A 68,547-nucleotide genomic window follows, 5' to 3' on the forward strand; every position below is an offset into this window, starting at 1 on the left:
AAGAGGAGGAGAGCCAGACAGAGAAGGAAACAGATATAGACAGACAGCAGAAGACAAGAGACAGAAAAAAAAAAAAAAAAGAGGACAAAACCAGAAGCACAGAGACCAAGACACAGACACAGAGAGAAGAGAAAGGCTGACAGAGTTGAGGGGCAGGAGGACAACAGAGAACCTGAGAGAAGGGAAAGGGATCTCCCCCAGGGGCCCTGGGCAGCTCCTCAGCTGGCACTGGGCTGCCTGCCTGCTGGACTCTGGAAAGGAGGCAGCGACCGCACCCATGTGGAAGCTGTCAGGGTCCCTCAAGAATGAGGGCGTGGGGAGGAAGCCAGACAGGAGCCACGTCTACCAGAGGAAGCAGCAGGATTTGACAAAGGCCTGAGTGGGCAGAGCACAGGGAGGCTGCAGCAGACTGGTTTCTTGGTCTGGAACTTCTCCACAGGGAGAAAGTCCAGCAGTCAGGCTCAGCAGGACAAGAGCTGGGCTGGGTGGGGTTCTCAGAGAAGGACTACTCCCCCATCCCGCCTCTTTAAAGATAGAAAACAAAGGCCAGGGAGGAGAAAGGTTTGGCCCAAGATCCTATAAACACGCCTCTCTCCTTCATTGACATATACAGTCACCTGTTCAATCATTACCAGCACCGTCATGTACCAGGTACTGTGCTAGAGACTGGAGGGACATAGAGGAACGTGAGGTGGCCTCCACACACAGTCTGATGGGGGAGGCAGGCATTACAACAGATGCCCCCTGGTTAAGGGAAGTTCAGGAATGTGGAAGTCAGCCTGGGGACTCATAGGCAGCTCCCTGAGGGGGTTACCAGGGTCAAATTGAAAGATGAGCTAGAACCAACCAGGAAGAGGGGAGGAGATATCATGCCAGGCAGAGAAATTGAAAAAGCAAGTGCCTCGCATCGGGGCCACAAAATTCAGCTCACTGTGCTCTCCAGTGCAAAGGAAGCTATAATAATTGTGTTTGTTATAAATCTGACTTTCCTCCTAAACTCCTCCCTCCCCTTTCCCTTGGTCAGCAAGGAAAAAAGTACATGTCATCCTATTTGGTTTGAAGTTCAGTCTGATCTTATTATTTAAATCGTCCAGGTGATAATCAGTCTGTCTTGTATGAAAATGCTCCATCCCTCAGGTATCTTTTACCACCACCTCTGTGGGGTGTTGGAGGGTGTCAGGAGTGTGAATGGGGCTGTTGGGGGGTGCTTAACGTGAGCAACCAGGCAGGAAGATGATCGCCCTAAAGAGGCAGAATCAGGATGCCACCTGACTCTCTAGGCTAATCTACTTGCCTGATTGCTGGGCTCCTCATGCAGGGTCTCCAGCGAGTGAACTGGGGTCTTCTTTTATTCCAGGCCATGCCTCCAGTGGTGGTTCCGCCTGACCTGGTTACACCTGAACTCTGGGAACCTTCAGAACCTCAGTTTCCATCTAACTCCCTGCCCAGGGGCCTCCCCACAGCCTCTTTGGCTGTGATCTTTCATCCTTTTGAGTCTGTTGGTTCTCTGGCTCTCAATTCAGCCTCCAGGTCACTTGGAACACAGGACATCCCAAGGAAGCAAATGCTCTTGCCTCCCTTTCTTGGACCACATGACAAGTCCAAGTTCACAGGGCTTCATTGCTCTGTTGCTGCAAGGGATTCCATAGCACGAATGACATACCAGGGTTTTTAACCACCCCCATTCTTAAAAATCTCCCTCCGCCCCTCTTTAGTATTTAGAACAATGCTGTCATAAACATCTGTGTGCTTTCCTCTTCATGCTCATATGAAGGTATTTCTTTCGGGCAGATCTCCTGAGGTCAATTGCTGGGTCATATACATAGCGGATTTTAAATTCTGATAGAGTCTGTCAGGTGGCTACACCAACTCACAAGGCCAGCAGCTCTTATTAACGTCGAATATTGCTATGGTTTGGGTGTGGTTTGTCCCCCGGGGTCACGTGTTGGAAACTTGGTCTCTAGTGTAGTGATGTTAGGAGATGGTGTGGACCTTTAAGAGGTAGGGCCTAGTGGGAGGGCCTTAGGTCATTGAGTGCTGCCTTTGGAAGAAATTAAAGTAGTTCTTCTGGGGCTCATGAGGTAGTTCTCATGAGAGGGTCATGAGAGAATTGATTAAAAAAAGGAGCAAGCCTGGACCCCTCCCCTCTCTCTGACTTCCTGTCTGGCACTGTGATTACTTCCTCCCGTACAAACTCCCATCATGGTGATACCGTTGACCATAAGGTAGCTGAGCTCATGCTGCACCATACCCATAAACCTCCAGAACTATGAGTTGAATAAACTTCTCTTATTAAACACCCAGCCTCAGAGTTTTGCTATCATAATGCAAAACAAACCAAATATCAATATTTTTCAAAATCTGTCAATCTTATAGGTGAAAACTAATTTCCTGATCAATTCATTTGAGACTTTCATTTCCCTAATGACCAGCAAGGGGGCCATCTTTGCATTTTTAAATCCTTTTGATTCTATTGTGACTTTCCTACTCAAACCCTTAGCCCATTTTTCTATTGGGTTGTCTACTTTTATTTTTAATTTATGGAGTTCTTTCTATTTCCAGACACTGATCATCTCTTACAAATGCGGCAAATATTTCTCTTTATTTATCATTTGAGTCTTAACCTTATTCTGTCTCTTATTCAAAAATGTTCCTAATTGGCATGTGGTCAAATACACAAACATCTCTTATTTCTTCTAAGTTAAAATTTGCTCAGATCGCCAATCTGGTCTCTCTCTCTTGGAAGGAGACCCCCCAAATTGTCCCCTATAAAGTAGAGATGGGGCTTAGTTTACCTTCTCCAGCAGTGGACCAGCCCATGTCCCAGCAGTGAGCCAATCCCTGTCCCAGCAGCCCCTGCCACCACCACTCCTCCTGCCGTATGGTAGCCCCATATGGAAACTGACACCAGGGTAGGGCCGTCTGCCAGGTCACCAAGGTCCCCCACAGAGTTCTCCCACCAACTGCATGCTAGTTCAGATAAGGGCGCAGCCCGGCCTACATGGCCGTGGCCACACGTTGAATTGTCCTATGGAGCAAGGTTGGCACTGTCATCATCTCACAGATAAGACTCCCGTCCCTTTTCCTTCTCTGGATTAGCTCAGGCATCTGGCAGCTGTTCCTTTTCAACCCACAAAACACTCTAATTATACCCTAATTAATACCCCCTTTCTCTGACCACACTGCTGTCCCCACCCAGGGGTGGCAATTCACCGTGCCTTTTTCCCAGCCCTTTCAAAGGGTGGTTGTGTTTCTCACGAGTGGAGTGAGAAAAGCAAGCACGAATCCTCCACATCAGGCTTCGCCCTCTCAGACCCTGGCACCCAGCAGCCCAAGCCCTGGTGCTGCAGCAATTAGCTGTCCCCTTCCTCAGCTTCACCAGGCAACCTGGGAGTCCAGGAATCAGCGAGCTTCCAGTGTCTTCCTTCTAGAGAACACTGGCCCACTGCCCCCGTTCCCAGGGACCTTCCCTCTCCTACATGGTGGGAACGTCCCCAGCAGTAACATTGTAAGGAAGGTCACACTCAGGGACTGCAAGATTATTTTCTTCCCATTATTTCTCTCATTAAATAAAATATAATTTAATTTCTTGTAGAGCATTCTTTCTGATAGGGTGCCTGCTGCCCATCTGAATTCAGGATGACTGTTATGGTTTGGATGTAAGGTGTCCCCAAAAGCTCACATGCGAGACATGCAAGAAGGTTCAGAGAAGAGATGATTGGGTTGTGAGAGTCTTAACCCAATCAGTGGATTATTCACTGATGGGGATGAACTGAGTGGGAACTGAAGTGGTAGGGTATGGCTGGAGGAGGTAGGAACTGGGGTGTGGCTTTCGGTATATATTTGTGTCTGGAGAGTGGAGTCTCTTTCTGCTTCCTGATCTCATGTGAGCTGCTCCCCTCTGCCACACTCTACCGCCATTATGTTCTGTTTCATCTCAAGCCCCAAGGAATGGAACCAGTCACCTCTGGACTAAGACCTCTGAAACTGTGAGCCCTCAAATAAACTTTTCCTCCTCTACAATTGTGCTGGTTGGGTCCTTTGTCACAGCAGAGAAAAAGCTGACTAAAACAGTGACCAGCAAGGCACATGTAGACATCCAAAGGTGGATTCAGGGCTAAAGGGCCAGCTACTCTCTCACCTCCTCCACTGTCAATCTGGATTTAAAAGTTAATAGAGGGTGTGGAAATGGGAATTGCTCCATGGATAAGAATGAAAACAAAGAACTCCCCCTGCATAGTTTCTAATGCAAAACAACTTTGGTCAGTGTCCATGTCCTCTCCTCCATGGGGACAGTCTGCCTTTCACTCTCCTAGGGCATGGTACCCTCATACCAAGGAGCTCTCACCCCAAGAGAAGGATGGTAGCTGCAGATGAGTAGAGAGCCAGGCCCCGTGCCAATGCTTCCCACACCACAGCTCACTTCATTCTCATGGAAACCTGGCGAAGACAGTAGGGTATATCATGATCCCCATTTCACAGATGGGAAATCTGAGACTCAGGGAAGTAAAAACACTTGCCAGAGATGACCTCAGCGTGGAGGCTGCAGACACCAGCTCCAAAGCCTGTGATCCTCTAACCAAGTGAGTCTCTCCAAGACCCCGTTGCTTGGAGTTTTGGAGTCCTCGTGTTGGCCAGCCACTCTATCCTCTCATAAAGCCCAAATCTACCCCTTTCCTTCTGCTTCCTGACAGTCAGCCTCTGGTGCCTTAAGGAACACTGGGGGTCACCATGCACACATCCTCGCATGAACCCTATTCATAATTAAATTCACAGCCAAGCCATGGTCACATATGTCCATAGCCAAGGATACATGATGTGAGGAGTAGCCTGCCATTGATTGTGCAGGGGAGGGGCTGCCGCAGCAACAGGAGGACACAGAACTCTGTTCCGCAGGAAAGGTCATGGTCCTGCACAATGAGGTTCTGTTCTCAGCCCCACTCCTGCAAGGAGGGGCACTTCCAGCAGGTGGGGGCTTTGATTCCATCACAGCAGAACAGCAGGAGTTCACCACTGAGACGGCCACCCAGCCTGGGTTGGGCAGAGGGTTGGGTAGCATCACAAAGCCATGCCCTGGGCACAGAATTGTGACCTTAATTCTGCTACTGCCGGACAGATGCTGGCAGCCCAGGGTTCCTGCAGACAATTCAGGGACTTTCCCAACCCTTCTACCTGGAGGGCATCAAATTCTGGAGGCAGGCAGAGATACAGAGGCACAGGGCACCATCCTGGGTCACATGACCCATAATGGCATCCCCTGCTGCCCCTCATTCTCAATGGCAGCTCAGTCACCGCATCTCCTTGATGGCATCTGTTGAAGGCCCACATTTCCATCTGCTCAGATCCACTCTTAGATCTAGGCAGGAGGGGCCTGGGCTTTGAACTTTAGAGGCCCACGCAGATCACAAAAACTGAATTACAATTATACAGATAGAAAAAGCCTTGCAAGAAATTTCTTTGAAAGTCTACCAACCAAGCCAACAGAAATGACTACCCCATCCCTGCCAGGCCAGAGGGCCGAGAGCACATCACTGTGTGAGCATCAAGCGCTCCTGGCGTCCTGGGGCTGGGGGATTGTAGAGGCAGACCTCTCACATATCCAGGTGGGCTCTCAGCTGTCCCCACCCTGCAGGGACCCCTCAGGTCCGTGCTGGCAGCACCATTAACCTCACACAAGTCTGAGCAGCCAGGTGGTAACGAGCTCAGATGAGCCCCACTGAGGTAATTAAATCAGGGCCAAGGGGAGTGGGTTGTAATTGAGTACAGAGAAGCGAGGAAGCAGCCTGAAGGTGTGAAGGCATCAGAAGCAGAGGCCTTCACCCAGGGCCTGGCTCTGGCTTTGGCTCTGGGGATGGCACAGGGTACAGGATGGGAGACCCAGCTGAGGCGCCCTCCAAGGCTCACTGAACTTCAGAGCCAGGGGTTCCAGCACTTCTCTGCAGCTGGGGAGGCAGGGCCCAGAGGTAGGCATGGCTCCTGCAAGGGCTCACAGCAGCCGGAGCTGAAGCCAGGCCTTTGATGAATGGGCTCTCACCACCTCCTCTTGCGCCTCAGCAGCTCTGGAAGCGCAAAGACTGTGACTTGCTCCATGGGGCCTTGTTTCTTCATCAAGATGTTAATGAGACCAAGTCACTGAGTCCTGCATTGGCTCCAAGCAGGGCCTTTCACCCTAGGACTACAGCTTCCATGCCCCAAAAGCCAAATATAACCTTAAGACTAATTGGTCAGCTCAGGAAATTCAGCAAATAGATTTTCTGCTGGTTGGAAGGCTTCTGTCTCACCTGACACCACCACTACCACACACATGCGCTTCCCAGACAAGAAAGCAGCAACCCAGACCACATCTCAGGAAGGTCAGTCAGTAATTTGTGTGCAATTCAAGAGTAGGAATGGGTCGTGCCCCTCCCAGTCCCCATCACCCTGTGAAGAGCTTCTCACAGAGGGGGCCTCAAGTGTACCCTTCAGACCTGCTCTCCTTCCCCCGAATGCTACCCTGTGCCCAGAGGCTGACCCAAAGGGGCAGCATTGACAGACTCCACTGCCCTTTGGCTTCTGGTTGGGTCAACACAAGGGGGAGTCAAGCAGGAGATGGGAGGGAGAACAGGAGGGAGGGAGAAGGGAAGAGGAAAGCCGAGGTACTGGTTCCTGGGTGCTCTCTCTGTGGTGCCTGAGCCTGGCACTTCCCTTGAGAATAGGCTTGGCTCCTGCTGGGCAGCCCTCTGCCTCATTCACTCCACTGCAGCCCTTCAGGCACTGGGGACAACAGTTCTGCTGTTTCTGATTCTAGGCACTGGCAGGATCCTGTGTGGTCTCCCTGCACACCACCTGCTTCCTTATCTTGTTCGAAATAGTCCTGTGTTAAGCCCATCCTTAACTATCCTAATTTAAGTGTGAATCTCTTTCCTACTGGGATCCTGCCTGCTGCAGACGAGTAACTGGAGAGCTGGGTGAATGGTTGGAAGGAGCTGGTCTAGTGTGGTGGTTAAGAGCCCAAGTTTTGTAGCCTGGATTTGCATCCCAGCTTCACCACCAATTAGATGTATGAACTTGAATAAGTTTAGTAATGTCTCCAAGATTTCATTTTCTCAACTCTAAAATGGGAATTAAAATAGTAACTTCCAGAACTGTTGTGAGGATCAAATGTGATAATAAATGCAGAGCTGAGCATCTTGCTTGGTTGGCACACAGTAAGTGCTCAATAAATGGTTGCTGTTGCTTCTGCGGCTGGCTGAACAGATGGTAAGATGAAGGCCCACGGTGTGTTCCCCAGCTTGAGCCACCTGAAGTTCATGAACAAGGACATCAATCCAGGTCATGGTATAAATTATCTCTGCCTTTTCCCCAGGAGCCAGCAGACTTTTCCCTCCCTCCCAAGCATGGCTGGGGTGGGTGATTACTTGGGTGGGCAGAGGTCTAGCTCTCTCCTGCTGGGGTCCCCATGGTTTGTCCTTCTCATCCTAAAGTGGGAATGTGGGGAGCATGGCTGGTCACTCTCTGACACTTACACTAGACCCCACAGCCTCCTAGTAAGCTTCCAACTCTGATCTTTCAGAGGAACCAGGAACTAAAGGTCACAGGCCTTTCTATGGCACCATTCCAGATCTCCCCAGTGAGACTGGAGCTCCTGAGACCTCCCTTTAGAGGCCTGTCTGAGCCCAGACAGGGAGGACTGGCTGCATCACCAGGAGGCCCTCATGCTGCCCCATCCCCCCATGCAGCCACACATGCCCCCTGCCCCCCACGGTCAGTGGAGGTTCACTGCAGCCCCTCTGAGCCAAGGGTCACCCCAGGCCCTGGGAGCATGGACCAGGCAGAAGTAGTCCCAGCCTTTCTTGTTCATACCACATATCCAGAGGTGGTCACAGCAGGAAGGTGGTTGAGTTCAAGTTCTCCCTTTAGAGTGTAGACAGTGAGGTCCAGAGAAGACAAGGACCTGCCCAAGGCCACCCAGAGCTTCAGAGCTCAGCTCGTTCCAGCCTAGCTTTCCCAGTCACCAGGCCAGTGTCTGTCTTTCCACATCCTGAGTCAGTATGAACCGTGGCTTGAGGCCAGGGAATTGGGGGACTTTGAAAACTGACTTGAATCCAAGGTCTGGCCCCATCCTGATTTGTAAGGAGCCCTTGGCAAGTCAGCAATCTCTCTTAGCCTCAATTTCCTCAGCATGGAAACTAAAATAAGTCCTACCTTGCATGGTCCTCAGGAGAGTGTAGAGAGAACATCTTCATTGTGCCTGGCACATAGTAGGCCTGAACATGGAATAGTTTGCCCCATAAGGAGGTTTTCAAGTCATGGTTCTGCCTAATTATCTTTTCATCATTAACTGAGTGCTCTTGACACATCCCAAGCAAGGGAAATGATGGCCCAGGCAGACAGCGTAAGGTTTGCACAACAGGCGCTCATGAATCCCAAGTCTCCCCTCTCCATCCCCTCTTCATACAGTCACTTCTTTTTTTTTTGTTAGATCTTTTTTTAATCTCATTTTTTAAAATTTATTTTTATTGTAAACAAATGAGATACATCTTGTTTCTCTGTTTGTACATGAAGTAGAGGCATACCATTTGTATAATCATACATTTACCTAGGGTAATAGTTTTTGATTCATTCTGTTATTTTTTTCTTTCCCCCACCCCTCCCACCCCTCTTATCCCTCTATACAGTCCCTCCTTCCTCCATTCTTGCCCCCCTCTCACCCCCCATTATGTGTCATCATCTGCTTATCAGTGAGATCATTCATCCTTTGGTTTTTTGAGATTGGTTTATCTCACTTAGCATGATATTCATCCATTTGCCTGCAAATGCCATAATTTTATTATTTTTTATGGCTGAGTAATATTCTCTTGTATATATATACCACAGTTTCTTTATCCATTCATCAATTGAAGGGCATCTAGGTTGGTTCCACAATCTGGCTATTGTGAATTGAGCAGCTATGAACATTGATGTGGCTGTATCTCTGTAGTATGCTGATTTTAAGTCTTTTGGGTATAGGCCAAGAAGTGGGATATCTGGGTCAAATGGTGGTTCCATTCCAAGTTTTCTAAGGAATCTCCACACTGCTTTTCAGAATGGTTGCACTAATTTGCAGCCCCACCAGCAATGTATGAGTGTACCTTTTTCCTCACATCCTTGCCAACACCTATTGTTGCTTGTATTCTTGATAATCGCCATTCTAATTGGGGTGAGATGGAATCTTAGGGTAGTTTTGATTTGCATTTCTCTTATTACTAAAGATGTTGAACATTTTTTCATATATCTGTTGATTGCTTGTACATCATCTTCTGTGAAGTGTCTGTTCATTTCCTTAGCCCATTTGTTGATTGGGTTATTTGTATTCTTGGTGCAGAGTTTTTTGAATTCCTTATATATGCTGGAAATTAGACAGTCACTTCTTTATCAGCAGCCACAGGGGGACCTCTCTTTTTTCTGATTGTCACAGCCAGGTATGCACAAAAACAAATTGTGACCAAGAAATGAGAGGAAGGAATAAGGAGCTTGTTCCTAAATCATCTTCTCAGAGAAGTTTAAAAAGCTAAAAGAAAAATCAAAACCATATGTTTTTAAAAACCTGGCACAGTGCAACACTGTCAGGTCATGCCCAAGGCTTCCCGTGGGGCAGGAGGCCAGGACCCTGCTGTTGGGCCTCTGCTCCTAAACTCTGCCAACACTGTCCCAGAACCTGAGCCGGAGTCAACAAGAAAATCAATTTTATGTGTTCTGGATCACAGCTGAGCAAATGCCAGAATGTTCTTTTGGCGGATGGATACTACCTAGAGCCACAATGGGACAGAATATTCCAGATCTAGGAAGACTCTGGTGTCTCTGGGTCCAGCTTCCTGTATAGATAGGCATCTGTCACACCTAGCTCTCCAAGGATATAGAAATGGTACCTCATCCCTAATTCCCCCTGTAGGGTTCCCTTCCTTTTGTCCTCCTCTGCCTTTCCTTCCTTTATCTGTCCATCACATAGCCGCAGCAGCAACAACATGCTCTCGCAGGGTACTCACTCAGGAGTAATACAGGGAAGAACACAACGCCCCTGCCCACTTCTTCCTCACTAGATTCTCCTTGTCTATTTAGCACCTAAATCCTCCACCAGCCTGGACCCAGGAGAGGCTAAACCCAGGTGAATCTGGACACAGGTGGCACAGGGCATGTGGCAAGCTCTCCAAATACAGTAGCTGCCCCTTACCCAACAGAGGATTAATTCCAAGACCCCCAGTGGATGTTCGAAACTTTAGATAGCACCAAACCCTAGACACAAGCATTGTGAAACCTCCACAGTTGATCTAATAACCAAGATGGCTATTATGTCACGAACAGGCCAGCAGCTTATGCAGGGTAGCTATGCTCAGCCAAAGCATGATTCACATTCTGGGTGGGACAAAGAAGAACAGTACAAGATTTCACCATGCTCTCAGAACAGCACAAAATTTTTAAATGTATAAATTGTCTATTTCTGGAACTTTCCACTTAATATTTGTGAACCACAGGTAACTAAAGCCATGGAACACAAAACCACAGAGGAGTACTGCTAGAGTTGTTCAATGTTAAATGAATGAATACCTGGGCTCTGGGGGAACATTTTTGGTAACAAGATGCCAGCTGCTTTGAAGAGAGTCTTTCTCTGAAGGCAGGCTGGAGGTGGTAGGCACAAGCCCAGGCAGGCACAGCTGGCCCCCAGGCCTCCTGACAATGGGGGTGTCATCCATCAAGAAGCCACTGCTACTCAGAACCTTCCCATAATACTCCTAACCAGGAGCGGGGATCCCCATACTGGAAATTCCCAGTAGGTTCATCCCACTCCGCCCTGCAGCACCACAGGCCTGGTCATTCTCAACACCATTTCTTGGAAGGAAAAGTTGGCTCAGGATCAGAAGTTCTAGAATTCACTACAGGAAGTGACTATTTGAATGAGAGGAAAGGTTTCTGATTAAAGAGTAGAGAATTCTGGGTTCTGATTCCCACTCTAGAAAATATGGGCTTGGATTGGGACCTGGGTTCAACTCCAACTCCGTTGGCAAGTCAGACAACTCACTGAGACCTCATTTCCTCTTTTGAAAAGGGATTATAGTATCTGCCTAGCAGGTTCTTGTGAGGATTACAGAGGAAGCAGCAGGGGCGGATAGTCAGCTGGCATGCAAAGATTTTAACCTACTTCTTGGGAAGTAGCTGCTCCCCAGAGCCCCTGTGGCCTCCTCCACCTAGCCCAACCTGATTCACAAAAGGTTAACATCTAGCCCAGCAGGGCACTCCAGCATCCTGGCGACCCTTTTGATTGGTGTGTGCTCACATTAAACTAAATGGGTGTGAACAAAATGCTCTGTAGATTGCAAAGGCTCTTACCCCCACACCCACACCCCAGCTCAGATCTACCTGCTGAACATGGACATTCACCCTGTTTCCAGGACCTTCCACCTGGATGTCTTGCTCACCACTACCAAACTGAGCTGTTTCTCCTGTTAAACTGATCGGAAGAATTGGCTCTACCTCTGCCCAGCTGCTCCAGGAGGGAGCCTAAGGTCTCCCAAGACCGTTTCCATACTCAGTCTCTCAGGTGGGCAGTTGTGTTTGCTCTAAGTTCCCCAGATCCGTCCGTCCTGTCTCTACCCACCTCATTCCCTCATCACTTCTCTGCTAAATTGGAACAACTACCTCTGCCCTGGCCCCTGGGCACCAATGTACCCTTCCATTTCATTCTCGCACTGTGAGCAGAGGGGTTTCTCATTGACCCCTCAATGAAATGTCACTCATCATTGATATCCCTCAGTGATGACTGATGCAGGGAAGTAGACCTTCTGGACTGTTTGTTGCATGATATAAAGAATCACTGCCTCCAAGATCGACTGTGAATGTCTGATGAGTGCACAGGTTCTTCAGGATCTGCCCCAAATGTCCTCTTCATCCCCATTTCATCTCTCCCTTCCCTCCATTTGCTTCCAACTTTCTAGCCATATTGTGCTTCTTGCTGTTTCCCAGGCTCCACATGCTATTTCACACCTCTCTGCTTTTGCACATGTTATTTTGTCTGCCTGGAATGCCTCAAAATGGAAAAGAGAAATCCTATTCTCTTCTTCCAGTCAATTCCTACTCCTCCATTGAGACTCGGGCTAAGCTCTGCCTCCCCTGGGAAACCTTCTATACATTGCTCCAAAGTTGGTGCTCCCCAGTGCCCCTGGCATAGCCACTGAGTGCTGATCTGCCCTGAGGAACCAACACCAGATTTATCCTGGCTCAGATGCACAGGGTCTGGCTACTCAGTGACTTGGATGCATTTCTGCTAGAGTGGGACGTCTTGGACAGCAGCAGCCAAGGAGAAGAAATGGCACGTGCAATTTGGAGAGTACTCAGTGTGTCTGGGGGAGGTTGCTCAACGTCTTGCACAGCTCATCCTAAGTGTGGTTGTTATCCTTCTCCCCCTCATCACCACCATCACCGTCATCACCGGGTCATCGAGGCCTTGCTTGCAGGGTGCTGACCACATGTCAGGCTCTAAACCATGAGTTTGACAGACAGGCCTCCCTGTAATCTTTATTTTATCCTCACTATTAGTAACTCCCCCAAGTTGGTACTATAAGTATCACTATTTTATAGATATGGAAACTGAGGTTCAGGAAGGCTCAGAGCTCTGCCCAAGGTCACTCAGCTGGTTAGTGATGGGGTTGGCTGACCCAGGGACACACTCATTTACCACGTCAGTGGGCAGCTGGCCACACTGATCTCATCCTTTTTGAGTCCCTCCCACCCCATCACTGTCTGTGGGAACTCCTTCCTTAAGTAAATGGACATTCTGAGAGATGTTGGGTGGGCCCAGTTGAAACAACCATAAGCCCTGGGAGGGCCCTGGGAGGAGGAGAGGGAAGATACTCAGAACCGAATGTACCCTTCTAGATCTGACCAACATGGTGTTTGGTTCCTCTAGGGTTTCTGCGGTTGCTGTGCATTACTTAGACATCTCGTCCCCTCCTCTTATCTGCAAATAGAGAACGCAGAGTCCCAAAGGGAAAGATGCCCATCCAAGGTCACTCTGCAGGTGAGGGGGCGTGGCAGGGAGCAGCTAGGGCCATAACCTGGACTCTGGGATCCCAGACCTGAGTAGCTATAGGCACCTGACACCACACTCAGCTTAGTCAGATTGGTTTTAACCATGTGAAGTTTCTGAAGATATCTGATTGCTCTGGGTCTTAGTTGTCTCATCTACAAGATGGGATTTGAATTATTATCTGACAGGATTGTTAGGAGGACCCAGTGAGACAGACACTGAGGGTATCTGCTGAGGCAAGAGGGTCTGGTGCCCAAAAGGGTTGTAGATGGCAGCTGGGATTATGATTGAGTCTGGGGTCAGACAGTGCTTGTGGATTTGTCCATAGCTCTCCAGTCCTCATAGATAACACTTAGTCCTCCACACATCTGGAGCTCAGCATAAGGCCTGACCAGGCTGCCCATGCCTAGGATCTGCTGAAATGCATGGAGGCTGTGCAGGCAAACCTGGCCCCAGTGGTTGGATCATGCAAGAAGGAAGGCACAGTGTAAGGGAGCCCTTTATGCTAGAACTCTCCAGAGGTAGAAGGAAGCTGTGGGAAATAGACAATTCCCTGGAAGCATTCTGGGAGAATTTGGACAGCAATGTGATTGATTGCCAAGAACGAATTGAATCTGTCAAATCAATGAGGCTCAGGAGAATGTCTAAATTGGAAGCAACTTAGAGGCCCTCGAGTACAACATTCTTAATATACAGAAGGGGAGACTGGGACCTGAAAAGGGAACACACATGCCCAAAGTAGCCAGTGCCAAATCTAGGGTGAGGAGCGGGTCTCCTGCCTCTGCAGAGAAGGGACTGGTGCAGTTATAACCATTTTTCAAAATAAGGAAAGATCCCAAGGTCCAGAAAGAGGCAGAAACTTGGTGAGGTCACCAAGAGGGTCTATGATAGGCCAGAAACTCTCTCTATGGCTTCAGTGTTACCCCAGGGCCACCTTAGCTGAAGTGTACCTGGCTGGAGGAATAGGACCAGAGTCTAAACCCCAGCCAAGGTGGAAGCAAGGTGGAATGAATCCTTCCTGGGGCAACTGGGCAGTGCCTTCTGGCTAAAAAAGTCACCACCTATGGTCCTGCCTCTGCTTTGTTTGCCAAAATACCAGCTCTGGAAGGGGAGGTCTTGAAGCCCTGATGATCACCAGTCTGCCGGGGAAATGTGCTCAGAATGCGGGCAGTGGCTGCTCCAATATCCCACAGCCAGCATGACTGTGCTCAGCCTGACCCCCATGCCTATACCTGTACTCTCTCAGCAGAGTGACAAACACAAGGAGGCAGAAACAGAGACACCAGCTCAGAGGCACTCGCACTCACCCAGCAGAGTCAGGGCAAGAGCAGGGAGACATCATCTGTTAACCACTTGGAAAACAGCTGGCAGCTCCTGGCAGCCCCGACTCTCAACTGGCAGGAAGTGGCCCCTAGCACCCACCTTCCAAATCCCTATACTCTGACCATACCCTCCAGCATCAGATGCTAGGAGACACTGCCAAGGGCCCCAGAAAGCCCCAGCACGATCTCACTCCTTCATGCCTTTGTACATGTTCTTCTCTCCCTGGACTGCTGTCCCCTCCCTGTCCCTCTAACTCTTACCTCTAACTCGGCAATGGTTCCTCTGAGAAGCTGACCAGGCCTCCCGCTTGTCTCTCCTACAGCCTGAAGTCAATGGCTCCTCCAGCCTGCCACCTCTCTCCCTCTGTCACAGTGCAAGTCATACCAGCAGCTACTGCTTGAGTCCATATTGACCTTCTGCCCAGATGGAAGCCTCTAGAAGGCAGTTATGCTCTGACTTAAGGCAACATCCCCAACCTCAGCAAAAGGCTGATTATAAAGAATCTATAACTTCCTCCTCCCTCCCTCCCTCCTTCCTTTTCTTATTTTCTGTCCTCCTTCCTTCCCTCCTGGACACCTACTATGTGCCAGGCACTATTCCAGGTGCAGGAGATGGAGCAGTGAACAACACAAAATCCCTGCAACTTGATTGTCATTCTGGGGGGTTGGGGGGACTAGTGAAAAATAAAAGAGTCCAAATAAGTTCTGATGGTGCCAGGTGCTAGAAAGAAATTAAAAGCACATTTGTTGAGCTGGAAACTGCAGACAGGCAGGCAAGTCTCAAATGGGTACAGAGGGCTGGGGGAGTCCCTCACCTTCCCTCTCAGGGGCTGCCAGCTACTGGGGAGAGAGACGTGTGGGAAGGAAGCCTCGGGTGCTCTGGAAGTGCCAGACGTCTCTCCACCCACAGACACACTTCCTGGCTCTCCAGGAATTTGATTCAGCAACAGTTCTGAGCAGTTAGTTTTCAAACAGTCACAATAGCTGCCATTTATCAAGGGCCTTGAGGGCTCTTGGGCGGGGGATGGCCTTCCACAGCACTGAGCCTTCAAGTGCCTGACCCAGCAAGGCGGCAGGATTAGACCCCGCGGAAGGAGGGCCCAGGGGCACACAGCCAGTCCCTGGGCCAGCTGGGATTTGAACATAGGCCTGGTGACTCCTGGGTCCTGTGCTTCCTCTCACACCCACAGCCTCCCAGTGTCAGAGGAAGCCAGTGATCTGGTGGTAGAAAGATCTGGGCTGTGTCTGGATAGTGATGTCTCCTAACCCCAGCATGGGTCTGCAAATGGGAGTCCCTCAACTCCTCTGGGCCTCAGTTTCTCTAAGTGTCATGAAGAGCCCTAACCCAGCCCAGCTGAGATGGTCGCTGTGAACATCAGATGAAATGCAGAGGGCTATACCACAACAGTCAGCCCCACCACCCCTGAGACCACCCCTACCTCAACCATTGCTCTCTAGGTTTTTCTCCCAATCCCTTCAACCCTCCCTGGTGTCTGCATCTATGCCAAGCTGCCAATCACATATTGGCAGATTGGCTGCTGAGGTTGGGCAGAGGTAAGAGCTGTTGTGAACCCTGCTCACCTTACAGCTGGCAGAAAGCCAGCTTCGAGGTCAGGGCTGGTGCTAAGGGCAGAGCTGCCAATGTGGGGAAGGTTGAGGGCAGGATTGAGGATTCATGCTGATGCAGGATGACTCAGTAACATTCCCATTCTCCTCCCCTGAGAGCCAGCTGCTCTTCCCTTGCTTGGAGGGAAGGCAAAGCCAGCACTTGCTGAGGGCCTACTATGTGCTCTGTGCTTTCTCAGGCATTGTCTCCATTTATCTGCTATGGGAAGAGCAGGGAGTGTAAATAACTAGATTGGTGTTACATGAGTGCATCTGTTTGTTAGGGCTACTATAACAAAGTTCCACTAAATGGGTGACTCAACACAAATTTGTTACCTCGAAGTTCTGGAGGCTGGAAATTCAAGGTCAAGGTGGCAGCAGAATTGGTTTCTTAAGGCCTCTCTCACTGGTTTGGAGATGACTGTCTTCATATTCACATGGCACTCTCCACGTGTCTGCATCCAAACTTCCTTTTTGTATAAGGACACCAGTCATATTGGATCAGGGCCCATCCTAATGACCTCATTTTAACTTAGATGCCTCTCTAAAGGTTCTACCAAACTCAGTCACATTCTATGATCCTGGAGGTTAGAATTTCAACAGATAAAAAGGGGGGCAGGGCACAAATCAGCCTATAACAATGAGTAAGTGGCAGAGTCTGATGTTGAACTTGAATCTTTCTGATTCAAAAATCTGCCCCTTTTTCTTACATTTCTCCCTGTGCCCTGAACCCAAACACTTGTCATTCACCTGCCACGGGGGAGGCACCACAGTCTGAGCCTCTACTCCATGCCAGGTGTTTCCCCTTATTTCACTTAATACAACTCAGTGAGGTGAGTACTAAAAAGAAATTGAATCTCAGAGAAGGGAGTGGCCCAAGGGTACACAGTGAGTCAGTGGCTGTGGCAGGACATGCAAGACATGAACTTGAGTGTGTCTGGCCTTTTCCCTCCACCACCCTGTGTCTCCTCCTAAGGCAATAGTCATATTGCCTGATCAGTCATGGGCACAGCAGCATGGTGGCATGGCCAAATGAATGTTGGCACTCCAGCTGGATCAGAGGGCTGCTGGGCATTAGCCATTTAATTGCAGAATGGCCAGGCCAAATGAGGAGCTCTGGGGGAGGCGGAGGGACGTGGCCTTTCCCAGCTGATGTAGATTGATATTATTCCCAGTAAGGCAGCCATGGTGTGCACTGTCTGAACAGCGCCCTCTTCTCTATCACCAGTCACTCCTTCAGGGGTTAGAGTTTTTGCTGAAAGCCAGAATTTACAGGTGGAAAGGGAAAGACTGCCAGATATTTCTGACCTAGAAGGAACTTGGCAAGAAGGAGTGTCCTTTCTTTGAAAAGAGAACCTTTTCTGAGCAAAGGTTGCAGGTTTGGAAGGGGCCTGAGACGCACACTGTCCATTTAGAGAATGGCTTCACTGGCCATTTAGAGAAATTCATGCCTTGGGGCCAAAGAGTTTCCCAGGTCTGTGCAGTGAGTGAGACCAGAGCCAGGGCTGCACTCCCAGGCTCCAGCCTCCCTAACCGCATCTGCCCAAGTACCCGAAGCACAACAAAATATCCACCCATTCCCACCTGTTGCCTCATCCCATGAGCATTACATGTGACTTCAACAGCCTCTTGGTCTGCTGATGTCCTCTGGAGATGAGCAGTCCAGCACGGGTCACCAGAGTTCCCCCAGAATACCCTGACCTGATTTGAACTGAACTGGGTGAGGCTGACAGCCATCTCTTGGTCCACCTGCTGTCCAGGGCCAGGTCAGCTCACCATGCTATTGATACAGGTCCTGGTTGGGACCCTTCCTATGAGTGAGAGAGTAGGAACCACCTGACACAACTGGACTCCCCTCCATCCTTAGCCCCCATGTAAGTGAAGAAGTTAAGAGCACAGCTCTGAAGCCAGAGTGCCTGGATTCTGGTCCTTCTTCTATTATGTACTAGCTCTGTGAATTGAAAAAATTATTTAATGTCTCTATGCCTCAGTTTCCCTCTCTGTAAAATGGGGGTGATAATAGCAGAAATTTCCACTGCTGTGGAAATTGCAATTGCAATTTAGAATTGCAATCAATGACTGAGTGAGTTAAGATGTGTGTTATGAGCTTCAATTAAATTATTAATTATGTTTTATTGACTGGGGCCACTGTCATAGGTACCAACAGCACAGAAACTAACTTTGCATCTCAGCTCTGCTTCTCTCACTTCCCCTCTCTGAGCACCAGTCTTCAAAATGGGGGCAAGAAACACCACTTCCCAGGGTCATGTACACCTCTGAGGTGGCCATAGGATGGATACTGGGAAAACACTCCAAGGATGTTCCATTCCTGTGACAACCACTAGAAATGAAGATGAGAGCATATGGGCAGACGAGTGTCCTTTCTCCTTTGGGGAGTAATGGGACCTGCCCCCAGCTCCAAAAGCAGGACAGTGTGACTGGCAGTGTGGGGGAGAAGCCCTGGCACGACCATGGGCAGTTCACTGACCCGGCAGCTCACTGTGAGCTAAAGCCCCTCTCTCTCCTTCGCAAAATCATTCCTGTAATGTCTGTTCTGAAAGTACAAAGCCCGTGACTGATGAACTTTCTTCTCCTACCTGGCAGAGCTCCTGGGTTCAGTCATGCAACACAGCCTTATGCAACTGTGCACCTACCCTGCCCTGCCCTGACCTTTCACCCTCTCCTCTCCCTCCTCCCTCACCTTCTCCTTCCTCACATGCCATTCTCAGCTTTCTGCCTCCTCAAACTTAGGCCAGTCTTCCCCTGAGGTCTGGTTTTAAGGACAGACCTTGACCTCCCAGTGCCCAAATCTTTAGCTGGAGACCCTAGGATTTCAACCACTGGGGCTAAAGGGAGAGGGCATTGTGAACAGTGGAAATAGCCCCAGCAAGGCTGAGAGGGCGGAGAACAGTACAGTGTTTGGGATCCTGTCCTCCAGTAGGGGACTGTTGGCTGGGACTGGGAATGGGCAGGTGTGAATGGGAAAGGGAAGTGAGGTTAGATGGGCAGGTGGGCCCTCACCTGATGACCCTCAACAACGGGGAGGGGTGGAGGCTGGCAGTAATGTTGGGGCAAAGCCCTGATGGTCAGAGCTCTTCCTGGGACCAGAACCCATACAGAGGGTCCAGGGTGGCCCCACATGGGTAGTGGCACAGAAGACCTCTCAGCAGAGGCAAAGGATGTGCAGGTGTGAATGGGTAGGGGCTCTCAGGTCCAGTGGTCCAAGGTGAAATTCTCCATTTATCACTTGCATACAATCTTAGTCAAAGCATTTCCATCTCTCTGAGCCTCAGTCTCCCCATCTATAAAATCAGACTACTAATTGTACCTACTTCGATATTGGTAATTGTGTCATTTTGCATGGTTCCTGGCTCACAGTAGAAACTCAGTAAATATAGGTCCCTTTCATCATTCCCTGCTCATTCCCCTCCAGTCACAGCTTGTAGGGCAGCTGTGTGCATCAAGTCACTGCTGTTATTCAACAAGATGTACTGAACACCAGCCTCTGTAATTTTTATAATAAAGGATTATTATTATTAATAATAATAAACACTGAGCAACTACCATGTGTCCAGAATTGTGCAGATCACTTTCCACAGGTGATTCCATTGAATCTGCTACGTTGTAAGGTAATCATTTCCTTTATTTTGCAGAAAATGAAATAGAGTCTTTTAAGGGCTTGCTAGGATGTGGCAGAGCCAAGCCTGCAACCCTGGCCGTGTAGTTAAGGGCTCCACATGTCCCCACCTCCTCTTCCCCGCCGTAGTTTTCAGCCCATCTGTTTTCCCATCAACTTCTCTGCTCCATGCACTTCCCAGGACATGATGAAGATGAAAGATTAAGGGGGGGGGGGGGTATATGGCATCTCAGAAAGAGCAGAATCAGAGGTTGGGGTTCAAGTTCCTGTTCTTCCATTTGTGAGGTGAGTGACTTTGAAGACTTAAGAAAGAGCCTGACCGGTAGCCCAAAGGAGTAAGATTCTAGATTTGCCTCTCCCGCAACATGCTATGTGACCCTGGACAAGCCCTACCCTCTCTGATCCTGTTTCCCCATCTGTTATGGTTTGAATGTGAGGTGTCCCCCAAAAGTTCACATGTGAGACAATGCAGGAAGGCTTGGAGAAGAAGTGATTGGGTTATAAGGGTCTTAACCCAATCAGTGAAGGAATCCCTGGTGGGATTAATTGAAGTGGTAGGGTGTGGCTGGAGGAGGTGGGAATTGGGGCGTGGCTATGGCGTATATATTTTGTATCTGGAGAATGGAGTTGCTCTCTCTCTCTGCATTCTGATCACCATGAGCTGCTCCCCTCTGCCACCCTCTCCCACCGTGATGTTCAGCCTTACCACAAACACTGAGGAATGGAGCCAGCCTTCTATGGACTAAGATCTCTGAAACTGTGAGCCCTCAAATAAACTCTTCCTCCTCAATAATTGGGCTGGTTGGGTCCTTTAGTTACAGCAATGAAAAAGCTGACTAAAACACCATCTGTAAAATCCATCTCTCTAAGGCAGTTCAGCCTGTCTTGATTGTGGAGAATCTCTCCTGAAGATTCCTTGTCCTTGTCCCCAGGCTTTCTCCCTGAGCACTGATGCACGTCAGGCCAGACCAGAGGAAAATAGACCCCTGAACCCAGTTAGGTCAGAATAAATAGCCTAACGGAGGTCTTCCAATCAGAGCCCCAGACAGCTGTTGCTTACAAAGAGATAGATCAAACATCACCCGACCCCCCTCCCAGCACACAGGAAGCAGGATGTGTACACGGACTCAACCGTGAGTGTCCATGAGCTTACGATGACCCCCAGAATGGGCAAGGGAGGGCCTTTTATCATTAGAAATATTTTATACAAACTAAAACTGAAAGTCACAATTGGGAAGTGTTGGAACCAAAATAGTCTCTGGTCCCATGTGTCTAAATTCTGCAAATCCAATCCATTTATTTCCATGATCTAATATTCTGTGATTCTGGTTATAGCAGTCTGTGTTCCAAACATCCAGTACTGTCCCCTCCTGACACCACGGTTCTGCCTGTGACTTTGACCTTCCTGAAGTCTAAAAGTTCTTTCTTTAACAAATGCTCATGGACTGCCTGCCCTGTGCTAGGTCCTAAGCTCCAGGCTGGGAACACAGCAATGAGCAGTGTGGAACTCCTGGACTCACAGAGCCTGGAGAAGACAAGTGTGAGCCAGTATTCCAAAGTGTGGCAAGGACCCCCATGGAAGCCACAAGGGCGCTGCAGGAGCCCAAGGGAACCCACACTCAGGGGCCAGAGGAGGCCTCCCAAAATGCTGTCGGCCAAGCTGCCACTGGGGGAGAGAGGACTTTAGGTAGTGTTCCAGGTAGAGAGGACAGTGTGTAAAGACTTGAGGGGAGAGGGCACCTGGCCAAGGACCCGAAGGTGGTCGTGTATGTGGAACCGAGGTGCCGGGGGAGGCGAGGCAGGAGAGGTCTATTCTCTGTGAAATGAATTACAACCTTAGCCTAAAAGTGGCAGGGATCATGGGAGATTTTAAACACTTAGTGACAAGTTTAGAATTGTATTTTAGAAGAAACCCTCTTACCGTTCCAAAGAGCTGGGCATGGAAGTGGTGAGAGATAGGCAGGAGACCTCAAGGGGGGTTGGTGTCATGGTCCCAGTGGGAGATGCTGTTCATCTGGATCAGCATCAGATGATGTGGACAGAGAGAAGTAGATCTGGGAAGGTTGGGCATGCATTGGAGAGGAGGAAGAGGGAGCGTCTTGCGTAAGTCGCAGGTCTCTGGTTTATTCAGCTGCGGGGGTGGCAGGCACCTCCAATTAAGATGAGGTGAGGGGGACAGTTGGCGTAAGAGCTAAATCTGGGGTTCAGGAGAATGTGAGGCCTGCGATGAGGAACAGACAGTGGCAGAGAGGTCAGGCGCAGCCTGAAGTGGGAGGTCACAGCTGAAGCTGCAGATCCAGACCTTCAGCACCAGGGAGTAACTACAGGTGTGGGGTGGGAGGAGGGGGACGGAGTGGTCCCCACAAGTGACTTCAGAGTGAGGGGAATACAGCTTGTGGAGCAGAGCCTGGCAACAGTCCTTGCCTGGGGCCCAAGGAGACCACGAAGGAGCAGCTCATCATAGAGGGAGGAAAACAAGGAGGAAAGTCAAGAAGGAGGATCCATTGTGACCAAAGTCACAAGTGAGCTAGGTGAGCTAGCAGCAGCAGCTTCAGAGTGACCGAGGCCAGTGTGTGGCTTTTTAGAGGAATGAATAGGGGTGAGAAAGTAAAACTGATGAACCTGGACAACTGTTTCACTAGCTTAGCTGATGCAAAGTGTAAACCCCAGAAAATGGTTGGTAAAGAATTCTAAATGAATGTAGCCGAGAAAGGTTTGAAGAAGGAGGCAGGGAGTAGTGACCGCACAGCATGTGGGCTGCCAGATTAATTCTTTTGTTTTAATACAAACAGATTGAAACAGAGGTTTTCAAACTTCCCACTATCACCTGTTGGTGGAATGTGAAAACAATTTACGAGTTTGTGACCACCATTACTATTCCCAATGGAACAAAATAGGGTAGAAAGAGTGTATTAAGTGTGGTAAGAGTAAGTATTGTCTGTCAAACTTTTGTTTCAGACATGTATGTATGTATGTATGCATCTATCTTTTTCTTTTCTATCATCTTTTTTTTTTTTTTTTTTTTTTTTTTGCAGTACTGGGGATCGAACTCAGGGCCTTGCGCTTGGGAGGCAAGCACTCTACCAGCTGAGCTATCTCCCCAGCCCCATCCATCATCCATCCATCCATCCATCTATCTATCTATCTATCTATCTATCTATCTATCTATCTATCTATCTATCTATCTATCATTATCTCCCCAGGTGTGATAACATATTTCTTACCATGAACTATCATTTTTGTAAAAAAAAAAAAAAATCAGAAAACCTCTTTCTAGACCTTGTTTGCTTATGACTGGCAGTAATTCAAATGTGCTCTCAGAGTAAACTTCTGTGGGGTTAACATTCCAGAGTTCTGTTTGTCCTGGGACTGAAGGTAATGAATTGAACACACAGCTCTTTGCACGCAACACTGTAATAGTGCAGCCTCCTAGGTTCGTTGGCCTTCTGGGCACTTGATCTTGTCAGGAAGCTTTGAGGCCATGGTGTAGACAAGACAACCTCCACTACAGAGGGTGCTTTAGTGAGGGCCAGTGCAGCCATGGGCAGAAGGACTTGGTGGGCTGGAAGTCACCTACAGATATGTTGTTATTGGTAAGCTGCCCATGCAGGGTTAGTGGTGGCACAGCCAGGAGTCCCATGTCCTGGGCTCTGTGCCTGCAGAGTGTAGAGGTGGGACACATTTAGGTCCTTGTCAGGAAGACAGGACAAGAGGGAAACGGGGGTTGGGGGGGGTTGCTAATTGGAAAGAACCGCTAGACTTAAAGGTGAGATATAAGTGGACAGAGGACAGACAGAGGAGGGGAATGAGTCAATGTGCATGTTGAGAGAGGTCAGGGAAGGGAGCAGAGAGCTCTCAGGCCTCCAGGAGGAGACCAACAGGCTCACAGGAGGGGAACAATGCCCACAGAGCCTCCCCTCTCCTTTAGTACCCTTTGCTGGGACTCTCTTCAGTGGGCACCTGATGATGTAGAGACCATCCATGGCCTCCCATGCATGTGGCACAAAGTCCTGTCACCTCAGCCTGCCCATAGGGCTCCTTATCCTACAACTTGCACTCCTTCTTTCAGACCTGTCCCTCACTGGGCCCCAGTCACACTGAATCCCTTGCTGCCACACTCTTTCCCCTCCTGTGTGGAATGCCATTAGCTTCTTGGCTAAGCTCAACAGAATGCCCACCCAGACAACACCTTTCCTGACTGCTCTGGCTACAGACTGGTCAGCCTCTTCTCCGTGTGCTCTGTACAGATTTCTAGCAGCATCCAAAATGCTTCAAGACCTAAGAACTTTCTGTGTCAGTGTGTCCACCCCAATTGTGAGCTCTCACAGCACAGGACAAAAGCTGACATGTGTCAGACTCATCAGGTAAATATTTGTTGGTCGGGTAGATGGACACAGAAAATACTAGGACAGATAAACAGAAGAACAGAATGGGCAAGGGGAAATACCTACTTACAGTGGCAATGTAGAGGAAAAAGAGCTCTCCATTGGAAGTCTAGAAGCTTTCCTGCTCATTGGCTCTGTGACCTTGAACAAGTCACTCCCCATCTCTGGACCTCAATCTTCCAAGGCAAAATAGGAAGGCTATGGGACAGAATGTCTGATACCTGATCCCCAAGGACCTCCAGCTCACATGTTTACTCCAAGGCGCCAGGAACATCATATCCCTTTGAACATGCAGGTGAGCTCAGTTCCTGGATGAAGGGATAGGAGTAGGGCCACTGGAAGCCTTGAAGGCACAGTGGAGGAGAGAGCTTCAGGTGTGAATCTGGTTTCTTGGAGGGAGACCAGTTAGCTTCTGACCTCCTACCACTCCACCAAACAGGGAGGTTTGAAGAAGGAGGCCTTAGTAGCTTTGACTTGACCTATTGCCTCTTTATGAGCCAGAGTCACCTGCCAGGGGAACAGCTGAGGGAGCCTCCCTCTCTTCTGTTATCTTCTCCCCTCATGGAAGGCCATAAACTCCTTACATTTTTTTCTTCCAAAATCTTCCACACCCCACACTGTGTTCTCCTGGGCCCTACAATCAGGCTCCTGCCTTGGTTTCCCTCTCCATTTGTTGTTCAACTTTTTTATTGTAGTAAAATATACATAATATACAATTTATTTGTAGTGAACTATAGTAGCAATAATTTCTGTATATGATCATGAGTTTATTGCAGCATTTCTTTTCCTGTTCTTTTTTTTAGGGTTAGAATTAAAAAATAACAAGGAACAGAAAAGTCAACATAAAGATTTTAGGAGAACTTACAGGACACAGATTTGTGATTTGTTGAATGTGATTCTAAAATTTTTATATTAAGCTTTGTCAAATTTATAAGCTTCACAGGAATGGACATCATATTTATAATATCCTTCTATATGTGCTACCATAGATGTGAAATTCTTGACTTTAATATTGTCTTTGAAAATGTTAAATTGAGAATTCTGTTAACTTACATTTCATGGATTGGCATATTGTATTACTGCAAAAAATATTTGATTTTTAGCACAGTGCAAAAGTTCTTTAAAATGCAAGTTTCTTTATCCTAATTCCATTTTGTTTTAAAGCCCATTTTAAATGTAGTTTCCTCATTTAGTAAAAGTTGTCTAATTGATATAAAAAAATAAAGTTTGTTATTTTAACCATTTTAAGTGTAGTCCAGTATTATTATACATTCATAATGTTATGCAGCCATCACCCTGTCCATCTCCACAACTCTGGATGCAGCAGCAAGTCACGGCTCCCAGTTAGCCAATGATCCCAAGGGTAGTCAATACTCTACAGTGCTGCTAAGCTATGATGTTTAATAGATTAGGTGTATTAAATACATCTTTGCTTTATGATATTTCTAATTTACAATGAGTATCTGTGGTTAGATCATGTTTTTAAATCCAGTCTGCCAATCTCTGCCTTGATTAGAAAGTTTAATCCATTTACATTTACAATAGTCTTTCCTTATCCATAGTTTTGCTTTCCACAGTATCGGTTACCTACAGTCAACCAAGGTCTAAGACTATTAATAAAAAAATCTAAGAAATAAACAATTCATAAGTTTGAAGTTGTTGTTGTTCTGACTAGCATGATGAAATCTAACACCATCCTAACCCATCTCACCCAGCACATGAATCACTCCTTTGTGCCTTTTTTTTTTTTTTTTTTTTCCAGTGCTAGGGATCAAACCCAAGGCCTCACACATGCTTGGCAACTGCTCTACCAGTGACCCACATCCCCAGCTTTTTTCCATGCTTTCTATGATACCTGCCCTGTAACAGTTGAGAGATAGATAGATAGATAGACTTTTAGAATAGATCTGTCACCTGTCTTTTCCAGTTTATCTGTTTACCTAATTTTTATTGTAATATGTTGTTATAATTGTTGTTTTTTAAATCAATTATTACTATTAATCTCTTTAAGTGTCTATTATAAACTAAGCTTTATCATAGCTATGTATGCATATGAAAAAACATACTATATATTGTACTATCTATACTATGCAGTTTTAGTACTATCTGCAGTTTCAGGCATCCTTTGGAGGTCTTGGAACATACCTACCATAATTGAAGGGGTACTACTGTACTGATAAGGAGGGATTCATTTCTGTCATTTTGCTATTCATTTTGCATATGCCTTATAGTGTTTTTGTCCTTCATTTTCTGAAATCTTCTTTTGTATTTAGCTGATTTTTTTTTTATACTGAAACATTTAAGTTTCTCTCTCACTTACTTTTGTATATATTCTATAGCTATTTTCTTTGTGGTAACCATGGGGATTACACTTAACATTCTAAAGTTGTAACACTCTAATTTGAATTTATACCAGTTTAACTTCAAGAACATACACAAACTCTGTGCCTTTAACAGTTCTGTCTGCACTCCTTTCTGTCGTTGATGTCACAAAATTATATCTTTATTCACTATGTGCCCTAAAGCATAAACTAATAATCCTACTAAATGATTAGTCTCCTAAATTATAAAGAAAACAAAAGTGGAGTTACAAAATCATTGTTACAAAAGTAGTACTAGCATTTCTAATTGCTTACATATTTATCTTTATTAAAATCTTTATCTCTTCATGCAGCTTCAAGTTACTCTCTCTGTTCTTTGGTTTCACCCAGCAGAACTACCCTGAGTATTTCTTGCAGGGTAGGTCTGCCGGGAACAAACGTCCTCAGCTTTTGCTTATCTGGGAATACCTTAATTCCTCCTCACTTTTGAAGGACAGTTTTACCAGCTATAGGACTCTTCATTAACAGGTTTTTGTTTTCTTTTAGCAACTGGAACATATCAGCCAGTCACTGCCTTCTGACCTTCAAAGTTTTTGATGAGTAATCTGCTGATAATCTTGAGAATCCCTTATATGTGACAAGTTGCTATTCTCTTCTTGCTTTCAAAAATTTCTAGATTCAATGTCTGGCTTTTGGCAATTTGATTATGCACCTTTGAGTTCATCTTACCTGGAGTTTTTTGAGCTTCTTGGGTTTTTGTATTTATGTTTTTCTTTAAATTTGAAGTGTTCAGCCATTATTTCTTCAGATATTCTCTTTGCCCATGTTTCTCTTTTCTTCTTCTCAGACTGCCATAGTGCATCAGCTTGATGGTGTCACACAGGTCCTGCAGCTTTGTTCACACTTCCTTAATCTTCTTTAATTCCTCAGTCTCAACAATTTCTACTGTCTTCTCTTCAAATTTGCTGATTCTGTCTTTTGCCTCCAGAAATCTGCCTTTAAACTCTTTTAGTGAATTTTTCATTTCAGTTATTGTACTTTTCAACTCCAGAATTTCTTTTTAGTTTCTTTTGAGGTTTTCTCTCTCTTTATGGATATTTCTTCATACACAATTTCTTGGTTTTCTCCACATCTTTCCATAGTTGTTGCAGCATCTTTAGTCTTTTTAGAATAGATCTGTCACCTGGTCTTTTCCAGTTTATTTATCTTTTTCCTTTGAACGGGCCACACTTTGCCATTTCTTTGTGTGCCTTGTGATATTTTGTTGAAAACCAGACATTCTAAGCTAATATTTTGGTTTCTCTGGAAATCAGATTCTCCTTTCTCCAGGATTTGCTGTTTTTGCTACTTCATTGTTGTTCTTGTTGAAAGCTGTCATGTGCCAAGGACCAGCCTGAGGTATAAACTTGAGGTTTTCTTGGGTCTTTTCTGAGCCCATGACTTTCCCTTGGCATGTGCAGGGACTTTGTTATTTTCTCTGTATAAACAATTGCTTTTGAATGGCTTAAACTTTAATGCCTGCTCCCCAAAGGGAAAAAGAGAAAAAGAAGAAGGAAGGGTACCAGCTCTTAAGTCCCTGGAAGTTGCTTTAGCTGGAGGACAAGGGTCTTGTAACACAGGGGGAGGTGCAACAACAAAGGCCACCAGCTTCTTTCCCTGTACCTCTTTGATCAGAAGCAACAATCAGAGTCGGTGCTCAGATTCTCAATATTTAGAACAAAGTCTTTTTGTGCACCTCAGTTGTAAGCTGTATACAGTCTGCTCCAGGAACACATGCACAGGGGTGGAGTGGGGGCTGCTACTACTGTATCACAACTGAAATTAACAGTAATATGTAATCTGAGACTTCCCCTGGGAGTTTCAAGCCTTCAGTAGACTCTGGATATTGAAAACTGCCATAGCAGACAGATTTCTGCTAGGGTCGTCGTATTAAGCAAGGAGACAGATGCTTCCTACTCTGCCATCTCCCCAGGATCCTTTTCCCTGTCCAGTTTTACAAATATTTCTCCTGTATTGTATTGTAGAATGAACTAACCATGAGCGCAGTTGCCTGTATTCAGCAGGTGCCTATTGTATTCCAGGCACTGCTCTACACATTCTACATGGATTCATTCATTTAATCCTTACAACAACCTTTGAGGTTGGAGTTACTTTCTTCATTAAAAAAAAAAAATCACTTTATTTATTTATTTTAGATATACATGACAGTAGAGTATACTTTGACATACTATACAAACATCAAGTATAACTCATTCTAATTAGGATCCCGTTCCTGTGGTTGTACGTGATGTGGAGTTTCACTGATCGTGTATTCACACATGAACATAGGAAAGTTATGTCCGATTCATTCTACTGTCTTTCCTATTTCCATCTCCCCTACCTTCCTTTCATTCCCTTTGTCTAATCCGATGAACTTCTTTCTTTTTCATTTTATAGATAAGAAAAGTAAGACAGAGAGAGAGAAAGAGAGATTGGTATAGGGACTTGCCCATTCAGTAGCTGGGATTCAACCCTGAGGGGTCTGGCTCCAAAGTCTACACCTTGCCATGATAAATAAATGAATGATCCAACAAACTTGTTCAAACAGAACCTCCCTCAGTGTAGCACAGCAGCACAAGGGCTCTCCATAGTAGAGTAGGGACTGGGGAAGAGAGGCTTTCGGGAAGAGGCGATGCCTGCGTTGAAATGTGAATAAGTAGGAGATGTGTGGGTTGAGGGGCACTTCTGTAGGAGGCAAAGAGGAGTAAAGACCTGAAACTGCCAGGCTCTATGGGGAGCCTAACAGCTGGGACCCTGGAGCACCCAGTGGAGGTAAGGGGCAGGGCTGGAAAGTGGGCTGTCCTGAGGCACAAACCAAGTGCTGCCAGGCTCAAGGAAGAGAAAGTGTGGGAAATGGCAATGCCTTTGGAGAGGAGGTGGCAGGGTTTGGAAGCCAGTGAGGGCTGCAGCTGGTAGCCTGGGCTCAGCAAAGCATTCCCAGCAGGGGAAAAAGCATGGGGGTGGGAAAGTGGGAGAGAAATATTTAGGGACACATTTGATATGGCAGGAGGGGAAGAGTGTTCATCTTAATGACTGCTGAGACACCAGCAAAGCCTGTGCAGAGAATTCTGCCCTGCAGCTGAATGGCTGGGGTTACCTCACTGGGTCAGTTTTAAGTCCCAGGTGTAACCTGCATGAGTCACTGCAGAATCTGTTTCCACATCTGTAAAATGGAGGTGCTATTCAGCTGCCTAAGAAGTTCGTGTGGAGGTTTGAAAATGAGAATGTGCTGTGGAAGGACTTTGCCAACACTAAGGCATCCTGCTTCGTCCCTGAGTTCTCATAATGACGTCAGATCACCAGAGGGGCTTTTAAAAAACACAACACGCCACTTGCCAACCCAGATTGGCAGAATGAGAAGGCAGTGGGAGACACATTCTTTTTCTTCCAGTTTTTCCTTTCAGTTCTTTCCTCATGTGGTCTTGATGCTTTGTTGACTTTAGACCTGCCAACTTCTGACAGCAGAAGAAAATGCTGCAAGAAAAATAGAGATTCTGGAGGTTCGTGGAGATGCAACGGATTTGGAGGGTGTTCTGGTCAGGGCTTGATAGCTATGACAAGGGAGAGAAAAAGATCTTTCTCAAAGCTTAACAATGAGCAAAGCAGCCAAAGGATTAGTGGTGCTTTTGACTTCCATTGGTCACCCAGAAAAAAGATCCTCAAACAATCCTTCCCAGCCTCCACACAGCAGGCAGGTACCTCTATTCAAAGTTCCCAGCACCCTACACTTTACAACACATTTGCATCTGTATGAATTTATTTGATCTTCCCAATATGCTTGGGAAGTAGGGCTTCTTGTTTATCTCCATTTTAAAATTTTTTTTATTTGTTCCTTTTAGATATACATGACAGTAGAGTGTATTTTGTCATATTCTATATGCATGGAGTATAACTTATTCAAATTAGGGTTTATCTCCATTTTACAGCCAAGGAGACTGAGGCTCTGGGGAGAAAATGACTTGCTCAAGGTTCACAGCTAGCCAGATAGAGTGACAATTTGTACCTGGGACTCTTAGCTTCCCTACTTTCTACTACACCATATTTTGCTCCTCCTGGAGATTGCAGGTAGTAGAAAGCACAATGGAGTCCTCTCTTCTAGCTCTGCAGAGAACACACTGCGTAACCTCAGACAGATCTCTTGTCCTTTCGGGGCCTCTCCACTATTAATCTAGGGTGGTTATTGTTGAGATAAAATGACATAATGATTTTTCTTTTCAGTGCTGGGCAAACCCAGGGCTTCACACATGCCAGGCAGTCGCCATCACTGAGCTGTATCCTGAACCCAATATAATGATCTTTAAAAGTACCCAGCACAATCACTGGAATGTCTCAGTGGCCAGGATGACCACAGAGGGGAGAGGGTGGAAGAATGATGACAGTGACAGTCCTTAGGTACAAAATGACTTGGCAACTTAATAGAAGGAGGGACTAACTTTGCCAGAGGGTTTCCTGGAGGAAGGAGACATTCGACAGACTAGAAGAATGCATGACAGCATGACACTACTGTCCTTCACCTCTCCGCTCCCCTTATTTCTACATGATAGAGTTTGGGATGTAGAATGGGGTTGACCAGAGGTTTGGAGGGACAGAACCATGGGCTTCCAATTGTTTGGCTTTTGCCATTGTAAGGTTTTTAAACAGGTGAGTGTCATCCATTTTGCAGATGTGCAGTTTAGAAAGGTCACTCTTGCAGCAGGTAGAAGGGCAGAGCCTTCAGGCAGAGAGATGGTAAACCTGAGGCCCAGGGATGGGAGGGGTAAGTAAAGCTGCTAGAGCCATCTTCCAGGCAGGGAAGATCAAGCCACCAGCAAGGAGTGAAGAGTTATCTACCACACTGATGTAAATGAGAAGCCCTCACAAAGGAAGGGTAGTGGTAGTTAGGGTCCCTGAGTTTTCGGGAAGTTGAGTACTTCTCACCCCACAACTCCATATCCAGGGAAGGGAGGGTGAAAGTCCTTAGGCCAGGGCAAGCAAGTTCCCAAGAGATCCTCCCCATGGGGGCAGAGGAAGCAGCAGTCACAGAGACTGAACAAGGCAGAGTCAGGGGATCATTCCCCCATTCCCTCCCCTCCCAAGCCTGCAAGATGTTCAGCCTCCACCCCAATCCCTGATGAGAGACATTTTAGTACTCACCACCACACAATGGAGCTTCCTGTGAGCCAGACTAATGCTTCACCTGTGTTACTTGTTTACAATTGCAGAAACGGTTTCAGTGGTTAGGTGACTTACCTAAGCTGACCCAGAGCTGCTAAGTGCAGAACTGGAACCTGGAGTCTGTTCAAACCTCAACCTCCCCAGACTTTCATTTCAGGTCTCTCTCCCACCCAGGCAGAGACTTTGGGTGGGGGTTGAGGGAAGGAGAATTCAACTTCCTCCCTAGGGCCCCGAGGAGGTGCAAAGTTAAATTCCAGCAGCCCTTGTACTAGGTCAGGACTGCCTACTAAGCCAGACAGCTGAGGAGCACCCTGGCCATAAAGGTGCCTCTGGTACCATTTCAGATGATTTGACAGGAACTCTGAGAGGGCTTCCCAGTTCTGCAGGCTAGACACTAAACAGGAAGAACAGGCAGAAAGAAGGGGGTATTCCCAGTTCCCACACAGATGAGACCAGGATCCCAGCCTTCTCCCTAAATGACAGGGTCACCCCTCTTAATTTAGGTGAGTTCCCTAAACACACAGACTGTGAGTGCTGGGGGAGGACCTACAAGAACACTTCCTCTGAGCAGCAGGTTTGACTTTGACCTCCATGTCTTCCCCAGGCAGGCACGCAGGCAGACAGACAGACATACAGACACACACGGACACACAAACACACTAACAAACTTCTTTTTTTGTTTGTTTTTTACATAATAAGGAAAGAGGAGCAAAAAGGAGAGTGTAACAAGTCTGGGCCACTGTAGGGGGAACATTGCCCAATATCTTCACCCAGGGGCCCTCTCCAAGTGGGGAAAAAGTTCCTGGGAGGTCCGGGGCTAAAGCCAAAGCCTCCCTCCACCCCCTCACTGGATCTGTCAAGTGCCTGAGAACTGCCCCCCCTTCCCTGGAAGGGGGCAGGCATTGTCTGGGTGTGTAGTCTTGGGAGCTTCATTCCCCACCCCCAGCTCTGCCTTCCAGGGAATGCATTCATCAGGTAATTTCTCCCTGCAAGCCCTATTTTAAAAAGTTTTTTGGCTACTTTCCTGCCCTTTGTAGCATAAAGAGGGGTGGAGAAGCTGAGCTGCAGAGGGAGGAACAGCCTTAAACTGCTGCCTAGTCACACAGCAGCTTTCCTTCCTAGAAATCCAGCCAGAAGTTGATAGTTCCCTCCAGAAGAGAAAAAAATAAGTTTGTTGGCTTTCTCTTTCCTTGTCTGCCAGGTTTTTCTACCTAAGCCAGGCTCTCCTCTCTGTGGGTTCCTCTTTCAGCAAGTCTTTCTCTGCTTCAAACTCTTGGTCTCTCTCAAAAACATCTCTGGACCCCTTTCACTCTTTCAACAAAATAGGGAGCGGGCGGTGAATTCCAGAAGAGGAAACTCTCATCCTCCCAATCTCTTTCTTACCAACAACTAACTCTCTCTCTCCCTCTCCCTCTCTCCACACGCGCGCGCACACACAAACACACACACACACGCTCCAGCGACCTCCAGATGTTCCCGACCGTGAGGCCATCTGCTGAGATTGCTCCGGCGCGCGGGAGGAGGGGGCAGGGATCCGGGATGCAGGAAGCTGGGAGCGACGCCGACTGGAGTGGGTGGGAGCTGCGCACTTTTGAGACGCTCCCTAGGGTGGAACCCGGGCTCCTCCGGCGGGCGGGGGCGGGGCTGGGAGCATGCCGGGCAAGGCAGACAATTTGGCGACACTCCCTGAGCCGCCCGGCCGCCGGCCGGAGTCGCCACTGGGCGCTGGGCAGCGGGAGCCCGGCGGGCGGGGACTGGGGGCGGGCCGCGCGGCGCGGAGAAAAGCGCCGGCCCGAGGGCCAGCGCAGGGCCGCCTAGGTGAGCGTGCCGAGGAGGCAGCTGCGTAGCCTTCCAGGTGGGTACGGGTCGTCAGGTGGAGCCGGAGTCCTCGCGGCAGGCGAAGGTCCAGAGCCCCCGACCCCTCCCAGCCATCCCGCGGGCGGGCGGCGCCCGCGTCCTGCCAAGGCCCCTCAACTTTACCTGGAGCCAGGGCGACAGCAGCCGCTGCCGGGGACTCGGCGGCAGTGGGGAACCCGGACCAGGGGGAGAGGGCTTCCAGGAGACAAAGGCGCTGCTCCGGTGCCGTGGGCGTGGGCCGTCGCCTGTGGGGTCTTTGTGCGGACACGTGCATTTCACGGTTGTGGGTCTTTGTGGATTTGGGTTCGGGGACGTGCATCCGCCTGTGCCTTTGTGTGTCGCTGACTTTGCATGTCTGTTTTGCGCCGGTGCCCAGGTTTTGTGGACTCGCGTTTGGTTGTGGCTGCCGGTGGGCTCGCCGTTGTGTGTCCGCGTACGTGGTCTGTGCCTGTCGACGTGTCTGGGTTGGGTGTCGGTGAAGTGTGTGCGCGCTGAGAGCCAGACGCCGCCCTGACTCCTCGTTCCCCCGCTGACCACCCGCCCCCCGACTTGGCTTCAAACTTTTCTCGGGTTCCTCGGGAAACTGCCCGGGACCCTGCTGCCGCAGCCCGGCGGGAGTAGGGGTGGGAGATCTCTGGCAGCCCGCCCCTTTTTCACCTCCTAAGGTCCTTAGGGCCGCGAGAGGATGGGATAGGATTGGCGAGTGGTGGGGAATCGGCAGCGCCTGAGGACTGGCCGGGGCCAGGACTGGGCGGAGCGTGCCGGACACCCGCACCGGACCCTGCTGGGAGGAGGGAGGGGAGCAGTTGGTCCTGGTCTCTGGCCTGAGTCTGAAGAGAGGAGGGAAGGCGCCTGTCGTTGCCTGTCCCGTGCTTCTTGGAAAGAGTGTGTGACCGACAGAGACCTGTCTGCTTGGTGGAGAGATCGGCTCCAGCCCCCGGCTCCGCTTTGAGATCCGCTCTGCGTTTGCAGCCAGCCCTCGGGGTGAGGGGATCAGCCCTCCGATTCGGTAGGTGAGAAGGCCACAGCTTGTGGGATACAGGCCTGCCCGCAGAGCCGGCTCCCAGGACCCCTAGTTGGGATGCGGGCAGGGGGGGCCTTGCACGCACTGATTTCGAACGGGACAGTAAGTAGCCCACTGTAGGGCACCGGGAGTGTTGTTAAGCCTTGCTGAGTCGCCGTCACCCTGTTATGGATGGAGTGAGAACTCCCTCGCCACCGAAGCGTGCGGTCCGGATAACCAGCGCTTGCTAGAACCCGGCTGAGAGCAGAGCCCGCCCACACTTGGCCGGGCTGGGAGGTGACTCAAACTTCCATCAGTCCTCGCTGCGCGCCGCGCGCGATGCCCTTCGGATAAGTCTAGACTTGCAGAACCCAGTGACTGACCGGAGAGGAAAGGCTCAGTCCTGCCGGTCTTTTGGTCCTGGATGGCAAAGATAACACCATATTCCTCCCCATCCCCCGCCCCCAATCTTTAACCAAGAACTTTGCCTGAGTGCTGCAAACAAGAGGGAGGGGCACAGACCACTAACCTGGGAAGGAGGCAACGTGGGCACTTTATGTTGTCTCTGGGCTTTAGTTTCTCTTCTGGAAGGGGAGGTGTGGTCAGCCTCCTTGCTGTACTGGCTGACTGCTTGAGATCGCAGAACCTGGCAACATTTTGATGTGTAACATACACCTCCATTCTGACTCGATCAGTTCCCAGACACTGATTTGCTCCCAGGAGGGTAAGACTGGAATGCAAACTAGGGCTTCCACCTACCTTCTCCACCTGTTGAAAGGCAAAAACTGATCAGTTAAAAAGGAGGGAAAGGGATTGACAGGGTTCTCCCCCTTATCTTTTATTTACTTATTCGGTAGTAGTAGTAGTAGTAGTAGTAGGGATTGAACCCAGGGGCACTTTACCACTGAGCTACATCCCCAGCCCTTTTTAGTTTTTGTTTTGAAACAGGGTTTCTAAGTAGCTTAGGGCCTTTTCTAAGCCTCCCGAATTACTGGGATTATAGGCATGTGCCACGGAGCCTGGCTTCCCTTAGCTTTTAAATGACAGATTGTGGATGAACAGAGTAATGATCAATATTTTTCTTAATCATAACTTCTGGTTCCAAACAGAAGATACACTTAAGAGTTCACTCACCCTTTTGTAGGGCACAGCTAGGCTGGACATTGCGGATACTTCCTAAACAGGGCTAACCCCACCCTGGAAGTCCCCTGCCAAAGCAAGTTCTAAGACAGGAGCCTGACAGACTGGTGACTCTGCTTAGGTTTTTGATGCCATCAATGGACAGGGGAAGCAAGAAGGGTCTCCCACAAAGGGAACAGCAAGTGCAGAACTTCATGTGTTTTAGAAACAGCACAAAGGTGATTAGCATTTTAGATTGACACAAGGTGTTGGGATGGGGAATTGGGGTTGAACTGGAGGTTGGGAGGGAAGGCAGGGGCCGATTCACAGAGGATCACTACAACCTGGGATTTGAACTTGTAGGTAGTGGAGAGCTGCTGGAGGCACAAGAGAGTGAGATGGGTAATTTTAAGAAACTTTCCTCAGACTTGTGGGTTGCACTAGAGGCTGGGAGACCACTCTGAAGGCAAAGTACTCCAGCCTCCTAGAGTCAGAAGGTTCCAGATTTTATCCCACTCCCCTGCTTCCTGGCTCTGTAACCTGGGACAAGTAACCTCACCTATCCAATTCGTAATCTCCTCATCCTCCAAATGAGGACACTAATTCCTGCTCCACTGATCAGTTGTGAATGTTAAATAGGACAATATATTACACATGCTAATAAGATGAGAAGTGTTTTGCAGCATGTATTACATTGTGCAGACATTTGCTGGGTTGCACTGACAATAGAAGACAGAAACAGCATCTTAAACCTAATTTCACCACTTGACAAAGATCTAAGCATCCTTTAAGTATCCCCACGCAGAAAGAAGCTCTCTGTCCCTGACAATTCATTCATCTGGCTTACCCACTTCCCATGGCCAAGCCCTGTGCAGGAGAGGAATGGAGAGATTTGTATACAGACCAGGGATAGCTCAGGAGCCTAGCGGGAGGGTGGCCCTTTGGTGGATGAGGGGCAGATTAGACTGGGAAAGCCTCACAGAGGAAGTAGATTTTGACTCAAATAAGTAAGAGTCTGCAGTAGACAAAAAAAAAGGGTCCCTTTGTCATCTTTGTCAAAAGGAACAGACTGCAGAGGCAGAGTTCCTAGGGGACTGATTCACTTCTAGCCTGGAAAACTGTCTTTGTACAATGGATTTTATTTTTATTTTATTTTTTGTTGTGCTGGTGATTGAATTTAGGGCTTTACGTGTGCTTAGCAAACACTCAACCACTGAGCCACGTCCCCAGCCCTGTGCAGTGTGTTTACACGGGGAGTAATGATAGTGTCTTGGTCCTCTTTTGGGAGGTGCACTCTGGCTCCCAGCATGACTGGCAGTTAGAAAGTTAGTTAGGCACCGAGCTGTTGCAGAAGGCCCCTGAACCCTACCTGGGCAGGGGGAGATGGCTGCCCATCTTAGGGAAGAAGGAGAAGAAAGCGGACTCACCTGCCTCGGAGTGGCTGCTGATTTGACATCAAGTCCTCATTCTGTCACAGACAACACAACTGCTTCAGCCTGCTTTGGCCTCTGACATCTTTCCATCTCCCCCTCATCCGTTCTCTGGCAGAGCCTGGTTAGGGCCCTGGGTGGTGAAGTGAGGGAGACTCTAAGGCCTCAGGGAATGAATTTTAGATTCTTCTCCATACTCTGCCCCTGCCTCAGCGTCTTTTGGTGTCACAGCTCCTTTCTCTTTCCTGGCCCCTGCAGTAACCCATTAGGGGACAGGAATCAACATGCAGTGAGAACCCATCCGTGCCAGCCCAGAACTGATCATCACGGTGACTTGCTGAAGCAATACCAGGCTTCTCACACGGTACAAGAGAACATTGAGACTTGGGTGAGGGTACCCACAAGCCTCGTTGCAGGTAAGCCCTGCAGCGTTGAAGGCCAGCCGCCTGGCTCCAGAGCCCCTTTCCTCTGTGCCATACTCCCTCCCACTGTGTCCATACCTACTGTCTGATTGATGGGAATATGGAAATCTTCAGGAAGAACACAGTGGAAAAAGAAGACAGCACTGTGAGCCTTGCCCATCTCCCTGCTCACAGTCCTCCTTGGGCAAGAGTGTTAGGCTTTCAGGCCCCGACTGCACAGGAATGATGTCATGGAGGAGACCAGGTGCTGGGTATCAGAATACCTGGCTCCTGAGTCCAATTCTTGTCCCCACTGGCAGTGTGACTCTAGATGAATCATTGAACCTCTCTGTGCCTCTTTAAACAGCTAGATAAGTGCAATGCCATCTAACCTGCTGACCTTGCAAGGTAACTGAACAGATAATAGCTGAAGAAGCATAGGAAAGGTTGAACGGTGTCCTTTGGTGCTAGAATCATATTCTAGATGCCTGGTGTGTTTCATGTAGTACCTACTCTTTGTCACCCCTAGTACTCAGCTCCAGAGACATAAAAATTAATCTACCCCCCCCCCTCTGCCCACAGGAGTACTGGTAAACATATAATTACCATCCTGCACCGTAAGCTCTAAGCTGTTGTCCACACAAGTAGAGCAGAGTGGCATAAGGAGACCTGAATTTGGAGCTAAGATATCTGGGTTTGAGTCCTGGTTCCTCATAGCCAACTTAATGAAGTCCAGTTGCTTGCCTGAAAAATAGGGGCAGCAATCTCCAAGATTGTGGGGAGGCAGAAACTGGAACACGGCGAGCAGACGTGCCTGTGCAGATGTGCACCATTAGCAATTCTGCAGGGAAAGCTGACTCTCAGTACTCCAGGTTTGGCCCTGAAATTCTTTAGGCTTTGTGTTTCCAGGACTGACTCAGTGGTTAAAGGACAGGACGCTTATGAAATTTCTACCTATGGAATTGGTTAGTGTCAGATTGTTCATAACTAAGGGGAATGGTGGCAAGGCCGCCTAGGGTGAGGAACAAATGGTCAAGGCAAAGGGCTCTGTCTTGTGGGTGCTGGGTCCTGGGCCAGGCTGCAGCTTGGCCTCTTGCCCACCTGTGCCAGGGGGTCCCTTGAAGTTGTTAGGGGTAGCTGGAATTTTTTTGAGTCAGAGATAATTTGGTGGGGCACCAAGGGCAGGCAGCTAGGGCCAGGAAGTCCTGCTTGGACTCCTAACCCAAGAGATGTCCTCAGAGAAGATGCCCTCTCCAGCAAGGTGACTGGAGAAATTAGCACAATTTAGTCATGGGCCTTCTGGGTACCTGGCACTGCACTGGAAACCTGGGTGAGAAGGGACTTGAAAAAGGACACATTCATTGCCTTCAGGAAGCTTCATAAATCATCTCTATCACCAACTAACTTGTACCAAGAACTCATCATGTGGCAGATATTGAGCAGCAGCTTCACATGCTGTCATTTAATCCTCTGACAGTCCTCTGTTCTTATCCCTGTTGAGGAACTGAAACACAACAAGGTTGAGACTTGCTGAGGCTGATAGGGAGAGCTGGATTTGCACCAGGGTCTGGGTCCAGCAGTTGGCCCTTCGTTGCTTCCTGGGTTCTTGGTTCATCCAGCTCTGCTGGTGCACATCCTCCACCAGACCTGCTCAGGTGAGGGAAGGGATGCACAGGTGAAGAAGGCCAGGCTCTGCCCCAGGCTGCTTACACTTCAAGTCTGAAATGGTAGAGAATCCACTCAGCAGCCTCTGAAGGAGGCCTACTGGTAGCCTGTGGTGTGCCGCCAGGAGGGAGGGGGACTGCAGCCTATGTGGACAGAGTGGGCTTTGTTCTGCTGGTGGGGCCAGGTGTGTGGATGTGTGCCATGCCTGCAGCAGCATGATCTGTCACGTCCCAGCTCCTGGGTCCTGCTATGCCATTCCTTTGGTTTTGCTGCCCCTCTCTGGGCCTCAGTCACCCATGATCTCCAAGGGACCATGGAATTCTTTGGGAAAGTGAACGAAGACCGAGAGGTGTTCAGAATCCATCAAGGTGACAGCTGTTGACACTCTGACTACCAAGGAGGGTCCAAATCCACATGAGGGGGCTCCAGCAAGGAAGGAAGAAGGTGACACAATTTGCAGATGCCTCCATGCCTGGGAGGATTCAAGTTCTATAGGTAAAAACAGACCCCAGGGGGGCAGTGATGTGGCCAAAGGTGTTTTAGAGAAGCATCTCATAGCAGGCCTGCAGTGCCACGCAGGGAGAATTCCCTGGAGCTCTTAGGGCCATACAATTTACTCTTATTGTCCTAGGACATCAGCAGATCTTCCTTAGAGTCACTGTGGACTTGGCACCATGGCCCCAAGTGAATAACTCATGGCTCCAGCCATGGATGACCTCATGGCATGTCTTCCAAGCCAGGGCTGGGTGTAATCTCTAAGCCCGTGTCGTCCTGCCCTTGTGTTATATAACCAGGTTGATCCATAGATAGGCCTTTGGTTCCTCCAGTTCTGAATTGGTGCACACTCCCTACCTCTGCAGGTCAGGGTTTGGGGCGGGGGATGAATCTTGACCCAAAGATCCCTCTTCTCCTTTGGCCTTCTTTGGTGGCCACTGGTCTGCTTTTTCTTTTCTTGCAAGGGGGGAACACAGGACCCAGGAGGAGGCAAAGTTAATATTACTATACAGATGGGCAATTGCTCAGAGAAATAAAGAGAGCTGCAAAGGTCACACAGATCCAAGTGTACTGAGTCTAAGGCTTGCTATTGGTGGGTCTCTGCTCCCCTGCTGGTCTATATGCCCCAAGAGGACAAGGGTCTCTGGTTTCCTCACCACCACCCCCAAAGACCCAGCCCAGTGTTCTGTGCTTAGTAGAGCTTTAGTAAGCACTTTTGTTAAATTTTAAACTCCTAAAACTCTGGAATTGGCTTATCTATACTAAACCCCTTATTTTGCAGATGGAGACACTGAGGCTTAAAGAGGGGCAGGATCTGACCAATGATGGGGCCATCCAGGGCAGAGTGGGGATAAAGAGCCAGGGCCCCTGACTACTCCTGGGACTTGTCTCCATGCATAGTGGCCCTGTTGCCTCCCTGTCAGCATCCTGGAACATGGCAAAGGAGAGGAGTGTGGTCTTTGGGTTGCCTGTCTAGGGGACTCCATTGTGTGTAGCCTGTGAGAGAGACCACCCCATGACTGCATCTGTCATTGTCCTGGCTGTGCTGGGCGTGTCACCCATGGGACCCTTAATCCTTACAGAACCTCCTTGAAGCAGGGACTATTCTCTCCATTTCCTATCCCCCATAACTTCCAAAATTCACACAGGTTAGCAGGTAACTCTTTGACTCCCAGTTTTTCCTTTACTCAAAATGGGGATGGCACAACTGGCTTCACTGGGTGTCTGTGAAGATTGGATAAGAGGTGTGTCAGGTACTAGCATGTGATAAGGACTGGCTCTGTCACTATGGGCACTTCCATTGTGAATGCTCAGCCCTGGGCCTAGCCTTGACATGAGCATAGGCCTGGGAGAGGTTCACTGGACAGATGTAAGCCAGGGTCTGATCTAGTATTTACCAGGATCCGAAGTATTTACCAGCCACTGTCCAGGGGGGTCTCCATCTACACTCCCACTCCCTTACACCAGCTGTTGTGACCATTGCCTCAATTCCAGATGTTGGCGGGGGGAGTCTCTCTGAGCATCTTCACAGGTTGCAGTATGCTTCAGTGAGGGTTAAATAACTTATATGGGAAGGGAAGGGCAGAAATTGCTATCCTGTTCTATGGTACAGAGGACAAGGCTGAGGCCTGGAGGGCCAGCTTCTGGGCTGCATCTGAACTGCCATTACATAAGCAGGAGTTCATGAGAAGCCACTTGGCATTTCATGGACACAGCATATAATCACCCCTGGGACCAAAGGGTAATCTTGGGGCCCTTTGTGGTGTTTGTTTAAACCCCAGGAAGGGTGGGTATGAGCAGATCGGCTTAGCGGGGGAGGTGGGGCCTGCAGTGGTAATGAACTCTGCGGTGAGGAGCTCATTCGGGAACAAAGGGGGCCTGAAGCAACTTAATATTTTCCTTTTGGTACAGACATTGGAACGCTCTGTCCTGCCTCAGCTGGGACCAAGCCCAGGATGCACCTGGGCCGGGTTTAATTCTCAAATTGGCCTCTACAAAAGAAAGGGGTGGGAGAGGAGGAGCTCTTGGGGTGGGAGCAGAAGAGAAGGGCCCCACATCTGCCCGGCCCTGGGTAGAGCCAGAGTGCATATCAAGTGGCTACCCCTTTAAAGTTTCATGCAGGGCTGGTAATGCTATCCAGCTGCTCCCTCCACACTACCCCCTGTCTAGAAGGTGGGCAGGTTCCTGGTCCACCCCCTCTTGGCCCCTCTCCCACCCTCTCCCACCCTCTTCCCCTGTGACCAGTGAGAAGGAGACAGGGCAGAGGGCAGGGGCACAGTAGGACCACCCAGATGAAAAGCCTTCTATCCCCCAGCCAAGTGGCCCCTGTGCAGGGGAGGAGCAGCTTCACACGGCTCCAACAATCCAGTTAGAAGCTCCTGTTCCTCAACCCTCTGCTCCTCAGGCTAGCATCGGCATCCCCAGAGCTCCCGTGAGCATGAACAGGGCTTTGAATCTGACCTATGTGGTTGTGTGTGGTCTTCAGATGTGACAAGATATACATAGTACCTGGCATATGTGGCAGCTGCTACTGCAACTGTACAGCAAGGGAAACTGAGGCCTGGGAAGGGAATTGACTTGTGTAGCACGTCCATGGGAAAAGCCCCTCCTGGACCCTGCCTCTCCACTAATCCCCCTGCCAGGCTTATTGGAAGCAGCAGATATGAATGTAGGGATTGGAATTGAGCAGGCCTGTGTTCTAATACTGCCCTGCTTTGTTCTAGATTGGGGTAAGGCCCTTGTCTTCTCTGAACTTCTGTTTCTTCATCTGTATAATGGGGGAAGCAGCCCATCTGCCTGCCCAAGGTTAAAAGAAGGGCCAGAGAGGTGAAATAGCTGTCAACTGGGAGTAGGGACCAGGGGAAGGAGGAAAGAGCTTGGGACAGGTGTCCACAAAGCCCATCTAGGAGTCTAGGAACAGGGTCCCCCATTAGACTGGAGGATCCTGCCTCTGGAGAATAGACCAAAGGGATAGCTGAGGTGGGGTTGGTTGTTATAGGGAGGTCTGGAAGGCTGTGATAGGGCTTAGCCACTGCCAAACAGCAACAGGGCCCTGCTTTGTGTGTCTTTATCAGTGCCACAACACTTGCAGGGTGGTTGTGAGGGTTAAATGATACCCATGGGTTACATGATACCATCACATGGTGCATGTCAGTGTGAGCCCTCCCTGGGGGCCTGGGAGGTCCAGGCAGTCCATGGGCCCTCCACCCTTAGAGCTAGAGAGGCCAGCCAAGAGACCATCGAGGCCAGTGAGCCCCAAGCTGGGTTCCTTAAATTCTGTGGCAGGCATGGCAACCAGGCCTAGAAGGCTCCAGGTCCCCCACTCCAGCCAGAGCAGGCCCACTTGCATCTGCTGATATTATTTGAGAAAGGGTTCTGCTACATCAGTTTAAAATCCGCCAACCTGGCCTAACCACTTACCATACAGATGGGAGACTGAGGCCAGAGAGGAACAGGGACTAGGAATTATGAGGAATATTCTGGGACAGTATCCTAGGAGGATGGGGGTCAGTGACAGTGCTCAGCTGTGTCCACACACATTGGCTTCTATCTTATGAGGTGGGGTAGAAGCTGTCTGGTACATCCAGCCCTCACCTGTGGCTCTCTCTCCAGCTCCCACCATGCCGTGGCTGCTACCGCTGCCTCTGCTGCTATTGCTAGCTGTGAGTAGAGCCCAGACGACGCGGCCATGCTTCCCTGGGTGCCAGTGTGAGGTGGAGACCTTTGGCTTGTTCGACAGCTTCAGCCTGACTCGAGTGGACTGCAGTGGTCTGGGCCCCCACATCATGCCCGTGCCCATCCCTCTGGACACAGCCCACCTGGACCTGTCCTCCAACCGGCTGGAGATGGTGAACGAGTCGGTGTTGGCCGGGCCAGGCTACACTACGCTGGCTGGTCTGGACCTCAGCCACAACCTGCTCACCAGCATCTCACCCACTGCCTTCTCCCGCCTCCGCTACCTGGAATCGCTTGACCTCAGCCACAATGGCCTGGCAGCCCTGCCAGCTGAGAGCTTCACCAGCTCCCCGCTGAGTGATGTGAACCTTAGCCACAACCAGCTCCGGGAGGTCTCCATATCTGCTTTCACCACACACAACCAGGGCCGCGCGCTACACGTGGACCTCTCCCACAACCTCATCCACCGCCTGCTCCCTCATCCGCCTCGTGCCAGCCTGCCCATGCCCACCATCCAGAGCCTGAACCTGGCCTGGAACCGGCTCCGTGCGGTGCCCAGTCTCCGAGACCTGCCCCTGCGCTACCTGAGCCTGGATGGGAACCCTCTAGCTGCCATTGGCCCGGGTGCCTTCGCAGGGCTGGCAGGCCTTACACACTTGTCACTAGCCAGCCTGCAGGGTCTCCCCCAGCTGGTGCCACACAGCTTCCATGAGCTACCAGGCCTACAGGTCCTGGACCTGTCAGGCAACCCCAAGCTCACGTGGGCAGGAGCTGAGGTGTTCTCAGGCCTGGGCTCGCTGCAGGAACTGGACCTGTCGGGCACGGGCCTGGTGCCTCTGCCAGAAGTGCTGCTCCGCCACCTCCCAGCGCTGCAGAGTGTAAGCGTGGGCCAGGACATGAGGTGCCGGCGTCTGGTGCGGGAGGGCGCCTACCCACGGCAGCCTGGCTCTAGCCCCAAGGTGGCACTGCACTGCGGAGACACCCGGGAATCTGCTGCCAGGGGCCCAGACACCTTGTGACAAATGGCATGGCCTGGGGCCACATGACAGACTGCTGCCCTGGGCTTGCTCGGGTCCCAAGTAACTTATATTTTAATGTGCCAGTGTCGGCGGGGAGTCTGCAGGCCCATGTGCTGGCATCACTGCAGAGCTGTGGCCTAGAAGGGGCTTTGCTCCTGGGAGTAGAACCCAGGAATAAAGTGTCCCTATGTCTTTCTTTCCCCCTCCCCAAAACCACGAGCAGAGGGACTTGGATGCCAAACCAGACTCTGGTTGCTTCCTGCTGCCCTCCACACTCGTTCCCCAAGTGCCTTCCCTCTTGCCTGGGCTGACCTGACCCGTGATAGGAGGAGGGTGGGTGGGAGCTACTGCTGCAGGAGACTCAGGTCCACCGGGCTGTGTCCCTTGGGCCCACAGTCCAGTCACTCAGGGGCAGGAGTGTCTGTTGATATCCCCCTTCTTTGGTCTGGGTTCATGAGGTTTACCTCACTTTTGTTTTCATAGAATCCTGGGTGGAACCTTAATTACAGGAGGGACTTGAGAGAAAAGTCAAGTCCATCCTCTTCATAGAGCAGAGGAGAAAATGAGGCCTGGATGGGGAAACATTCTAATCTGAAATCCTGCTGGGGCAGAGGCTTGACTAGAGCCAGCTCAGGCCCTCTGCACTCACCTGCCTTCACAAGGTCTTCCCCTCCATCTTCCCTTCTGGGCTCCCCTTGCTGTTGCCCGTTCCATTTCCCCTTCATCCCCAGCAGCAGCAGTAGCAAGACAGGCAAGGGCCTCAGAGGTGGGACTCTGGGTCCAGGGATCATCCATCTGGCGTAAGCAAAGTCCGTTCCCCCTTCAGAGCCTCTGGAAGCTGCCAGTTTCTCACTCTGGGATGGGGGCCTCAGTATCAAGACTGGAAATGAATCCATATTTTCTCGAGACCCCTGCCTCTAGATGTTTCCCCAAGTTGTCAATGCAATTCTGGAGTCCCATCTGGCCATGAGCTCCAAGAGGCCTCCTGGATTCAGTCCCCATGGGTCTGAACCCAAGAGTCCTTCGTACCCTCCCAGGAGTATAGCAGAAAGAGGCAGGGTCTCCCCATCCACATTTAAGCTCCACCCCAGGGCAGCATCTCAGCATCCCAACCCTGGGCTCTTTCCTTTGTCTTCATTTTATAAAAGTGCTGCCTTTTTTAATGGACTGTCACTTTCACACACACACACCTCTGCTGGCAGAGGATGGAAACATGTCATTTGTAAAAGAAGAAAAATGTTTGTTCACTTTTGTAACACTGTATCCTGGGCACATGTTGGAGGCGTTGGGTAGAAGCCAGCCATCAGTGGCCGTGTGAGCATCGGGCTGGTCTCACGGAGATGCCCACAGGGCAGCAAGAGCTCTGGCTTTCCCCACCAGCCCAACCCAGCACCTGACTAGTCTGTGATTTAATAAACACTATAAAGAGTTCTTTTCCTCATGCAGCCAGTGTCCACTGACAATCCCTGGGCTGGGTTCTTGGGCCACAAGGATGAATCCAAATTAGGCCCTGCTCTGAGTGGCTTATTCCCTGAAAAGCCCAGTAATCTCCCAGGATTTGAGGAGTGATGTAACATGAGACAGTCATTCAGATGGACTGGATCTTTCACTGCAGCCTGCACCCCACCCACCTTCCTCGTCTTCCCTCCTGCAGCCCACTCCACCCACCAGCTGTCCAGCCATAGCCATGACCTTGCCAGGCCTTGCCCACCTCTGCCTTTGCTTCATCCCTGCCCCTCATCCTCCTTCCCACCCAGTCCACCCAGTTACTCTCTCACCTTAGAAGCTTTCTCTGAAGTCCCCCTCTTCTCCCTTCAGTCACATGAAATAGTACGTCATCATTCATCCTTCCCTGGCATTTCAGTTGTCATGGTACCCTAATTCCTATTTGCACACTTATAGTGACAGGGAGCTCACTTCCAGCTCATCAGGATGCATGTGCTCTCAGCAAGTTCTTTCTAACTGGCCAGTCTGCAGGAGTGTCTATCAACATGGTCACCAGTGAAAAGCTGCACTGATACCTGGTCTGTGCCAGGCCCTGTGCTGGGCAGCAACACCCGTCTCTGCCCTAGGAGGACTTCCATTCCTGGGATGGGAGAGAGAGGGACACACAGAAGACCCCTGACTGTAAGTGCAGTTCAGGGGCAGTGAGAGCCTTATAGAAGATTCATATCACACAGGGCAAGGGGACCAGAACAAGAAAGGCTTGGAAGAGGTCATGGATGAAGGGATCAACGGCAGAGTCTAGAATTGTCAGGCCATGAGTGTCCTGCTGGTGGGAAGCTTGCCTTTTTCAATCAGGCCTCCCCAGGGAGACCTACAAACCAGAGTCACTGGTCCCAGGCTGACACTGTAGGAAAGAGGTATGGGCAGTGGGTGTCGCAGTCTGATGTCTGGGAGGAGAGAAGACTCAAATGCAGGTACTTTCACCCACTGTGTTTGGGTCCCCAAAGCTGCGCTTTGCTGCAGATGTCTTTGAGAGAGGACCTTAAAACACAGGGGTCTTAAAGATAGAAACAACACCCGGGAAGGTAGAGAAGGGTAGGGAGGGACTTCTTGCAGTTTCCTCAGATAAAAAACGCGGCAGGGAGTGGGAGCAGACGCCATCACACTGCGGGCTCATCCTTCCTGATGGGGCACCGCCTTGCACCCCTCAGCCCTCACCTCCTGCTTGCCTTGAGGAGCCTTGGAGCGCCATTGGGCAACCGGTCTCTGCGTCACGAAGTCCCAACGTTGCAGTACTAGGCCTCCCAGCCCGCAGCGCCACCTTGTGGCCACATAGGGCCAGGCACCCCAGGTCCAAGCAAGCTCGCGGACGTGAGGGCGGCTGGAGGCGAAGTGCACCTGCGCAGTTTGAGCGGCTGGTACCTCCTCCCGCCCACTGTCTGATGCTTGGGCCTTACCCTGGCCTCTAGAAATCCTGGCTCTTAGAATGAGAGCGTTAGAACCTTACGGAATCGAAGAGATGCCTACGAAAATAACGTTTTGAATTCACAGAAAAGGGTTAAAGTCATCACAACCTCTATGCAAAAGTGACTTTGGCACAGTCACTTCTCTGAGTCTGGAAAAGGGGGATGAAAATATCTGTATGAAGAGGAAATGAAGTAACGTGTGAAGGACAAAGGACTGTGCCTGACGAAAAACAGAAACCCCAGAAGTGCCCTTTCCCTCCCACAGAATTATGCGTGCTTTACAGAACCAGGGGGTCTAAGAGCCATATTTTGATAATTTACTCTGAACTGGAGATTTTCACGAAGTTTTAGGTTGTAGAATCACAGAACAATGCCCTTACCCTCAGTATCTTAACTTTCATGTGCCTAATGTGAGATAGGTATTTGTCCATGCAGGGGAGTTTACAGATAGGAAGAAGCAGACAAGGTCAAGATTCTCTTGCGCTTCATTTTATGCGGCTTCCATTTACTGGGCATATGCTCCTTACACTTTTACACGCCATTGTTTTCTCCTCACAACCGGACCAACCAAGTATTTTTGTCACCACACCGATGAGGAGACCAGCTTGGACTTGCCTCATCTGTCCAGTGTCTGTTCCCGTATTCTTCCTGTCCTACTTCAGGGGCTGGGCCAGAGTACATCCCAGGAATCAGAGGGTAGGGGTACTCTGAGACTCCAAAAGGCCCTGGGATTCCATCTGTTTCTCTATTGTGAATAAATTGGGGGAAGTTTTGCAGCTCTAAATATCTCCAACCAGACCACTGATTCTAGATCCTAAAAAAAAGCCAAAGGTCAAAGTCAACGTCCTTCCTCTTTTGGCCTCTTTTGGAAGATGGGGAGACTGAGGCCCAGAGAGGAGCAACCCTAGGTTCCACAACAGGTGACTGGGATTCTGTGCTTCAGAACTGGGTAAATAATTTGCAGGACCCCATAAAAAATGATAATGTGGGATTCCTTGTTCAAAAATAAAGAATGTCAATATGGCAAGGTCAAAGCAAACGCAGTCCTAGGGTTCCACCACCCAAGAAGGCGCCCTGCTGAGCCTTTGATCATTGTGCTTACAGAAAAGAAAGGGGCAAATACCTAGATAGTATGGATCAGAATGGCAATCCCTCTAATTCCCGAAACAAAGTGGATAAAAATCTTCCAAATGTAGGAATTCCTTTTAGCGTTCCCCCCATTTCCCCCCCCCCAAACACACACACACACACACACACACACACACACACACACGCACACTACCACACTACTGGTTTTCTCACACCACAAAGGACTTTCAGAGGGAAGGGACAGGTGGAAAGGCAGATACCACCACCCAACTCCATCAAACCCACTCACAGAACATTTCTCTGGACCAGACTACCATGGATTAGGAGGTAGAGGCCTACCCACTGCTCAACTTGATGCAATTACAGAGTTAACAGTCCCCCAGTGCTAAAGTCCTCTCCACCTAAAGCCTACCAAGGGCAGTGTCTATGACAGTAGAGATCTTCATAGGCCGTTGTGGCCTTGCCCATCCTTGTTGGCTAATGCTTACAAGGGAGCAGATGTTCATTGATAGTTGATGTTTATCATATCAGTGAAATCTCCCACCAGTGGCCAGTATCCACGAAGGGAAAATGTCTGGTGGTGGCAATGTCCATGTGTTCCATTGCTCAGCGTCCCAGGAAGCAACTTACCATTACAATTGTTCTGTGCATCAATACCTGAGACAGGCCCATGGCTCAACTTCAGCAACAGCAAGTCTCCATTCAGTTAAGTCACATGCCCTTTGTTTATTCTTCTCTTTTGTTTATCATCTTTTATTTATTTAAGTACTAGTGGTTGTATTTATGGGGATTATTGTGTTTGTTGAGTTTGGAGGGAAATTCTTCCTGTGTTTATATTTTTAATTCCCAAAGCTATTTATCATCTTATGTCACATATTCATTAGTCAAAAGGTTCTGAATTGGGAGTACAAGCAGACATTTATGTTTCTTGACATATACACCCATGTATATGTAACATGTATATAGAATCATTTATATACATGATACAGGAAGCCACAGAAAACGAAACCAGTTGGAGAATGAACATCGGCTTAGGAACAATTTTCTAACTAGTTGGTTCTTAGAAGCAACAAGTTTTCCAGAGTGAGATGATGCATTGAGGCATCCACCCTCCTGCTGGTGTGAAGAAGGACAAAGAGCCCTGCTCTGGACTGAAAAAAGTCAGGTTCCCTAATGAGATGAAGGCGCCAAGGTCAGGGTCGTCTTATGGCAGCATAACTTGCAGCCACGTCCCCAGGTACAAGGAAAACTGCCTGGGCTGGAGACCTGGCTCTGCGACTCACAGCTGAGTCCCAGGAAAGCCACCCAACCTTTTTTAGCCTCAGTTCCTGGTCTGTAAAATGGAGCCATCATAGCTCTTTCGCAGAGCTGCTGCGGGAGGGAGCAATGCAGGCTAAATACTTAATAATGGTGCCTTTCATAAGTGCCTGCAGTAAGTGAAATATTATGTATCTTTATTTTGAAAAAATTATTTCTCTCGTCAAATGTGTAAGCCTGCTATGGCTCAGAATATTCTCTGGCAGATTTTCTTCAGGGGCCATTAGCTCTCAGGGGAAGATGTCATGGAAACTGCAAAGCTAAGAAATTAGCCTGAGAAGAAGTTGTGCCCTCTGCCCCAGTACATCCAAAACCAGACGCACATTTTCCTTCTAGTTCAACACTTTTTTTTAAGTTGTAGATGGACACATACCTTTATTTTATTTATTAATTTTTATTTTTATGTGATGCTGAGTATCAAACCCAGTGTCTCACACATGCTAGACAGTGCTGTACCCCTGACCCAATGCTTTTAAAGATACAGTGCCTAGGAAATGTCCTCTGACCTCTATCCCGAGGTCTGTCTACCACCACCCTCCCCAGGCCTGGGGGTAGGACTGCAGATGGCTGACCTGCTGGGATTTGAGAGATGAAGGGAAAACTTTCCCTCTGCCTTCTTTCCCAGACAGCTTTGCCTTTTACCTGAAGTTCTGCCATTACTCTTTGGCTTCAGCTATGATGGTTGTCTGATGTCCCTCCTAGATAAGCAGGGGTCAAGGTACCAAGAGTGTGACTGGGGGATGGAGACGAGGTGTCTGGACTGGGTGCAGGAATAGGACACTTGCTAACTCATGGGAATCACGGGGTGCCCAACATACTTTCAAAGTGTATTATACCCTAAAAATTTTTCTAAGGTGTTGTGGTTGATATGACAGCTGTTAAGACTCTGCTAGAGGCAAGATCGTGCGGCCCATGAAGAACGTAGTTGAAGGACAGGGTCTTGTCTGTGCGCTTCCTCTCTACCAATCAGTGGTTTTCCTGGGACATCAGGGTTCACAGCCCAGGCTTCACTCCTCTTGGATCTGGGTGGGCCTGTGGCTGCAATCAGGACATGTTTTACATGCAGGATGGTGCACAAGCGGCTCTGTGTCAATGCCAGAGCTGGGCCTTAAGAAGGCCTGGCTGCTTTTGCAGTCTTCCAGGCCCTGAGCTGCCATGTACAAAGTCTGCTGGGACCATGTGGGGAGACCTAGGGCTATAAAAAGAGCAAGAGAAACTCCACCATCCACTATCCCTGCGGAGTGCCACCCCAGTCCACCCCCAATTTAAAGCACATGAGTGACCACAACAAAAACAGCAGAACCAACCAGCTGTGCCCAGCTCTGACTGCAGAATCATGAACAAATAGAGCGGTTATTGTTCTAAGCCATTATTCTTTGGAGTGGTTTCTTATGCAGCAATAGATAACTAAAACAATCTGTCACTGACATGCCTGCATGTCCCGCCAGCCCTTTGGTCACACTCCTCCCCTATTGCTAACATAGTCAGGGGGCATGGGCAGCTGAAGAGACAAAGATGTGTCTTTGTATACCATCCTCCTGGAGGGCGGCCCGTCTGAGGAGCGCAGGCAGTGGGACGCACGCATCCGGTGACTGAAAGTTTACAAGCAGCCACTCTTTGTGGGAATGTCCTTTGATTTGTCAGTGCCAGAGGCTTGACCCCTCCCTGCAGCCTTGCACCCTCCTCCAAGCAGCCCCCTGCCCGCAGCCCCAGACAGACCCACCTCGCCTTTAACTTCCCTTGGTCTCCTCTCACCTGGACTGGGAACCAGAAGACAAAGACTGGAACTCACTGTCCCCTTCCTGGACCGAGGAGGGACTGGTGTGAGGGCACTGAGGACTAGTGAGTCACTGGGGACACAGGTGAAAGTGAGTAGGAGTGCAGGAGGGGCGGGGGAAGTGGCTGAGACCAGGACCAGGGAAAGGCGGGGCTTCTTGGTGTTCCCCTCAGATGTGGCGGAGTCATCCTCAGCGCCAGCTGTAAATAGGCACAGAAACAAACACTGACATCACTGGGCTTGCCCACACACAATCCCGAAGCCTGCCAGAGAACCGAGGGAGCGGGACAGGAGGAGTGCGTGGCCAGGGGAGTTGGGCCCCTGAACACCCTCAGGTGTGACTACACACACCTTCCCTCTGCTACCTTGTTCCAAGGGAAGGTGGCCTCAGAGAGGCGGGGAGGCCTTAACCAATGCTTCACTGTCCTCACACCCACAGCCTGAGAGGCTCCCACTTATTCATCCTGTCTCAGCTTCCATGCCACCTCCTCTGGGAAGCTTTCCCTGATCTCCTCCCCATCCTACCCCATGGAGGCAAGATTAGAAGCTCCCTGGTGAGAGCCCACTAACTGGACTTCCCTACAGAGTGTCACTCACCACATGTATTTTATGTTTATTTTTCCATCTTCCGCTCTACACTGAGGGCATGAACCGTGCCTGCCTTGCTCCCAAAGGGTCTTTAGCCTCCAGGCTGGTGCCTGGCACATAAGCGGTTGTTAATACATATCTGTCAATAAGTGGGTCTGTTACACCCATTTTGCTGATGATTAAAGGGAGGACCAGAGAGATTAAGTGACTTTCTCAAGGCTGCTCAACAAACTTGTGGCAGAACTCAGCTCTTAACATTTCCAGGGTTTGTTCCAGTTCCTCTGCGGTGGGATCTTCCCTTCCCTTGCTCCTCGCCCACTTCCCCAGAGCATGTACAAAGATCCACAGGTACCTGGTGTGTGCGCTCCTCCTGGACCTAAAGCTAGGGTGGGGCAGGAATCCCCAGTGAGATCCCTCTGCCTGTATGGCTCCTTGACCTGGACCCACCTCTGCTCTGACGTCCTCCCAGTGACTGAGCACGGTCCCTGCCTCAATGACCCCAACTGCAGCCCCACTGGCTCTGAAGGGGTCAATACCACCCTCTGAGCTGCTGCCTTCCCCAGCTGTGAGATTAACCAGCCTAGAGATCCTGATGTTCCTTCCCACTCTGAGGGCCTGGGACCCCTATGCAAAAGATGGGGAGTGCCAACAGACAGCTGCCCACTGCCCACAGCGTGGCACCAGTGCCAGGAAGGTCCAGAAAGCTCCTTATTTTTCCTAATGTTCCCCACCTTTATTTCAGTGTTACATCATTTTTAAGCTTTCACATGTTTTCAGGTCTTAAACTAAGCAAATCCAGATGATTCTGCTGTGTAATTAATTCTGGGCAATGCTTTTGAGTTTCTGCAGGTCTCACTTGTCACACCCATACCCCAGTTGTTCTCGGTGACCTTCTCTGGAGGACAGCAGGGCAGGCTGTCACCAGCCTGTCTCACTGGGGCTAGCACTTGGTGGCCCTGCTCCAAATGGTTCTCTCCCTGTCCTCCTCAGAGTGATTTGGGCTGAAATGATGGAAAAAGAATAAACAAAAGAGAAAGGAAGGAAAGAGAGAGAAGGGGAGGGAGGGAGGGAGAGAGAGGGAAGGAAAGAGGGAGGGAAGGAAGAAGGAGAGAAGAGAGAGAGAGAGAGAGAGAGAGAGAGAGAGAGAGAGAGAGAGAGAGATAGAGAGAGAGAGAACAAACTGATATAATTATGTGTTTGGCAGACCTGCCAAAGGATCTCGTACAGCCCTGGCAGAAAGCTAACTCAATTGGTGGGAAACCCTTTCTCTAGGGGACAGAGAAGCGAGAGATGACAAGAATAATAAAACCCTGGGAGAAAGGCAACAGGATTCTGAGGGAGTGACTCATGGATCAGGGCAACCCAGGGGCGGGAGCAGCATCCTCCCCAAGCTCTTCAAAGCCATAGGTTTGGCAGACACTGCAGTCGTAGCCATGAGCCACCTAGAGACGGACCAAATCCAGTCCTTGCCTTGGTGGCTCCCCATCTCAGAAAGGAGACTGCAACACAAGGTAGCAAGGGATTGCATAGGCAGAGCCCAGATTTGAGTTCCCCTCTGGCTGGGAGGGTCAGGCCAAGCCTTGACGGACTCCAGTCTCTGTGAACTGGAGCTCGTGTCCACCAGGGGGCGCTGCCTGGGGCACTCCCCCTTCCTTTCCTGGTGGCTCCTGTGCTTTCTCTTCCTGCCCTGTTTAAGAAGTTGACTCTAGACCAGGCCTAGGGTGGAGGCCAGGGTCAGGGGATGTCCTCTCAAAACGAAAGCAGAGGGAAACTCTAAATGAGCAGAGGTTTTCACTAGACACCAGGGACTCTGTGGCCTTCCCATGGTGTCCTCTGATAGAATACTTCCAACCTCTGAACTTTAAGAAGTTTCAAGTATTTATCTAGCTTTTTTTTTTTTTAACTCAGTAAGTATTTTAAGTGTCTCTGTGTTCAGACCCAGGGACCCATACCAAGGAAAAAGCACTGACCACAAACAGGGTCCCTTAGTGGGGAAAAGGGGGTGAACCATAGTGGCTGGTATGGAAGTAAGAAGAAGTGCTGGTGAATCACCAGGAGGGCAGGAGAGGGCAGAGTGGAGGTAAGGTGGTGCCACAGGTGACTCTTGGGACCCCAAGGAGCTTTTCCTCAGTGGGGTGGGGTCCCAGATGCAAAGTCCTTGAGGACTGACAGAGGGCAAAAGGTTAGTTAGTGGCTGCTGTGAAGATAGCAAGAGGTTTGTGGGGAGAACCCAGGTGGGTGGGCCTGGCCTGAGCAGCCACTGTGGAGACAAGCATTCACCCCATTTCAGGGGAAGACCTGCAATAGGCCTTTAGGCAGAGGGGTGAAGGACTTTGGTGGACATTTCACAATGATGGCCATGGTTGTGAGCATCAGAGTGGATTCAGAGAGACCAGTTAAGAAGTTGTTGCCATAAACCAGGAGAGAGAGAGGAGGATGGTGACTTGGTGGTAGCAGAGACCTTACAAGGGACTTGAGGTCCTACAGGTCAGGACCCAAATGCTCTGATCCAGGTTCCAGCCCAGGCCAGCTAACCTGGGACCCAGGGTTAGCAGGGAGCAACTTGTGGTCACTCAGAGGTTCTCCTAGCCCAGAGCAGCTCCACTCCAGAAGCTTCTCATAGAAAGTTCCCAAGAGTCCAGTCTTCCCCACCTTGGCAAACCCGCTCACCGTCACCCAGCTGGTTTAAATCCTGGGTCCTCTGACCTTCCTGCCCAGGCCTCCTCCCTGCCCTTCACAGGGTGCTGCTCAGCGCAAAGTAAAGCAAAAACTGCTCCTCGGCCGCCCATGGCAGAGGAAGGCAAAGCATAGTCCCCTCTGAGTCCTGGGCTTTTTAACAGTGACCTTGGAGCTTCAACTAAAAATACTTTGGTGATATGCAGACATGCAGGCCCAAGGTAGGTCACAGGGGAAATGTTTTGCCCTTTGAAGAGGGTGGCAGGGAAGGCGAGTGCAGCTCGCATCCCAACCCATCCTGCCACTGACCAGTGGCATCGCTCCCACTGAGGCCTTTGACCTTCTGAGCTCCAGTTTCCTCACCAGAAAATGGGGACGTGGGCATGGTTTATACCTACGCAACAAGCTCAGAGCTGGTTACCAAGGAAATCAGTTAGAGACCCCATCATAGGGCCAGGCACAGGACGGTCTCTGTCTTCTACTGCCCAAAGCCACAGCGTTTCCGGGACAGGTCCCCCTATGGGTATTTTGACTAATCAGTTCTGGTGAGACCCTAGTACTTAAATCCCTTGAGTCTCTTGTTGCCTTGTACAGATTCAGGCCTCATCCTGCCCCAAGTTAGGATGGGTCACTAACTCATGGCCACTCAGCAGGGGGCGCTAATAAAACAAATTAAATCAATGCAAGCTGGAGTCAGAAGTTGTGAAGGAAAAGGAACTAAAACTAACAATAAATTAGTAATGCCTGTGTACCATCCGAACAGTAGGGCATGTTTTAAAGCTATTGTATGTCCACAATATGTCTTGATGGTCACAAAAACGTTGTGAGGAAGTGCCATTGTTAACACCACGGTTCTCTTCCCAAATGAGGAGACTAGCAATCAGAGAAGACACCGGCCAGAGGGAAGGAGGCGAGGCTGGGAATCCAGGATCCCCTGTGGCTGCCCACTCACGCTTGTCCCTGGTAATTAAAGAAATACTAATGTAAACACGCCTTGGAGATCCCCTTCGATGTTTCTGGTTTTGGTTTTAGTTTCGTTTTCAGGAGGGACAAGTAAGCTGTTTATATCCAGCTCAGGAGAGAACATTGACAGACTTTGCTGAAAAGCAGTTCAACAATACCTGCCCAATGCCCCCAAAATTGCCACTGTAATTCCACTTCTAAAATACTCTTTGGAGGAAATAATTACAAGTAAGTAAAAAGTTCAGCTACAAGATTATTTATCACTGCTATTTACAATAGTAAACCTGTTGGAAAAAAAAATCTAAGGATTCATCAATAGCATAGTTGCTTAAGTAACTCATAGGATATTGGCCAACCCCTAAAAATTAAGCTATACATAGGTAAAAACAGATGAAATAACCTCTTGATTGGAACCTCACACATTATAAAATTTAAAACAGATCACAACTTACATGTAAAACACGAAATGATAAAACTTTAAAGAAAAAAGCATAGGAGAAAATCTTTAAGAGCTAGGACCAGACACAAAGATTTTTAGATTTCATCAAAAGCTCAATTCAGGGCTGGGCAGAGCACTTGCCTGGCAAGTGTGAGGCACTGGGTTTGATCCTCAGCACCACATAAAAATAAACAAATAAAATAAAAGCAAGCTGTCCATCTACAACTACAAAAAAAAAAAAAATGCTTTTTTTAAAGAAAAAAAATGAATAGATTGGACCTTATCACAATTCAAAATTTTGCTCTGTGACTTTGTGAAGAAGATGGGAAGATAAGGTACAAAATGGTTGCAAAATCACATATTCAACAAAGGACTTGTGTTTAGTACATAGAGAGAATTAACAAAACTTGCTGGGTGCAATGGCACACACCTGTAACCCCAGCGGCTTGGGAGACTGAGGCAGGAGGATTGCAAGTTCAAAGCCAGCCTCAGCAAAAGCAAGGTGCTAAGCAACTCAGTGAGACCCTGTCTCTAAATAAAATACAAAATAGGACTGGAGATGTGGCTTAGTGATCGAGTGCCCCTGAGTTCAATCCTGGGTACCAAAAACAAAAACAAAAACAAAAAAAAAAAAAAAAAAGAAGAAGAAGAAGAAGAATTATCAAAACTCAACAGTAGAAAGAGGAAATACCCCCAAATAGAAAATGGGTCCCCCAAAATGAACAAATTTTTCACTGAAGATAAACAAATGGCAAATTAAGCACTTGAAAAAGAAGTTCAACATCATGGGCCATCAACGTACCATACCCCCATATACCATCAGAATGGCTAAAAATGACTCCTCCAAATATTGATGAGCATGTGGAGAAACTGGATCACTCACCCACTGCTTGTGGGACTGCAAAAGGGAAGTCACTCTGGAAACGAGTTTGACAGTTTTATCATGAAACTGAACACTACACTCATCACATGACTGAAATGTTAGTAATGGCCATCTCTGGGCAGTCAAATAGTGAAGAGCTTTAAATTCTTTTCTTTGGGGTTTCCGTGTTTGCTGTGGTAACTATGTTTTAGTTTGGGGGGGCAAAATATCAAAAAACATTTTAAATGCTGGTCTTTGATATTTCTGCGGGATTTCCTAGTGTAGGAGTGTTCTATAGCCCTATTTTTAGAAAGATCAGCAGCATTGAGATTATCATTCCAATTTAGCAGATTGGGAAACTGTAGGCCAGAGAGGGAGTCACTTATCTAAGTCAGTTATCTGAGTCTACGTCTCAAGGTTTCCCAGCTCCTTTCCTGAACTTGGCCACCACTAAACTGCTACCATAAGCAAAGCACCATGCTGGGCACAGAGTGGACTTCAAAAGTAACTAACATTGTAGACCAAATATGCTCTTCGGTCCAATCCTAACTTCCCCTGTATTGCACCCAACATAGCCACCTAGTCTTTGCTTACACACTCTAGGTTCAGGGAACCCCCTCCCTCCTAAAGCAGCCCTTCCATTCCAGCTCTCAATAAATTACTCAGCATTTCCATGGACCCAACACCCCTCCCTTACCTTCCCTCATCCATCTTCATCCTGCTTCTTGGGCTATACAAGAAAATAGAGCCCCTTTCTTCGTTTCAGCCCTACAGAATATGGGAGACAGCAGTCCTGCCCTGTTCCACATTCTTAAGAATGGGACTCCAAGCTTCTAATTTTCTTGATCCAAACCTGAAGCCCAGAAGAGTTGAGTGGCTTACTGAAGTCCCTACAGCAAGCTTAAATGGGATTTCAATAGATGATTATTGAATATCTGCCGTGGTCCAGCATTCTGTGGACTCTGCTGATGTGGTCGGAGCTGCTTGGACACTGAGGGAACCCAGGGGATCCTGCTTTCAGAAGCAGGGGGTGGAAGGATACATAGTCAATATCTCAGTGCCATGCCCTGGAAAGGAAGAGCATGTGAAGGAGCTGGCTTTGTTTGGAATGGTCTAGGGAGACAGCAGTAAGTAGAGAACTGGAGGTCTTTCTTAGGTCTGCGATTCTGGGTTAACCCTGATTAGAAAGAAAACATGAGGTCACTTTCCCTCTGTGTCCAAGAGACCGTGTATGTATGTCACATCTGAGGACTGAAGGATCTTTTTTTTCCTATTTGGTACCAGGGATTCAACCCAGGGATGCTTAACCACCACTTCCTCAGACCCTCTTTTGTTTTGTTTTTTTAATGTTTTATTTTGAGACAGGGTCTTGCTAAGTTGCTGAGGGTCTCACTAAGTTGTTGAGGCTGGCTTTGACCCTGTGATCCTCCTGCCTCAGTCTCCAGAGCCGCTGGGATTATAGATATGCACCACTGCACCCACCTAGGACTGAAGAATCTTGAGCCAAAGTCATTCTTCTACGAAACTCAAGTGGGATTTGTGTGATATAGCAGACAACCTGGAACATGCACAACCTCTCCTGCCGGGCTTCTGAAGGTCTTGTTTCCTCTTATTAAGCTCTTGGCATCTCATTTTAAGATTCTCTGGAAAGGCCTAAGCCCCAGGCCTCTAAGTAAGAACCTGTTAGAGACTGCATGGGCTTGGGAATGATGAGGGAAGCTAATGGCTGGGTCCTGAGAGCTCAGCAGCAGAGGTGGCCAGCATGCTGACCTCCAAAGACTCCCAATCAGCACCCAGGCACTACAGAGGTCCTTTCCCTTGCTGACACCTAGTGACCAATTTTAACCCCGATTTCCTTGAGACTGGCCCCCCTAAGATACTATACAGTGGTCAGGCATGGTGACACACGCCTGTAATCCCAATGACTCAGGAGGCTGAGGCATGAGGATCGCAAGTTCAAAGACAGTCTCAGCAACTTAGGGAGACCATAGGCAACTTAGAAAGACTCTGTCTCTAAATAAAATATTTTAAAAGGGCTGGGGGTGGGGCTCAGTGGCAAAGCAACCCTGAGTTCAATCCCTGGTTAAAAAAAAAATACAGCACAGTGATCCCCATAAGCAAGGTTCCCCTCCTTCTCTGCAAAGCCTAGAATCTTGTGGCCTCTTTCTGTGCTTAGGACAGTAGGTAAGTAAATTGAATATCATCCTGGTTCCAAGCTGAGTCCAAATGAAGAGGAGGGGGAATATGGAGGGTGACCTCTAGAAGGCCAGGCCTTGGTGATGGTCCTGAAAGAAGGGGTGAGGAAGAGAGCCCCAAAAGCTCAGAGACTGATTGGATGTAGGGGTTGGAGACGGGACCAGGATGAAGTGACATGTAGGTGGTGAAAACAGCAGGAAAAACCAGAGGACAGGAATGTAACACAAGAAATGCCCGTCATCTCTTTAAAAATTTCACCTTTTGCATAATAGAAAATAATTATAAATACCTTAGAAAGCCAGAAGAGAGGTAAGTTAAATAAACTGGCATATCCATGCTAGGCAACACTATGAAATAGAAGATATGGGAAAATGTCACTAGAGTCTATTTTCCAAGTGGATCATTAAACAGATGGCAGAAATATCCCATTTTTAAAAACATAGATGGATGTGTCCATATAGGATTTTTTAAATGGAAATAGTAAACACCATGATGTTAAAAGTGGTTATCTCTTGATGAATTACAGGGGAATTTTACTATTTTCTTTGTGTATTTTCCTCTACGGAACAATAATAAATTTTACTCATCTGTCCTCCACTAGGAAGAGGGTCTGGACTGAACAGACAATCCCTTACAGTAAATGGCAAAGAGTCCAAAGGTCATGGGTGCCCAGCCTGAGTGTCTCATCATGTGGGGAAGAAGTCTTGGGCTCAGGCAGTATCTGCTGGGCAACTGCTTCTCTGGATTCTGGGTGGCACAGTCCCTCTTGATTCTTGGGTCCTGATCCAGATGGGACAGAGACCACCGATAAATTGCATCAGGACTTCTTACCTAGAAGGGCCCAGGGAGACACTGCAGATGGGGTAAAGACAACCTGCCAAGGCCAAGAGTCTGGAAGAGGAAAAGAAAAAAGTCAAGGTGGTATTGAGCTGGCCAAGGAGTACATGGTAGATGTTTAATAACAACCTACTGGGTGGCTGAATGGATTAATGAAGGAGGAGCAACTTAGAGAATCTGATGGATTCATTGAGAATTCTTTTTTTCACAGCAAGTAAGTTGAACAGAATTGTAAAGAAAATACTAAGTCCAACAACAAATGCTAGTCACGATATATCATCTGCCCCATCAGTAGAGCTCAGTTCTAGTAAGTTCCAGGAGGCAAGCAGGATCACTGGCCTCTGGAGATCCAGCTAAGCTCTGCAGCCCAGCAGTCCTTCCCTCTCCCTGTGGCAGGGTCCAGTACACTGAGGTGTCTAGTTACATTCTGTTAAAGTGAAGAGAAGAGGATGGAACCAGGGTCCTCACTTGCCGTGTCTCCTCACTCTCTGAGCTCATTCTTACATTTCCCTACTCGAAGCTCAGCACAAACAGGGTGTCCTTGGAGACAACTGAAATTGGCAAAAAGCCCAAGACCTTTTCCCAGCGAGAGTGTTACTAATGTACTCTGATTCCAGAATGACAGCTCATTGTTGTTGTTTTTTTTCCTTTCCTACAAACCTACTAATGTAGGAGCATCTGGGGGATTTCAAAGTTGGCGATAACCTTGACAGCTCGTCCAGTCGCTCTGCCTGGGGACCCCTTGGGCATTCTGTGGGATTTAATGGACTCACGTGAGCATTCCAAGAAGCTCCACTATTTCTAGACCAATTTCCATCTAATCAACTTGGACATCTAAGCAGACATCTTGTTGCCATTTCCTGGCACTATCCTGTGTCCCTCTGTTCTGTATCACTGTGATTTCTGCCCCCAGCATGGGCAGAAGCTAAGAATCGAACACTGAGTAATGAATTCATGAAGTTTAGTCAGAGCTGGAGGAGTCCTGGAAGAGCACTGGTCCAATTCCCTCCGGCACAAATTCATTTCTGTTCGTTTCATCCATCATTGCCAAGCTGCTCTTCTGTCCCAGGCCTTGTGCCAGGTTCTGAGGGCACAGAGCTGGCACCCCTCAGCCTCCCCAGCAGCCCTTGAAGAATGTGCTCACAGTCTGGGGCTAGAGACAGACTGGCAACTCACCAAACCCACTCAGTAGGCTAAGGCTTCAATCAAGTTGGGGAATGGGGAGCACAGAGGAGGGAGGGCCAATGTGACTTGACAAGGCCAAAGAAGGCATCACAGAGGAGGTGATGTCTGAGCTGGCTTCTAAGGACGATAGCCAGGGGCCTGTCGGGGAGATAAGGGAGTAATGAACACCAATGACGCAAACTGAGTGGCCCAAGGGTACAAAGCTTGATTCAGGCGGCTGGGTTTGAATTCGCCTCTCGTCAGCTGCGTGACCTGTGGAGTTACTTACCCTTGCTCAGCTCAGCATCCTCCTCTGCAAAATTCAGACACCTGTAAGCAGCTGTCCTATGTAGTCTCACAGTATGTCACCATGCTGCTTCTAAGGACCTGCCCCTCACCAGCAAGCATTTCTGTGTTCCTTATGACTGTTCTCCAGTGGATGAAAGGAAAATGCTTATTTTCACAAAGTTTTACGACAGTTTGTGACCACTAGATGTTAAGAGTCTTGAGGAAGGGGCCTTTTTCTAATTTGCACAAAGGCATTGAGGGGGCTCCAGGTGGTCTGGCATCTGCTGTCTTTCCCTTCATCTCCTTGCAGAAAGCAGACCCCTACCAGGCAGTGGGCAACAGGGGTTCAGTCTTCTCACCTTTCCGGCATTATCTACCAGGGGTACTCTGGGCTGACTGGGCCATTGTGACTGGGCTGCAGGTCTCTCCTGGGTATCTAGGCTGCAGCTCCCTCAGTAGGGTGGTGACCACCCTCCTGCATAGAGGCCATGGAAGAGATGCCAAGGAACAGGGCTCCATTCCCCCTTTCTGCTCTGTCCTTTTGCTGTCCCTAAGATTGCACAGCAATGGGCAGGGGAAAAGTCTTCACAGACAATTGGCAGCTATAAAAGGAGCTACAATGTCTGAGGGGATGGTTCTGAAGGGATGGCTCGAGCTTGGACCAGATGGAAATATCAAGAGATGGGGAAAACCTAGGGATCTTTTCCAAGGGAGAGGTTCTCTTAGTCCCTGCCCACCCATTTGGAACCTCTTTTCTCTTGCCCCAAGATTTATACCTCTCTTCAACAAGAGAAGGAAGCTTCCTTCCCTCATGCCTCTCCACCAGTCTCTCCGATCCCATGAAAATCCAGGCCCAATCACAGCGAGGAGGGTCACACTCTCTGGACCCATCCTCCCCCAACACACCCACACATTTTCCCTAGAGGACCTCACACAATTGGGAGCAATGCCTTGCCCCTCAACAGGTGGACCCATCTGGTTGTTACATGGGATTTCAGTCCCTGTGGGCTGCTATAAACAAAATTCCACAGACTGGGAAATTTTTACCACAGACTAAGTAATTTATCAAATAAATAGGAATTTATTTCTCACAGTTCTGGAGGCTGAGGAGGCCAGGATCAAGGGGCCAGCACATCCTGTGTCTGGTGAGGGTTGCTCTCTGCTTCCAAGATGGCACCTGGTTGCTGAGTCCTCCAGAGGGAAGAACACTGTCCTCACATGGTGGGAGGGACAGAGGGCAAAAGGAGCCTAGCGAGTTCCTTCAGTCCCTTTATAAGGCACAAATTCCACCCATAAGGGCAGAGCTTTCATGGCTTAATCACCCCCTAAAAACCCCCCTATGGACACTGTTGCATTGGGATTGTTTCCACATGAATTTTGAAAGGGACACAAACATAATACACAGGAAGTACACCACTGCACATGGCAGCCACCAGTCAGCTGGTATTTGTTGATGTCCATGACAGCCTGGGAAAAACAACCGCAGAAATCCAAGGCCCTCATTCAGGTCTTAACATTTCCCATTGTACCAAAGGGGAAGCCATGGGGAGGGTTTCCTCCTTGATATTCATTTGTCTTTGACCGTTGAACTTCCTGGGTAAGCCTAATATGTCAGAGAGAAATCAATTGTCAGCACAAACTAAACACACCAAGAGGAAATAGTTGTTATTTAAGTTGCAGGATAGGAGTTGGTAACCCCGACCCCGTCCCCAGCCCTGCTGAGAGGGCTTTGCTTATGTCCTGCTCTGACTGAGCTTCCCCAGAAGAATTTAGATGCTCTCTCTCCCATCACTTCAGTATCTCTCTAGGTGAGGTTCAACCCCTGTGTCAGCATCACCTGGGTGCTTACTAAAATGTGTGAGCCTTAACCCAGACCTGCTGAATCAGAACCCTCAAGGTGAAGCCAGAAATCTGTGTTGTTAATGGGGTTCCCAGATGGTTTCAGTCAAGTTAAAGAAAGTTCAAGAACTTCTGCCTAATGGTTCTCTCCAAATAGAGGAAGGACTTAGACTGACTATGCTAGTAAGGAATTTACTCAGTCTTTGGGTCTCCTCATGTGTGTGCACATGTGCATGCTGTGGTATGTGTGTCTTGCCTGTGTGTTGGAAGGCAGGGGGATGGTAGATCAGTTTCTCACACACCACACCAAAATGAGGTTTTATATACACACACACACACACACACACACACACACACACACACACACATGTATGGCAAATATATGTATATATATTTTTTCAACTAGGTGCATAAATAACTTAGGTAATTTAAAAAATGTTTTAAAGGAATCCACCATATTCCTTTGCTTCCCATTGGAATCTCAGTCCCATCCATCCTTCGAGGTCCCCTATCCTCACCTGATGTGTCAGTGAGAGTGCTCACTCACAGCTTTCAGAAACTGAGCTGTCCACTGGAGTCATCTGGAGACACTGACCCCACCTGTTCTGTCATACAGGCCTGGGCCCAGGTGACCTTGGCAGGAACCTGAGCATTTGACACCCAGGGTCCAAGGCAGCATTGGAGACAGATCCTGGCCAAGGTCAGGGAAGTAGGTACAGGGTGCAGTTCTGGAGAGAGACCTGGAGAGAACCAGGATGGCACCAGGGCAGCCCCATCCCTGAGAGCAGCCATAGTGTCCCACCTTCAAGACATGTTTTTCACTCTCCTTATGCTATTCTCTGAAATGGAGACATATCTGTCAATTGATATTTAGTGAGGTGAGGTTTCTTGTTTTCCCAAAGGCTCTTATTTAATTTGCAGGTTATGTACAGAATGGACAGTGCCTAACTGGTGGCAGATGCCAATAAATATGAAGATGGAAAAAATAATGCTTATTGCTGTCATTGAGGCAATATGCCTCCCACCCTCATCTCAAAGTAAATGATGTTTGCTTTGGGATCTCCCTTGGCCTTGATTAGGTTGGCAAAGTCTCCCTAAGCCCAGTTGATCCTGGGTGGCTTGACACCAGTGAGTCACAAAAAGTACAAAGCTAAGGAGCAGCCCTGGGGACCTTGCAGAGACACTGTGACTGGTGAGCCCTGCCTGAGGGGAGAGGCATTTCCTCTCATCTCTGTAAAACAGCTATCTCCAGTCTGCTCCCCAGGAGCCTGAGAAGATTCCTGGTACAAAGGTGATGTCAGCACTGGGCTCTTCCCACAACTGCCTCCTGTTTAAGGCATTCCTGCCCAGAGCCAACTTCCTCAGGAATATCTGTGCTCAAAGAAGGGGAGGGATGGAACATAGGTGGCACATTGTGACCAGATGTTAATTTAAACCACAGACATCTCCCACTCCTTTTTCCATGTGTGAGACAATGTAAGAATTTTCAGAGGTGAAATGATTAGCTTTTAAGAGTTGTACCTAATTGGATGATTAAGCCACTGATGTGGATTAACTGGGTGTTAACTGTAGTACTTAGGGTATGACTGAAGGAGATAGGTCACTGGAGGCGTATCTTTGGGGTTCATATTTTGTCCCTGGTGAGCAGAGCTCTCTCTGCTTCCTGATTGCCGTGTCCTGAGCTGTCTCCCTCTTCCATGACTTTCCGCCATGATGTTCTGCCTCACCCTGTGCCCAGAGCTGTGGAGTCCACTAACCGTGGACTGATTGAACCTCTGAAACCATGAGCCAAAATAACTTTTCCTTCTCTACATTGTTCTTGTCAGGTCACAGTGATACAAAACTGACTAAAAAAAGGGCAGAGGAATGCCAATATTTAAAGGATATTAGATTGAAACTTCACAAATGTAGGAAATGGGGAGAGTGATAAATTTCAGATGTGGAGTATTTCATCATTACAAGAAAGTTCACCATTTTGATGATTGTCCCTAGGCCTCAGATTGTCCCTTGGGAGTGACTAAGCACAGTACCCAAAGGGGTGACAACTAGCTCAGTGGTCTTGAAGGAGCCCCCTGTGGACTGGGCACCTCTACCCCCACTGTCTAGTGCTTTCATCCCCCAGTCATTTCCATCAGGTACTGATGAACAGGGAGGCAAGGAATAGGCAAGGTCTAATTTGATTATTGCAACTATAACTTGGCATTGGGGTGTTCTTCAAGATAGCTATTATTGGTGTTTGTCTTATGTGAGGGCCCCTGTGTCACTAATAACCCTTCCTTATCACCAGGGATCTCCCGCCAAGGTCCCTTCACTGGGCTTTGCCTTGTCTGGCATCCTCTCTCAACCCAGTTCTTGTCTATCCCCTCTGAGAGTCTCCTGCCCTTCTAGAAAGTTCTCTTGAACTGTGACCCTTGCAATCCAGCATCTTGCAGTGAGAACATATCTGGGTCATGGAAATCCCCAAGCATCCCTGCCCAGTCAGAAGCTAGGCTGTACTCAGATCACCCCTTCTCATGACTTGGGTACCTATGGCCACCCTAGTCAAGCCTCTCACATATAGACATCTTCAGGAATGGATTAAGGTTTGGACCCTACACCCACTAAATGTCAAGGCACACAGGCCACATTCTCTGGGTGATTCCTTGGAAGCCCCCTTCAGTTGGCCCAAGTGAGGAAGAAACTTCCTTCCACATGGGGATTGGGACAGGGTGTGAGCAGGCAGAGGTGGGCAATACTGTCCACTTATTCATCCTCTGAAGTCACAGCCTTCTGTGCATCTTCACAGTGGGGTTTTGTCTCTTAGTGTGTACCCTGTAAGCTGTCTTGCCCTTGATCTTTGGTGCCTCCATGGACACGGAGACAAACAGGAAGTTGGCTTAGTCCTATCGGACTACATCACCCTGCACCCTCAGGTTCACAGGAAGTCAGTTAGATGTAGATTTAGATCCCAGCCGTTTGTTTAATAAACCCTATAACCTTGGGCGGGTTGTTGATTCTCTTTGCCTCAGATTCCTCACCTGTGAATTGAGTCTCAAAATCCTATTTCATGGCGTTTAAGAGAAGTTTGAAGCGCTAACATCACAGGGCATTGGGCACAGCGCCTGGATCATAATAAATGTTCCCTAAGTGGGAATCATAACTCACGTGGTCCTGCTGAGGCGTGGGCTTCCTGCTCTTGGCCAGGAAGGGCTTGTAGGAGCTGTTCTGCAGCAGGAAAATCTCATCCATTATGCTGGGGGCTGCTGGTTTGGCTCCCTGAGGCACCACCCAACCTGCCCTGTCACTTCTCGACAGATGACCTTACATATTTCCAAGCACCATGTTCCTCCCCTGAAAAGTGAGGATAGCATCAGATTGTCTGAGAAATAAGCCCAAGCTGTTGGGAGGAAGAAATTAGGTGGCATATGGCAGGTGTCTGGCACAAGGCCTGTGGCCTGGGGGTCCTTGGCAGTCGTAATTCCTTTCCCTGCCCCAGGAGAGGGAGTGGTGGGCGCAGCAGCTGCCATCTATACGTCTCAATCCACAAAACTGTTGCACTAGTTGAAGAAAAGAGTGTGTAAGAGTGTGAGTGCTACCTAATCAGCAGAAAAAAAGGAACGGCCAGAGGTTCAGTGAAAACTTTCTGCGGAAGCAGCCACTTTAAATCGCCCTCTCCTAGGAAGATTCAAAAGTCTCTGCCATTGAAATGTCAGGTCCTGTTGGTTTACTTGCAATATTTTCCAGCAAGTTCATGTTTTCAAGGAATGGGGAACATTCTAAGAAGACCTAGAAACCACACACACCCCAAAAATCCTGCTGGAGGGAGTAGGTGCTGGTTTGGTGGCTTCCAGAAGCACCGCCCTGTCCACTATGTTCAGCTCTTTGGGGAAGCTGGGAGTGCAGATGAAGAAGCTGCGGAGATGCTTCCTCTTGTCCTTAAGAAAAAAATAATTAAGTTTTTGAAGAAGTCTAAACCATAGCTCGGATTTCTCATTTTGATGCATTCAATCTCTATTACAGATGTATGCTTTAAAAGTCCCTCTTCTCGGAAGAAGTAAAAATCCTGCGTTCAAAGGGGTGGGGGTGTAACTCAGTGCATGCTTAGCATGTGCGAGGCTCTGGGCTCAATGCACGGGACCAAAAATAACAACACACCACAGGTTTAGAGCTGCAGGGACAAAGTGACTGTGATGCTGGTAGTGATTCAGCTCTACTGCTGCTGAGTTTGGACTGCAGCTATTTTTGGTAGAGCTGTGCTTATAAAGACCATTTGGTTTTCAGTCTGCCCCAAACTTGTTGTTAAGCCCTATACTTTTTACACCACAGGATTTTGCAAAAGGATTTTGTTTATCTTGTTTATTTTTGTTGTTGTTTTTTGTTTGCTTGTTTTGTTTTTTCAGGACCAGATATATGGCATTGTGGTGATCCCATGAGCAAATCAAATTACACAACCCCCATGAAGCAAAACCTTTGAAAGAGTTTGTGTCTCCTTAACCATGTTTTCCAGGCTTGATGAAAGCCACGTTGCCAGGACAAGAAAATTCTTCTCATTAAGAAAGAAAAATGAAAGTCAGATGCCCTCTCCTCCAGGAAGCTTTCCCTGTAGCTTCTGCCAGCCTGGGTGACAGGCTCCCCCAACTTCCTGCTCTCCCTCTGTCTAGGCTCTGTTCAGATGACACTGTATGGTCACTGCCCACATCCACGCTTACCTGCCAGCCTGGTCTACTGGTACTCAGAGGCCCAGGGCCAGCACAAGGCCAGGCACTGAAGTGGCACCAGGAAGCACGTGAACCCACAGAATGGTAAGGCTAGAACCTGGTGGATAGGAGAAGGTGACCCTCTGCCACTGACTTCCAGTCAGTGAGAATTTATTCAGAGACAGTTTACCATTGTAAGCCAGTTAGTAAGCCCGCGTGTAAGCACTTTTTATAAAGACAGTGAAGTATTTCAGCATCGTTTACTAGCTTGGTTACAGGCCCCCTTGCAGCAGAAAAATCCCCCTGAGCCTTGGGGAGCTGTGTGGATGTATGTAAACTCTGGGATAGGATCTAGAGGCTGTGCATGAACAATGAATGAAATGGAAGTAGCAGGGTCCCCAGGTGGGGGCAGGGGGGCTGTTTAAAAGCACTGGACTCTAAGTCCGTTTCTAAGCTACACTCTGCCATTCAAATGCTGTGTGATCTAAAGAGCCCTTTTGCCTCTCTGGGCTACGGTGTCCTCATCTGTGGAATAAGGGTTGCTATGGACTGCATGTTTGTGTTTCCCTCAAAATTCATTTGTTGAAATCCTAACTCCTAAGGCGATGGCGTTAAGAGCAGAGCTTTGGGGAGCAGATTAGGTCATGAGTGGAGACCTCATAGGATTGGAGCCTACATAAAGGGTACTCCAGAGTTCTCTCACCTTCTTTGCTCCTTTTGCTGATACAGGAGAAGGCACCACCCAGCCTTCAGAATGT

General features: G+C 48.8%; 1 protein-coding gene across 2 annotated transcripts; it reads left to right on the forward strand.

The window, feature by feature from the left end:
- Positions 1-33,212: 33,212 nt before the first annotated feature.
- On the forward strand, positions 33,213-45,611 carry TSKU (tsukushi, small leucine rich proteoglycan). 2 transcript variants are annotated; one of them, XM_079103991.1, is made up of 2 exons: positions 33,213-33,357; positions 43,085-45,611. In XM_079103991.1, the coding sequence occupies exon 2, from the start codon at positions 43,093-43,095 to the stop codon at positions 44,164-44,166; it is 1,074 nt and encodes a 357-aa protein (XP_078960117.1). In that variant the 5' UTR covers positions 33,213-33,357; positions 43,085-43,092; the 3' UTR covers positions 44,167-45,611. The 2 variants fall into 2 exon arrangements, with proteins under 2 accessions (XP_078960117.1, XP_078960118.1); XM_079103992.1 differs by lacking the exon at positions 33,213-33,357 and adding an exon at positions 34,061-34,368.
- Positions 45,612-68,547: the final 22,936 nt, after the last annotated feature.

Source organism: Sciurus vulgaris (assembly GCF_902686455.1).
Source record: "Sciurus vulgaris genome assembly, chromosome: 11".
NCBI classification, from domain to species: Eukaryota; Metazoa; Chordata; class Mammalia; order Rodentia; family Sciuridae; genus Sciurus; species Sciurus vulgaris.

Bases quoted from the DNA above. Each gene is read 5' to 3' on its own strand.
- TSKU (XM_079103991.1), top strand. From the start codon at position 43,093: ATGCCGTGGCTGCTACCGCTGCCTCTGCTGCTATTGCTAGCTGTGAGT.